This window comes from Nelumbo lutea, chromosome 1, assembly GCF_056320005.1.
Source record: "Nelumbo lutea isolate HS-2025 chromosome 1, American lotus-T2T, whole genome shotgun sequence".
NCBI classification, from domain to species: domain Eukaryota; kingdom Viridiplantae; phylum Streptophyta; class Magnoliopsida; order Proteales; family Nelumbonaceae; genus Nelumbo; species Nelumbo lutea.
Genome location: NC_142684.1, coordinates 141,952,231 through 142,024,319, shown reverse-complemented (window position 1 = coordinate 142,024,319; position 72,089 = coordinate 141,952,231). Strand labels below are relative to the sequence as shown.

Below are 72,089 nucleotides of genomic sequence, written 5' to 3'. Positions count from 1 at the left end.
CACTAAATTGGATTCCATTCCAAGGCCCACTTCGGTAAACCGGGATCAGTCCTTGGAACAGAAATGCTTGTGGAAATCCATGAGGATCTATCTTGAAGGAATAATCTCCTACTGAAGGGTCGTTTGGGCTCTTCCAAGACGTCAGATAACGATTCAAACCGGTCTTCAAGTCCCAACCCAGCTTCATACCTGGCAACAACGTATCAGTGGGATAATCGAAACTCCGCCACAAATAGTCCTGGGGATCGGTACCGCTACCATCTCTAACAACAAGATTCCCCGAGCCCAGCAGCTGGGCAACCGGATTGCGTGCCTTGGATGTTGCATTCGCTGTCCAGAAGATGCGCGCCTGTTGGTTGAGAAGAACGAGATTCCCGTCTGTGCCAATCGATAGAACTCCCGATGAATCTGGAATTGGGCTGTTCCTGTTTGCGACCCAAACTACTGTTTTAATCGGAATTTTCTTATACCATATTCCCACATATCTGTATTTCGAGCTGCCGGGTGTGAAGAATCCTAATTCGAAGTTTCCGTCGGTGGATACAAGGGTTTGGCCGTCTTTGAGCGACAGAGTCGGAGTTATGGTGTCGACTGCGACGGAAATTTCTGAGAGAAAGGTCAGTGAAGTAATCATGAAAACGAAGCAGAGACGAAGACGGCCACTCATTTTTACCTCGCCTGAGAATGCGCGAATGTGGTTTCTCTTTTCCTTCTTGTTCAAGGCATTTGGAACTCTGAGATTGGAAGGGCGGAATGATGGGCACAAACCGTTGACTGTGGATATATGAACATGAATCCCGTATTAATTAAAACAAAAACCCTTTCTCATCTCTTTCCAGCTTTTCTATGGGGTATAGACGTATGGTCTATGGACGTAGTTGGCGGGGCATGGGCTGGGCTTGATAATTAGTAAGAATTCTGAACTGAAAATGTGAATCTGACGTGGGCCAATCATTGGGAAATTGAAATTTTCATCAGTCTGACATGGGCCAATCATTATAAACCACATCAGCCTGATGTGGGTTGGTATGGTTGAGCCAGTATAATCTTAGGATGCGAACTCAGTCCTCTAAAGTTGGTGACATTGTCCAATCTACTACAAAGTCCACCCACCCAATAGATTGATAAGGTTAGGTGTGATTCATCCATGCTAACTTAAATGGGCCTTGAAATTAGGCCTAAGCCAGGCATAGTTTAACAAAACGCCCATGGTTGAAAGAAAACAGGCTATTAATGAGAGTCCATCAAGAAGCCCAAGACCACCTAAGTTTTTATTTTATTCGACTACGTTCCGTTCTTCCTACAGAAAGTATAACATATACATCTGTCTTGGGAAAGATTCAAGAGTGAAAGAAGAAACTGGGTGGAAGTAGAAGAATCTTTAATTAGTTCATTTAAAAATTAACAAAGACGCTAGACGCAACCAAACCAGCGCTTTGGTTAGTTTGTGGGTATATAGTCATATCTGATGAAAAATTCAACAATCTGAAAGCAACATTGGGAATTAGAATTTCAAAAGCCAAAGAACTCAACTAACGCGCAGAACATCCCTTAGGCTGAGTTCGCATTCTAGCCTTGTGAGTCAAACTCGAAGCTAAATACATAGTTAACAAGGAAGCTCCCGAGTCATCATCTGATAGAATTGATCCAACCATTTCCATGCTTACGAGAGTCAGCTAAGTTGTAAAACAATTACACAACGAGTTTGTAAAGTGAGCAACTACAAAATTCAGTGGCCGAGTTACAAGTTGGCTCGTCATCTCCAGAATGCAAATTCTTTATAGAGTAGACTATGCAGACAGGGACCAAGTATCCACTTGATGATATGAGATATGATAGCAATCATCCAACTTAATCACAATTTTTCTTCCTTCCTTTTTTTTTTTTTTCTCCCGTGTGTGTATGTCAAACAAAGCTCCCCATAAGTTCAGGGAAGCAAAGAGTTCTGACTTCTGACTTGTGATATATTGTTATTAGCATTTTCAAGGAAGCTATTATATATAAAATCCCGGTCAGTGAAATCGTTTAGTGATTGGAATCCCGTGTTAGTCCGTGAACCCATTTTAAGAATATGAAGTTTAGAACTACCAAGAAAGCAGAATTCTTAGCTAAACTAATAAAATTTGGTTTGTTGGTGTTGTCTGATGACGAATTGTTCAAAGTGTTCACATTTACCCTCCCAAATGTACCATTTCAGTCAACGCCAATCGACGATCGAGTCATTACTGACTCTCGTTGATTAGGATCCATTTTAACTTTTATATATTTATGCCACATGGCTGCATCAAAGTTATCAGCAATTAAGTCATATTTGCTTAAACGCCACTAATTTATTAATATTACCCTTAGTTTTTATGACACCTCAAATTAGACAATAATAAATAAGATAAAATCTAACTAACACCACCAAGAAATAATCGTCCTCCATTGGCATATATAAAATGAATGTTGGACCTACCTCTAGCTGATCTCCTTCTAACCAAGAAATCAATTAATTAGAATGATCACCTTTTCGTTTGTTTGTTTGTTTTAAATTTTAATATTGTTATAGCGTAGCTAGCTTATAGGTGAAGAAAGATGATTGTATTTTTGGCTCAATTTGGAAAGAGTATAGTAAAAATAATATAAAATGTAAGATTTTGTACTTTACATATTTGTATTTGTATTTCTTCCAAACTGAGCCAAAAGTGCAAAACCATGTATTTTCCATTATGTTGTATATATTTGTATTGTCATATTTATATTTATACTCGTAAATTGAGTCGTTAGGCTGTATTTAGTTGCAATGCAAATAAATTTGCACTGATACAAAACCATGACAGTGCAAATGATTTGAGTGTAAATTCTAACCTACTTTTGTTTCAAACTTTTTTGTTTGATTGTAGTACAAATGAAATAAATTAAGACATGAAGCAGAATAAAATAAAACCCAAAATAAAATTAAACAAGAATTTTCTGTTTTTGCATTTACACTCTCATGCTTTTGTAATAATACAAATAAATTTACACTGCAACCAAACACAGCCTTTAGAAGTTACTAATTCAATTTGAGATCAAGTCTGAATTAGCTCGGCAAACATCAACACATGCATACAATCCAAAGAGTGCATGAGAGTAGATTTCTATTTCAACACTACAGAATTTAAGTCAAAACATTCCTCCAATCACCATTGGACCATCTTCAACTATGATCATTCCATTCATGATATATCAAGAAAAAGTTTTCAAAGCAATCTGACAGCATTACATGTATGGCTTTGACCTCTCGTTGAATGCAAAGTAGTACCATCTTCTTCGTACAAAGGGAGGCTTGCTGTTGCTGTGAAGACAGGGCAACGGGGAGAGAGGATAGTTTGGCGTATATCTATATCCTCGTTTCTATCTATATATTTGTCTACTAATGCTTTTGTATGGTGGAAAATCATTCATCCATAGTAAATTGGATATATTTTATTTGTACGAAAATTAGAAATACGTGGACGTTTGTTTTGGTATTAGGTTTGAATAGTGCTGTCTACCCGTCGGATGTGGTTCAGGTAAGGGTAGACCTGATATACCTAACCGATAAATAAATATGAAGAACAACTTCCACCAAACCTTATAGGGTCTGTGATAATAAGAGACCCATAATCAATCCAACTATTAATCAAGACTATTGGATCAGATTAAAGATTCCACTATTATTCTAATATTTGACAATAAAACATTAAAACTAAATATCTGTTAAATTGACACATTTGGACAAAATAATATGATAATATATAAGTTTAGAAAGATGGGTATTAGTAGGGCACGGTTTGGTTAACCTAACCATAGATAATTTTTTCAAATTGAATCGATTTTTCTGGTTTTTCAATTTCTCCAAACTGTAACTAAATCGGTACCATTGGTTAATCGGTTGATTGGTTTTGGTTTTTAATCAGTTCGATTCTTCGATTTTCAGTTTTTTATATTTATAATATATATTATATAAAATATGTATAATATTATATTATAAATAATAAATGATATATAATATATTTAATATATTTATTAATATATTATTATAAATAATATATATATATATATTTATATATAATATATAGAAAATATGTGACATATATTAAATATATATATATATATAAATATAAATATATACCAGTCGATTCGATTAACTGCATTTTCTGGTTCGTTTTTCTTGCTTCGGTTCAGTTATTCAGGTTTTTATGAACACCCCTAAATATTAGAATGGAGGTAGATATAGATAAATGGTCAGTTTGGAACAACCAAAGCTCATAAATTATAATCAGTGCATGTAATGCAGATCCGGATTCAGACCCATATCCTATACAATTGGATTAGTTTGGTTTAGTCCTGTTGGGTCTATTAAAAGTGTGAATGACATCTAGATTTTGCAATTTTGGTCTCTCTTTATTATGAGGCAAAAAAATTGTAATCTTAACTTCTATTTTTATTAAATTTATTTTATTCTCTCTCATTAAGCCCTATATTTAAGGTATTAATAAACTTTCATTTCCTCTCATTAAGTCTTATATTTAAAGCATTAGCTCATAATCTCTCTTATTAAAATCCTAATTAAAAAGAGAATCAACAATGAATTTTCTGAAAAGAAAAAAGGAATATTGGCAATCAAATAAGGAAAAGGATTCTTTTCTCTTTTGCAAGGCAAAAATTCAACAAATTCAAGCTCTAAAGCAATTGCTCTGGAGTTTGAATCAGAGATAAAGAAAGAATAAACTATATCTAGCTTCCTCTTCAGCATGAACATCCATAGGAACCATAAAAAAATCATTTGTAGAATCCTTGGCATACCCCCTTGATCCCTTCTAGTAGCAAAGAAAAATATCTGGGTGCCAAACTTTGAACAAACAGTCCCCTTATCAAGCTATATTGACAAGGGACTGGTCGGATTGGTTTCGGTTAACTAATATAAACAAATGGCGGTTAGCGGAACTGGCCGGTATACATATATTTCTATATATTTTATATATATTTATATATATTTATATATTATATATATTATATATTATAAATTAATAAATATGCATTATATAATATATATATATATATTATTTATTATTTAAAATATAATTTTTTATTATATATTTATACATATTTTTATAATATATATTATAAAAATTAAAAAACCAATGAACCAAACTGATGATTAACTGAATTGGTCAAACGGTTAACCAACTAGCTTTGGTTCGATTCTGATTACCGATTTTTCAAAAACCGATAATACTGGTTCAGTTTCAAAAGATGCCCCACGGTTCAGTTAACTGAACTGTGAGCACCCCTTGGTTTCAAAATTTACACTCATGAAAATAGAATTATCTCTTTGGAAATTAAGCAACTACTAAGAAGAAAGAATTTCATTTGCAAAGTAATCTTTCTGCTAAATTCTTGAGAGCGAAGGTACTTCCCTCACTAAAGTCCTTTCAAAGCAAATTAAAGCCAAGTCAAACTCTTTTTCTTGGTGGGGGGCAGCATGACAAATAGTTCGCTAAAACCCGCTCTTCTATAGGTAATAAGAGATGGCTCTCACATCACATTGATGCTCTACATGACCCCATCACATCTTGATCCAACATAAGATTCTCATTCTATTAAAGTAGCTGATCTTCCTGACCCAACTGTAGCTGAACACATCTCTAATAGCAGTATTGAATTAGAAGAAACTCGTCAGGTGTCTATATTGTCAAATCAGAAGCATATATACCGATCTGTTTTACATGAACAACCCTCAAAATCTATGCTCATGGAAACCTTTTTCTGTCGTCAAACCAAAGGTTCCTTTCAGATATCAGTTATATTCACATGAAAAGCTCTCTAGCTGCTAGAATGGGATGTTAGCAAAGGATAAAATTCTCAAATAAACACCAAGAATTGGCCCTACATGTTCTTAATGCAACCTAATACACGGAGAGCTTCAACCACTTATATATTTTCATTGTCATCCATATATATCCCCTAACTCTATGGTGTCGTGCTCAAATAGATGTGAATCCCAATAACATCTCAACTGAACCATACCATAAAATCCTCAAAGACTGGCTAGAAAGTCTGGCACGACTCATGGGCAAATCTGATTGCATGCATATATTACTCTGGCTTCTTGCAAGCAATCCTTTACAACATATATGAATCTTCACATTCATCAAAACATTATACAAGATCCAGCACAAAGGATAAAGAGCATAAGCGAAGATTTACAACTCATTGTGCATATAACACATCCTCAAAATCACATGGACCATCAAGACTCATCACAACTCGACCCAAACATGGTCTTTATCTATACTGGTGGATCCGTGGATATTATGATCCTATGCAATTAAGAAAACACAAGACTTGGATGCATCATTAAATTAATAGGTCCCGATATAGTAGGCATATTAGATAAGCATAATGAATGAGCACGTAATAGCTGTGTGACACATGTCTAAGCTAGTGCATCTTTCATTCAAACATATTTTCTATGTTAGACAGAAATTATCCAGTATTTTATTATTTGTCAAAATAATTAAAAATAATAAAATAATAAAAAAAAAACGTAAATGAATCCCAACTCTCAATGCATTTAGGTTTTCCTTTTCATTATTTTTATTTTTAATGGAACAAAAACATTTGGATAAAAGACACATTAACTAGGACATGTATCACACAGCTATTATCTACTCACTAATCATTGTGTTTACTTAACATGCCTACTACATTCGGACCCCAAATTAACATGCCTTAAGCCCGAGCTATTCTCTCAACAGGTTTCCCGTGATGCAAGACTCAAAGGACCTTACCACATAGAAGTTAGAGCACTGACTTCGGAACTTGAAAGAAACAAGATCAGTGTAGATTCAACAGATCACAGCTTCTTTTGGATTCAAAACAGTTAGTAGACATAACTTCAAGGGAAAAATAAAGAGCGTAACTGGTTTGATCAAATTCATGAAATAACTCATTCTTTACCAAAAGAAATTCATGAAGCTCATCTCCTATCTATATGCTTTGACGCCATATACACCTAGATCACAAAATCACTTAGCAGGGCCTGTTTGGTTCACAGGGATAGAGGTCTAGAATTGGAACTGAAATTGGCCACTTCAATTCCAACTATTTGGCTGGGTGAATTGAAATCCCAATCCTATTCCTGGTGGGATGGCATTGCCCTATTTGAGGGAATGGCCATTCCATTCCCTCCCCTCCCTTAGAATCCAACCATTTGGCTGGGTGGAATATTCCTATTCCTGATGGAATGACATTGCCCCATTTAAGGGAATGGTCATTCCCTCCCCTCCATTGGGAATGAAATCTCTATCCAGCTAATTCCAATTCCTAGTAAAATGGTATTGCCCTATTTCAAAGAATGGTCATTCCATTCCCTCCCCTCCCCTATAATCCAATCATTTGGCTGGACGGAATTGGAATCTCATTCCTATTCCTAGTGGAATGACATTGCCCTACTTAAGGGAATGGCCATTCCCTTCCCTCCATTGGGAATGAAATCTCAATCCAGCTAATTCCAATTCCCATTCGTATTCCTGTCTGAACCAAACAGACCATGTGAGTAGACGATTCCATTCGGATTGGATCAATATCCGGTCCATTGATACCAACCTGGAACCAGGTTTAACTTCAAGATTGGCCTAGCCCACTTAGGCTCAAAAATCCCCTTTGTCAGGTCTGTGGTTTTGTGCCAGAAATATGTCTAGGATCAGCCTACACACATGACGGATCCAAGTTGTGTCTGGGCCTTCATTAAGCCCTTATTTCTGTTATCAGGCCCTGCCCCAGGCCAACCTGGCATTTGGTTGGAGTTGAGCAATGCCTTTGGTTGCACCTCTGAAAATCCCCACACATATGTAGCAATTTTTCTCTGCAAATTAATAAATGAACGGTCGATCGCCTATCACTTTTTTTTATTATAACTAGCGACGACCCGTGCGATGCATGGGATTTGTTGAGAGAGTATATAATTGTTTTACATTTTTAACTTTTTAAATAATTAATAATTATTTATTTTTTATGTATTACTTTTAATAATTTTGTTATAATACAAAATAGAAATAATTTATTTTAGCTAGGTTTTTTCATCAAACCAATGCCAAGTTGGTTGGTTTTCTAATATTTCCAGTTGGTTTTGATCAATTTTGCTTTGGCCATTTGTACATCGACCAAAATCAAACGATATATATATCATAATGTCATTGTAATGTTTTTAAATTCAAATTTAATTTTTTAAGTAAATCTTTTGAACAATCCGAACAAACCGAAAATCAACCCAAATTGATACAACCTGAGTTGGTCGGTTTTCACTAATGGTTAGTTGGTTTTGAGTGACCATCTCCCAAATTTGACCAAGTCAATTTGGTTGGCCAAATAGACTACAACTGAACCAAACCAACTTGTGAACACTTCTAATTTCAGCTAAATTAATAGTCTAATCTTTAATAAATAACAATAGTTTAACCTCCAATAATTATTGAAAATTTATAGAAAAATATACAATTATTGAAAATACATTGGTAATGAAAATACAATAAATAACTAATAAAAATAAAACAATTACAAATATACAATAAATACTAAGAAATATATTAAATTAGTCAGTAAATAGTGAAATCTCAACTAATAGTTTAATGACTAATAAATATTAACAATAAATTATGACACTAATACAATAAGTACAACAAATTAATTTTAAAATGTTAAATAATAATAGTTTAATGTCCAATAATTATTGAAAATTTTCTATTAAATAACAAAAAAAATATATTTATGCATAATTATTGAAGATATATTCATAACAAGAAACTATAAATAATTACTAAAAATACAATAAATATTAATTTTAGTATATATAAATATATAATAAATAATTACTATAAATAATTATTCATAGTAAATATTATTCTTTTTTTGAAAGTTATTTTCTAGAATTATTAATTGAGATAAGTGGAATTATTTATTCACATTATTATTGAGTTATTTAAATAATATCATTATGTACATTTTAAAACCTTAATTATTTATGGAATTTAATAATCTGTGAAATTATAATTTATGCTTTTATTACATAATTTCACTATTAATTTTTTAAAATATAAACTTACTATTAATTTGAATATTATATTATAATTAACTTTCTAGTTTTAAGAAATTTTTTAAATTTATTATATAATTTTTTTATTTTAACTATTTAAAATCTAGTTATGTTAAATATTTTATATTTTTAAATATTTAGTTATTTAAGAGAAATTTTAGGAGAGGAGATTTTGTAGGTATCGGAATGTGTGTGCGTGTGTGTGTGTGTGTGTGTGTGAGAGAGAGAGAGAGAGAGAGAGAGAGATTTTAGGTAATTTTTTATGCGGAATGAGAGCGTCTCATTAGTTGTTTCAAAATGATATAGTCTAGCGGGGACCTATGGGATGCACATGCTTTGTTAAGTGAAAGTTAAACAATAGAAATACATAGGAGTATATAATTGTTTTATGTTTTAACTTTTTAATAACCAATCCGATCGAACTTGACTCGAGTTGGTCAATTTTCTAGTATTTCCGATCGACTTTGGTTTAGCAATTTTCCAACTCGACCAAGTTAGGTTAGTTTCATTTAGGCCATTTGTAAACCGATCAAAACTGAACCAACTCGACCATAGATATATTAATATTATATGATGCGGCACCATTCGGGCACTCCTAACTGGCTGCTGACTGGCTAGCTAGCAATGAACGGCACCTGATAAGAAGAAGGTGAAGGATTCTCGGGGGATTTTCCCGACGGGAATACTCCGAAGCTTAAGTTAGAACGCTAAGGGAGAAAGTAAAGAGTGTAAAGAGGCTAAGAGTGTAGGTCACACTAGATCATTGAGCTCTCAAGATTAGCTCGAGAGCAAGTAAGATGACTCAAAATCATATTCGATCAGAGATCCCTCTCCCCTTCGACAAAGGGGCTTTTATAGGGGCGTTCTTGTCAAATCAGGCGTAACCACCACTGGGTTTATGTCGCAGCTGTTACTTGCCAGGGCTGCGCAGGTGACCGTTGCAAGGTACTACCCAATTAGATGGGTGACACATCCTGGGAGGACAGGCACGCCACCATTTGTCAAGAGACATGGGTGCAGCCTGTCGAATGGGCAGGGACTGCACCGTCAGTCAAGAGATGTGGTGCAGTCTGACGAGTGCGGTCCTGTCAGATAGAAGCTTCCTGAGAGCATCACGTTGCTTCATCGGGATTGTCTTTGGGGCAGTCTTTCTTCCTAAGTGTTGGAGTGAGCTGGTTACCCTAGCTCACGGGTTGGGATAGTCTTGGAGTATTCCCTTTCGGTAGCTCGGGGGAGCTTGAGCTCGCGCTGTAGCGAGCTCCCCCTACAGCGAGCTATGACGTAGCGAGCTATCCTGCAGGCTCGTTACTTAGTCGCAGTCAGGCTGCAGTTCTGAGCTGTTTGCTCGTGCTGAGTCAGGTCCACGTGTCATTGTCTCAAGGGATCAGGTCAAATATTTTATATCATAAATTTATTTTTTAATAATATCATTGTAATTTATTAAATTTAAATATAAAATGCTTTTTTAAGCCATCAAAATTATATCATTTTATCATTTCTGAATCTTATTAAACTAATGCATGTGACTATCCATGAAATTTGAGAGCAGCTAAACAAAAAATGATGCATAGATCATTTTATCATTGTGTGTCTCTCTTTTCAAATCTTAATTTCATCCAAATATTACCCCACAGACAGGAAATATGCACCATCTTGGACAAAACATGCAACCAGCTAGTTTTTCCTCCTCCACTTGTCATAAATACGACCCGATCGAAACTGAATTTCCTATTCTTGAGGCTCAGCTTGAAAGTGGAATGAATACAAATATATAGATCGTAAAACCTTGTATTTTGTATTATTTTATATATTTGTATTTGTATTCTTTCTAAATTGGGCATGTGGATATTAAGGGTGTAAGTTGGGCTGAGCCCATATTAGCATATTACAGTTTACACTGCCTGATGCTTGGAACTTTAGGTCAAGATTTTTATTATTATTATTATTATTTTCTTTTGACAAAAGCCCGACTCAAACCCGCCTAACTTGCACCCATAGCTATTTTAGCCACAACATAAATTAAACAAAACAAGGGATTACTTTTCCCCAGTAATCCACACTACAAATCTATTATGGTTCCATGAAACTTCATCCTAAAATGCTATTGTTCTTCTTGACTCCTAAGGGCAAAAGCAATCTACAGCTTGATTAATCCTCTTGTGAGAGTATCTGGTCCATCAATTATATTTGATTTTCCTCGGCTGTCTCTAAATAATCTCGCGAGGTCCATAATTCTCTACGGGGTTCCTTTCGTTTAATTAGACTGTTTATTACCATCAAGGAGTCTCCTTCAATCCACACTTCCACAGTATTGACACAGCTATCTCGTGAATTCTTGTATAGATAATTTCTAGAATTGGTGGGATGTGGTCCACGAGAGGGACGTACACCCAATGCCCAATAGAAATCTAGTCGGTTCCGGTCATCAGTCCATCTAATTGGAAATTAGCGGTGTGACCATGACCAACAAGGCATCCCCACCATCTACCTACGTCATCCAAATGCAATACAACAGATGTATCAGAACTCGGTCAAAGATGTTGATTGTTCCTTTATCGACCTTACGTACAATATTTTCAAAAGAGAAAAAGGAAAAAAAAAAAGGTAAATTACAAATACCTCTATGTAGTATGGGGTATAGGACAAACACCCTCTGTACTATGTTTTGTAACATATACCAAGACCTCGTTTGTTATGACCGTGAGACAAAGACCCCTTCCGTTAGTCTTTCGTTTAAAATCCGCTGTTGTAATATTTTTTAATCCCAATACTCGCACAATTTTATCCCTCTTTTGATTTATATGTCTTTTCATCTTATTTCTCCCTCGCAATCAATTTCTCCCTTTCAATCCATGGAGTTCTCCTTCGGACAATTTTAACCACCGCGCCGTGTCTTTGCTTACAGAGTTGGTTATGGCAGGATGACTTGTTGGAGTCGTAAGTAGAGATGGTAGGAGCTAAGGAAGGAGTAGCCGAATTCGATGTGTTAGCCGTTACAGAGGATGGGAACGAGGAGACAGAAGATGAAGCTCCGCCAAATGAAGAACTAAAACTCCACTGTTCAATGCTGTGAATCTCTATACTCTCCTGAGTCGAACCGGAGAAACCCACGTAAATGAAATCGTTGGCGAACCGTTCCAGGTCGAGATTGAATGACAGAAGTGGATCGGTTGGTCGGAGATTCGAGTACGAAACAAAGATATTAAATGATCGAGTCGGGCCATCATAATTGATCCAAGCATTCACGAGATCCCCGCTTTTTAGCTCTTATGAGGGCAGGTTTGGCCCTCCAATGGAATTGTGACACGTGACACCTCGTGCCAATTAAGTATGGCCTCCAAGCAGCTCGCCATAGGCAGCTTGCCACAAGCTGCCACAGGCAGCTCGCCACAGGCATAGGCAGCAGCTCGCCATAGGTAGCTCGCCATAGGCAGCTTGCCACAGGCATAGGTAGCAGCTCGCCATAGGCAGCTTGCCACAGGCATAGGCAGTAGCTCGCCACAGGCAGCTCGCCATAGGCAGCTTGCCATAGGCTGCTCGCCATAGGCAACTGCCAGGGCTTGCCACAAGTAGCTCGCCATAGGCAGCTCGCCACAGGCAGCTCACCATAGGCAGCTCACTATAGGCAGCTCGCCATGGGCAGTTCGCCATAAGCAGTCGCCACAGGCAACTCGCCCTAGGCAGCTCGTCACTTGTAGAGAAGCTCGGTACAGGAGTAGTTTGGCGTATCGCAGGAAGATCTCCTGCCTGACGACCTGGCCTAAACACCGACCCGCCGACTGACACGGACAATGACCTGACGACCTGGTCCAGACACCAACCCGCCGATTGACATAGGCGCCGACCTGGCAACCTGGCCCAGACACCGATCCACCAACTGACGCAAGCGCCGCCCTGACAACCTGGCCCAGGCGCCAACCTAACCGCCTGACACAAGCGCCAGCCTGACGACCTCATGGAGTTCACCACCGTACCCCGGTTCTGACGGGATGTGATGAGTCTTACTGTTTGGAGGCTTTTCACCCACCTAACCCGTGAGGGCTTCGGTATATAAAGACCTCACCCACCAAAGGGGAGGAGAATGGAAAAAATGGAGGTAATCCCTGCTCTCTTGCTCTCTCGTTTCTCCAATATTATCTTCAAAGCTCTCTACAATCAGAGTGCTAACTAAAGCATCGGAGAGCCTCCACTGGGAAAATACCCCCGGGTCCTCTGGTTCAGTTCTCGTAGGTTCCTCAGCTCCCGCCGCATACAAAGAGGAGGAAAAGATGGATTTTTCGCAGGTCCCTCAGCTCCCGCCACCTACAAAGAGGAGGAAAAGATGGAATTCTCGCAGGTCCCTCAGCTCCCACTGCCTACAAAGGAAAGAAGATCACCTCATGCTGAGGGCAATCGGGTTGCACTGCACTAGGGAGATTCACTATTTTGTAAGTCACAAGCCGCCTAATAGGGAGTTTGCCACTAGGTAGCTCGCCACCAGGCAGTTCGCCACCAGGCAGTTCTCCACCAAGCGGTTCGCCACCAGGCAGTTCGCCACCAAGTAGCTCATCACTAAGGCACGTGGCCGAAAATGGTTACATCAATTGGCGTCGTCTATGGGAACACGCTACAAAAAGCTAAGTTCTCATCCTACAAAAGCTAAGTTCTCATCTTACCAAAGCTAAGTCCTCACTTTTTAGAAATTGAAACTATCACTTTATAGTTTACATTTTTTATGAACTCAAAGACTATGCAGGGAGCTAACGGACTAAGTAGCTCTACCAACCTTACTTTCAATTCCGATAATGCCTCATCAGTTCTCTTCGCAAGGTCCCCTACAAAGATGAGCTCTTCGTGGCTTCCGCGCAAGTTGGCAGCCAATAGACTACATAGGCGACCTTACCGGTCGAGCCTCCCAAGGCTCCCGTGTCAGCTGGCAACCTAAAGTTAGTAGTGCTGCCCCCAAAGGTCGAACTCCTAGTAGCTTCTTGTAGGAGTGGGTGACCGACATTACGAAGCTGATGCAGCACAATCATAGCTCAACACCTCACAGGCAAAGCCTACGAGCCACATTACTACTTAAGACCCGGTCGCCTCTTCGGCATGGGCAAAGTCAAAAAAGAGTAGACTACGAGTCACTCCCAAAGCCTATGGGCCACATTACTACTTAAGACCCGGTCGCCTCTCCGGCACGAGCAAAGTCAAAAAAGAGTAGACTACGAGTCACTCCCAAAGCCTATGGGCCACATTACTGCTCAAGACTCGGTCGCTTCTCCGACAGGGGCAAAAGTCAAAGAAGAGTATATTATGAGTCACTTCCAAAGCCTACGGGCCGCACTAGGAATTGGATCAGCACTTACTAGCTCGTCGACTTATGGGCCAAGAGAAATCTACTCCCTTTGCTGAGTTACTCTCAGCTCGGGAGTGGGGGGCAATTGATGAGGGCAGATTTGGCCCTCCAGTGGAATTGTGACACGTGGCACCTCATACCAACTAAGTATGGCCTGCAGGCAGCTCACCACAGGCAGCTCGCCACAGGCAACTCGCCATAGGCAGCTTGCCACAGGCATAGGCAGCAGCTCGCCATAGGCAACAGCTCGCCATAGGCAGCTTGCCACAGGCATAGGCAGTAGCTCGCCACAGACAGCTCGCCATAGGCAGTTTGCCACAGGCATAGGCAGCTCGCCACAGGCAGCTTGCCATAGGCAACTCGCCACAGGCAACTGTCAGAGCTCGCCACAAGCAGCTCGCCACAAGCAGCTTGCCATAGGCAGCTCGCCACAAGCAGCTCACCATAGGAAGCTCGCCATGGGCAGCTTGCCATAAGCAGTCGCCACAGGCAGCTCGCCCTAGGCAGCTCGTCACTTGTAGAGAAGCTCGGTATAGGAGTAGTTTGGCATATCGCAAGAAGATCTCCTGCCTGATGACCTGGCTAGACACCAACTCACCGACTGACACAAGCACTGACCTAGCGACCTGGCCCGGACATCGACCCACCGACTGACATAGGCGCCAACCTGGCAACCTAGCCTAGACACCGACCCGCCAACTAGCGCAGGCGCTGCCCTGACAACTTGGCCCAGGCGCTGACCTGGCCGCCTGACACAAGTGCTAGCCTGACGACCTCGAGGAGTTCACCACCGTACCCCGGTTTTGACTGATGTGACGAGTCTTACCGTTTGGAGGCTTTTCACCCACCTAACCCGCGAGGGCTTCGGTATATAAAGACCTCACCCGCCAAAGGGGAAGAGGATGGAAAAAATGGAGGTAATCCCTGCTCTCTTGCTCTCTCGCTTCTCCAATATTATCTTCAAAGCTCTCTACAATCAGAGTGCTAATTTCAGCGTCGGAAAGCTTTCGCCAGGAAAATACCCTCGGGTGCTCTGATTCAGTTCTCATAGGTTCCTCAGCTCCCGCCGCATACAAAGAGGAGGAAAAGATGGAATTCTCGCAGGTCCCTCAGCTCCCGCCACCTACAAAGAGGAGGAAAAGATGGAGTTCTCGCATGTCCCTCAGCTCCCACTGCCTACAAAGGAAAGAAGACCACCTCATGCTGAGGGCAGTCGGGTTGCGTTGCACTAGAGAGCTCCACCATTCTCTAAGTCATAGGCCGCCTAGTTGAGAGTTCGCCACTAGGTAGCTCGCCACCAGGCAGTTCTCCACCAAGCAGTTCGCCACCAAGTAGCTCATCACTAAGGCACGTCACCCCCAGGTCAAATAACGAGGTACTTAGCCAAAAAAATTTTACATCACAAAACATTGGTACGTGGTCGAAAACGGTTACATCAAGCTCCAAATTAACTGCACCCAAATCACCCACCTTAGTAGAAAGCAAGCTGTTCAGATCCAAACCCACATGGTTCCCATTAATGTCCCTGAATTTTACGTCCATTAATGTGTTGAATTCAACCGCAACGAATCTGGACACCGCATTTCTTCCAACCAGGCCAAGGAACCAACCCACCAGCGTCGCCAACCGTCTCGTCATCCGGCGAGATTAGAAAAGCGAGTCCTCCACCAATGGAAGATGGGTTGAGATTAGTGACCGAGAAAGAGCAAAAGTCAAGAAAGAAGCCGGAGGAGTCTCTGGCTGGCGGAACCTGACGGACTTACTATACAAGATCCTCCCAGGGCCGGAATTAGGGAGGGACAAATCACGAGTGAGACGCAAACTGCCATTACTCAAATGAGCATCTCCGAGAAGCTTCAGACTGTTCAGACTTAAAGTTCCAATATCAAATTGTGTTGATTGAGAATCAACTACGTCGCCAGAAAAACAAAGAGAGAGAAGCAAGTAAAGGCAGATAACGGAGGGAATCTCGTCCGAAAACAACATTGCTAATCTATCCTACGATCCATTACTGCAAAAGAAAGATATACTTGTCTTCAAGCTATATAGAAGAATCGATCACGGGCGACTGGTTGACACTTCGATAGTAATGTCTTCTAATAATTTATTATTATTCTTGTCATTTTTATTTTTTTCTTAAACTGGTTCAGGGGTCAGTTTAGGGCTCCTCTACACCTTGAATCGGTCAAACCCCAGATAAACTCACTATAAAAACGTATCGATGGGTTCGGGAACGATATATCGGCCGATATGCGCCTCTACTTTGAACATTACTTAGAAGTTAGAACACAATAAGACGACTATGATAATTCGAAGGCGAGGATGCAAGGAATTCGACTACACAGAGACGGGCATCGTATCGTAGCTGGGAGACACGTACTCATCTCTAACGGTTAGATATTGGGTAAAACGGAATCCTCTCTCTGACTTGACTTCTGGTCAGGGAGAGGCGGACGCAGATTGCAGGCTGTAGACAAGAGTACCCTATTCTTAATTTTAGCGTAGTGCTACCTACAGAGACTTAAGGTAATATGTTTTCAACGTACAGATGGAATCATGGAATTACTATCATTTATCAACTACCTGGACCCCTCATATTGTTGCTTTGGCTACGGGCTACGGTGAGTGATGACAGTGCCAGTAATTGATTGCTCCCTCTGCCACATCGAAAATAGGCCTTCTTCTTTGGCAACCGTGAAAATATATTTTTTTCTTGGACGACTGTGATAAGATCTTCTTTTCTAGCGATAATGACACTTGATTTCCTCTACATTTGTTGTGGTATTGGTTTGATCTCGATAAAGAATCAACATTGAGATGGATTACATGAGGGGTTTTGGTTGGATTTCAGGTAGGGTTTTACGCGAGGGTTTTTTCAATGGGTGTTTATTTTTGCCATTTGGGACTTGTGGATGGTATTTTCGTCAAATGACGTGTTCTGGTAGCCGAGTTAATGGGGAAGGGGGTCTTTGTCTCACAATTATAATACAGAAGGATCTTTACCGCAAAACAAAGTACAGGGGGTCTTTGTCATAAATCCCATAGTAAAGGACCAAGGCTCAAAGTATCGATATCAGCCCATACCGACCGATACGTATCATTCCAAGACCCCACCAATATGCCCCTATAGTAGGTGTATCAGGGGTTTGACTGGTCCAGGAGGATAGAGGAGCCTTAAACCGGTTTTAGAAAAAAAAAGCTAAAAAAAAAGTATCAATTTGCTCGATACACCCATACCGACGTATCGATATTTTGGACCTTGCAAAGGGGTCTTTGAAATTTACCCAAAAATACCACTTTAAGGGTTCTATTTTAAAAAAAGGGGGATAAGTGGACTACAACTTTAAAATATTGTTAACTAGCATCGAGGTAATTTTTAATATGAAGTATGAACCGTTATATAAAGAGCTTGTCATCTCTCAAAGTAGAGTAAACTTAGGGCTCCTAAAAAATGTGGATGGCAATTTCTACCTTACCCCATGATATCCGTCTCTACCCTCTCCATTGGGGTGTTTTTCTTTTCTTTTCTTTTTGTTTAAAGGACGTGTTTTGAGATTCTATAGTCTGTACAGGTATGAATAGGATACAGTATTAAGCTAAACTTGATCTTCCCCGTTTCACATATTATTAGAAAGAATATAAACTTTATGTATTAAATGTTAAATTTAATAATATTTTGAATTTTATGTAAAGGATAATTGATAGCTTTGTTTTTTACATGTTTTAATCAAATCATGTTCTGCACATAACGTTAGCTGCTATGATCCAGTGCTTTGAAGTTGCCAATGTTGGAAGGGATGGGGTGGTGGACATGGCAGAGGGAATGGGTTTAGCAACTCCTTGAATCACCTATTAAAATTGGTCTGACCTGTTTGAAAAATTGACAGAATTAGTTGTTTGGACGATTTTTGGGCCAAACGGTCCGACCATCTAAATCAATAACAGTTCAAAAACCATGATTGAAAGACCTACCATTCGAATTCAAACGCGCATTTGAAAAATTGTAGCAAAATTAATTCCCTCTCTCATTTTAGCAACACCCTTTCCCCCTTTCAACCGAATCACTCAATCTCTTTTTCGCTGGCTCCAAGGCGTAGTCCATTTTACCTTTCTTTCTTGTAGCACTAGGGATTAAAAAATTACATAAAAAGAGAGGGAAAGATTTTTTTTCCTTCGCATGCAACCTATTTGCATTTGGCCATTTCCTATCTAAAACACCTCTTCACTCAGATTCAATTTTCCCAAGTTCAATCATCTGCTTTAATTCCCTTTTGAAAAAACTCAATATTTTAGCTTCGCTTTTTGCTCGAATCGAATAATTGGTTGTCTGCTCAATATTATATCTCTGAACATGTTCCTTTGATTTTTGTTGTCCACTTCAGATTTTGGTGTTTAGAGCAATTGGGTAAGCTTCTCAACATTTTCTTATTTTAATTTTTGTGCTCTTTTGATTTGGTTTGAATGTGTGCAATCGATGCATTACTTTTCTTCTTCTTTATCATAATCTGAATAGGTATTTACCCTTATTATGGGTATGCTTATCAGTTGTTTGTAGATCCGTAGAGATTATTGTTACCTCTAGCAAAAGAGGGGCACCACCCTCTTTCTTTATTATTTCTCTTGTTCTCTTGTCTCTATTTGTTAGGTTTCATTGGTTTTAATGTGGATCTAGTGGTGTTTTTGTTCAAGTCTTGCATAACCTTGTGGGTTTTAGGGATCTATGATTTTACTTGGCTAAATGAGCATTGATTGTGGCTCGGGCTTAGCCAAGATAATATGCTTGTTTTTATGGTAGTCGTATATTAGGTTCAAGTTAAACTTACAATGCATCTGCCCTTCTAGGACTAGGGTAGGAGCCTCTATTTTGGGCTGTTGGTTTGGTGGGATGAGTATTTATAGTAGTTTAGGGTTGCATTATTATAGTTTATCAATTGGGGTGACTGGTAAGGTTCTTTTGGCCGGGCTGCTCATCTTTTTGTATCTTATTCTTTATTTTAATATATTTTTATCACAAAAAACTTATAATGCAAGCTATATTCTGTACCAACTGAAGTCTTGGTTTATAAGTATTGTGATTATTAACAGGTTACATATGGAATAGTAAACCCTAGGTCTAACACAATATCTCTTTGCAGTCCCTTAGACTCAGTTTGGAAGGAGTACAAATATAAATATGTAGAGTGTAAAACATTGTATTTTATACTATTTTATATATATTTGTATTGTATATATTTGTATTTATAGTCTTTCCGAATTGAGATTTAATTTTTCCATTTGTATATAGGATGTTTTAGTTTAGGTTTCGATGACTTATATGTCCATTGCATAACTCCCTTCTTGTTTCTCTTCTCGCAGCACTTAGGCTTCAGATTGGATACCCCACTCTACTCTTTAAGGCTGCCTTCTATGAAGTGTTTTTGGTACAGCATCTATCCCCTAAGGTACAATTCATTTTGCCAAAAATTTTCGGCACTAAAATAATATTGGGTACAATTCCAACTTCCCAACATCGTCAGTTTAACCTTTTACATCTTGGTTCTTTAACAACTTAAGTCTTGGATTATAAGTATTGTGATTATTATCAAGTTACACATGTAATAGTAAACTCTAGGCCTAACACAATAGCTCTTTGCAGTCCCTTAATTTTGTTATTTGTATAGGGTATTTTGGTTTAGGTTCTAACTCATGTCCACGGCATAACTCCATTCATGTTTTTATCTTCTTGCAGCATCTAGGCTTGAGATTGGATACCCTACTCTAGTCTTTAAGGCTGCCTTCTATGAACCATTTTGGTTAAGCATCCATCCCCTAAGTTGCAATTCATTTTGTTAAAATTTTCAACACTTCAATAATATTGGGACACCTTACAGCTCCAACAGCTCAACATCATTAACCATTTACATCTTAGCTTGCTTCAGCACACATGATCATATCCTCAGACCAATCCATACAACAATTTTATATTTAGTTGAAGAGAAACAACTTTGTTTTCTTCCTCAGATGTCCAATGGCTTGAAATGTTCTTTGTAGATTTCTTTCCTTGTTAGAACTCAAAACAATCAAACATAAAATGTAAAATAAAAATGAAAATTTGTACAACATAAAGCATTCATTGATCTAGGTATAGAGGACCACATTATGGGTTTGACAGTTTTCAAGGCTCCAACTGCCAATACTATCAATTTAACTTTTTGTCTTGGCTTGCTTCAACTTACATATTAGTTATGACTAATAGCTTTAACATGCTTGTTATTGGACATGATTATATCCTCAAACTAGTCCTTAAACTTCATACAAACTAGTTCATAGAATCCATAGGCTATTCACCTCTCCATGCGTCTAAAATTTGGAATCAACTATGACTATCCTCATATCGATCTCTAATCTTCTACAGGAGTCTGAGGATACATACTGGGTGAATTAGAACAGACCATGCCAGCATGACACATGGACCTTATATGGAACTGACATGTTGGATCTTCACTGGCCAATTATTAAGGCTGCGTTTGGATGAGGTGTAAATGCAAAAATACACCAGTGTAAATGAAGAACGGTCAGATCTATAAATACAAAAGTTGAGCCACTTCTGTATTGTTTTTACACTGATGTACGTTTGGAAAAAACAGTGTAAATGTGAATGTATTTTAAACACTTGTTTGAAATTAACATGGGTGTAAAACTACACCCATGTTTGAAAATGCAGCCGTTAATTTTTTTTTTTTGTATGTGGATGGCCACATTATTCGACCCCACTACACCTCCATGGCCATCCCCATGGTCATGATGTCCACAATTATCTTTCTTGTACACACAACAGACCCACATGAATGCATCTGAGCGCTTCATCTTTGGGATATGAGCAACCCAACACTGGATCTATTATCTTTTGGCCCTCACCTTCTTTCCACAGCTCCCAGGCCTGAAACAATTCCAAAATTTCATTTGTCATGTTAGATATGGTAGTCTACATAAACAAAAACAAAGAAGTAAACAAAATGCTAAAGAAGTAAATAAATAAGTAAACAAACATGATATGGTGGTCTACATAAATAAAGAAGTAAATAAAAAACAAAAACAAAAACTCCTCATCCAGTTCTGATATGGTGGTCTACAAGCAATTTCAAGAACAAACATGATGCTGAAGGTGCAGGTAATGCTTGAAGTTACTTAAATCTCAACCTAATGCTAAAGAAAAAGTAATTTAAGAATCTGTTTATTTTAATCTACTTTTAGCCTAAATTAGATTTGATCTTATATTTCCTGGTATTGAATCCATATTGTTCATAAAATGGACTGCATATAGAGTTCTAGATTTATCTATTCATGGTTTTTAGTTTAGAGCCTCTCTGGTGGGACTAATAGTTGCTGGGTCTCAGCCCCATGGGTGTCCACATGTGTTTCGGAGAGTCAGGAAGATGGCTTGAACTGAGCCCCGCCTGATTTAAAATCACATGTTGTTTTCCACCCCTAATCCAATCTGATATATGGAATACTGTTCTGGCCCAACCTAAAATTGTATTGTATTGAATAACATCAGCATTCATCAAGCACTGAAAGTCTGACTTAAATTCAGTTTATCAACTTCAGTTGTGTATGTAAAAAGAATGATGATATTCAAATTAATGAATATCATTAGTAATCACTATGGAAAAGCATTGGCAACTGAAATTCAGCTTCTAAGTTACAGTCCTATTCATGATGTACAAATTTTCTAGCCCTGGGCACAGGAAGATTGATATGTTTCCAGTGGAAAAAGAGGAAAAAACAACAACAACAATAACAGCAACAGCAGCAGAACCATGAAAACAAGAAGCTACAACCATACCTAAGAAAAATGAACCCTTTGCTAAACTTACTAGATTTCAAAGCTCATTGACTTCTCTCCTGGTTTCATGCTGAGTATTAATACAGCCTTGAGCTTTAAAGATTTTGTCGTTTTGATTTTTTGTATCCTTTTGATTTAATGTACACTACAACTATTTAAAGCTGTTACTCAAAAATCTGAGAAATATCTTATAATAGTTTTCTTTTACTCCCCCCAAGACCCTATTTAAATCCTGCTCCTGTTAACCATTAAATTTTCTTATTCATAAATCCAAATAACCCCTGAGATAAAGTTCAGAAATTTTCTTTAACCTGAGCCCCCCACCACCAAAAAAGAAAGAAATGAAAAGAAAAAAAAAATACACACAGCAAAAATGGAAAAGGGTAAGAAAGAAAAATAAACTAACTATGACCCATCTTGGCCAAATGCAGATGAGCAATGATAATCTCCATGTTATACCTGAGATGGATCCAACACTTGGGAAGCAGATCCAAGAATGCAATTGGCAGGTTGTGAACGTTACAACCCCATCAGCTAACTATTTCATGTTCTGCGGTGCCAGGTACATATTTCTAATGTCCAAACTAATATTCCTTTTGCATATTCTAACCTCCAATCTCAGATCCACGAGTATGAATGAGCAGAAATCGCAGACCTAAGAAGTATACAAAAATCGCAGACCATAAACTGAGAGAAAAATCACAGACCATAAACTGTGACAAAAATCACAGAGGAGGGAGAGAGAGGGAGGGAGGGCGTTCGAACCTGTGAGAACCAAGTTGCAGATCTGAGAGCGTCCTCTCAGAACTGTGTTCTGAGACGAGGGCATTCGAACCTGTTAAAAAAATGTAAACTGATCAGAACCTGCAGATCTGAGAGCATCCTCTGAGATCAGGGCGTTCGAACTTGTGAGAAAAAGAGAGCAAACTGTGTAAAATAAAAGAAAGAGTGAGAGAGAGTGAGGGAGTGGAAGAGAAGAGGGTGACCAGCAGAACGGCGGTGAGGGTGCCGTGCTCGACGGTGAGAGAGAGGATGGGAGACGAAGAAAAGGGGTGAGTTTTACACCGTATTTACTTCGATGGAGTTTTACTTCGAAAATGTCAATGTATAAAATACATCGATAATCGAAGTAAAATAAAATCGAAATTCACTTTGACACCGATTTTCGGGATTCTTTTGCATTCCATCCAAACAGTCACAAAATTGGACCGGAATGTAAAAATACATCGAACCGGATTTTACACCCATCCAAACGCAGCCTAAGAATAAAACTGTATAGGATTTGAACTTCACAAACCCAGTTTAAGCTTTTGCATTATTCTTTTGTTTGGCCAACTATTTGAACAAGAAAATATTCCAATAGTTTAATTTTTCCATCACTATATCCCACCATCATCAAGGTATCTTGGTTAGCCAAACTCTCATAGTTTATTGACCTGTCCCAAGCACTACCCTCGCCATATGTCCACATTTTTTTCCAAGTTGCCAAACCCAACTCTTAAAGCATGGTTGGAGACAATGGACAGTTCTGCTATATTTAGAAATTTTCTCTTTTTATTAACATCATGTAGACTTTAATATATATTAAGGGAAATTTGACATTTGAAATACATTTTGAACAATGGATTTGAAATACATTTGAAATACATTTATTTTTGGTAAAACAGTGGATGTATTCAAATTATACAAGGCATGTAATTTCTTATTAAAATAATATAACCATTTGTTAGAAATTATTATGTAATTCCCATGTGATGTATGAATGAAATAGGTATTGCTTTAACCTTTAAGGTGATAGTGTCCCTATTTTACTATTTTAATTGGAATATAGCCATGGCTTTCAATAAACTATAATTAAAACCATGGCTATAGACTCTAATTTTTAGCCACAGGTCAAAAGTCGTAGCTATAAGCTAATGTATTTAGCTTCGGTTTTAGTAGAACTGTGGTTATAAAGTGGTACATTTAGCTACGGTTTTGTAACAAATCGTGGTATAAATGCAAGATTTTAGTTATGGACAACTAAAAACCATAGTTATATGCATCTTTTACCTACGGTTCAGTTTGTGGCTAAAGGGTCATATAACTTGCATCCGCCCTTTAGCTACGGACAGATACTATAGTTATAGATGGGCTATAGCCACAGATTAGTTGAATTGTAGCTATAGGTTATAGCCATGCGAACATAGGATATGGTTTTTTGTCCATAGCTAAACCATAGCCTTAGGTTTATAGCTACGGTTTTTTTGACCTTTAGCCACGGTTTTGTTCATACCTAAAACTCATATTTCTTGTAATGAAGAAGGGAAAGGAAGGAAAAGATAGAAAAACCTTTACAAATCTTGTATAGGTTTTCCTATACTTCCCTTCCTTTGTCTACATTCTTCTTCAAACCAAACATAGCTCAAATGTCTGATACAATCAGTAGTAGGAGACTTTATCAATCAGCACTTGTCAAAGGGGAAAACTAAATTCTTTATTTATGTTTTTTCTTAATACTATATTCTTAGCTTCAAATTTTACTGAAATTAGAGGACTTGGCCCCCCTCCGCCTTGCCCTAAACCCACAAGTTACAAATTTATCTCTCACGAGTTTTACCCCAATCGAGTACAAATAAAACAATTAAGGCCCGTTTGGTGGGAATAGGGTCTGGAATCGGAATTGAAACTGGTTATTTTGATTCAAACTGTTTGATTAATTGGATGGAATTGGAATCCCATTCCTATTCCTGTTGGAATGATATTCCTCCATTTGAGGGAATGGCCATTGCCTACCCCTCCCTTGAGAATGAAATCCTATTCCTGCTGCTTTCAATTCCTATTCCCCTTCTGTCAGACCAAATAGACTATGGGAAAACCATTCCGAGGATAACGATTCCGATTCCAACTGCAAAGCAAAAGGACTCTAGAAAACGTGGATTCAACCAATACATAACATTGGAATTCTCCATCCGAAGAAAAAGGAAGAAAAAACTGATAAAACTAACCTCTCCACTATCAAAGCAGTTTTGAGACCATCCTATAACTCAGGGCATTCTGCCTGAATAGAGCTATTAATGCCAAAAAAAAATTATGAAATAAACAAATAGAAAATGCTACTGGAATTTCCTCTAAAGCACCATCAATATTCAACTTAAAGCGTGGTTGATTTTGAAATGCCCAAATCATCCATCTCTTGCTGTAGAATTTTTATAGGATTCTGAGAATCCAAATTTATCATCTAAAATGCAAATGAAATCAATTTCGAAATAAACTCCTGTACAGTCGTGAATCATGGGAACTTTACAAGCAATGAAATGCCAAAGAAAAATTGGTGTAAATGATCTTATTCCATCTAGATTCCAAAGAACTGAATGAAAGAAAGAGTCCATCACAATAATTGATAATATCAATGAATTGAGCAACCTCAAAGTTTAAGCGGTTAGGTCAAGTATCTGAATAGGTATTTATTCTTTAACACTTTATCACCTGAAAGTCCAAAGTACAGAATCATTCAAGACTTGTGCTAAATTTAATTAATTATAATGGGGATAATGAAGATCAAACACTAGACCATTTAATCAAATAAGATCTCATATATACCATCTCAAGGAACCGATGAATCTAAAAGATTAAACTGTTAAGTGTGATTCCTGAACAAGTATTTATTCTCCAAGTGATAGTTTGATAGAATATATACCAATAACAAGTTATAATATAATCAACTTATTAACATATTACTTTATTCATCCTACAAGAAATACAACTTAATTACTAAGATGTCTGTGAAAAAGGATGTCCCAGGCCACTTCTCGATTCATTATCTCTTATCCTATCAATAAAGGGAAGAAAGTAGTGCATGTATTTGCAGACTTGCTAGTCTACCGGGGTATGGCAACGGTAAATGTCACCTCATTTATGGAATAAATGTCTACCGTGTTTGAACCAGAATTAGCATCCTCCAATCTCCTGACCATGGAAAAAGTTGGTTTCCTGGGCAACGGCAACGCTGAAGCCTTATCACTAGCCAGCATGGAAACGACTGAAGACATTACGGGTCGATGAAGTGGATTTTCTTGGATGCACAAAAGGCTCACATGAACACATTTCACAACTTCATTCGGACAACAAGAGTCCTTGATTAATGGATCAATCAGCTCCACCACTCTATCTTCTCTCCATAGATTCCATGCCTAAAATCATGTAAAAAGTAATATCCTCTTATATATATATATATGGAAGGATAAAACATTAAGATGGAGTTATAAAACCATTAATTTGAAATATTTTGATACTACCATATAAAAAAGCTTGACTAGAAGAGCATGTTTCGCAGATGCAATAATGTTGCATTGTTAAGTTAAGGAGCTAGTAATGAACAACACCAGTAACATCATAGGTTAATTTGCTTGAGTGAAATGTATTTATACATTCACATTAATTTCTTGAAAATTCTCTCAAAGTGTTGTATACAGATATATATAGCACAAACCCATTATGTTATTAGCATTGTTGTTACTAGCAAATCGGACACATTCTTATGTGTTACATGTGTAGATAACCCAACCATGAAAGATCCTAGCTAGATCTTTTGTGGTACCATAAAAGACTATATCTGCTAGAAACAAGACAGTAAGTTATAAATCTTGAGTAGAGAATAGTAAAATCTTTAGGCTCAGTTTTTAAAGAGTATAAATACAAATATGTACTGTACAAATACATAGAAAATAATATAAAATACAGGGTTTTACACTCTACATATTTGTATTTATATTCCTTCTAAACTGAACCTTGGTGTTCAGTACCATTACCTTATGTAACATCAATTGATGTACTTGATTTTGATTTAGATGGTGTTTGGTATGGTGGCATTGCAAAGGTGATATAGAGCCATTTTACTGCCACATGAAAGCCACTTAATTAGGTGTTTTGATTTTACCAAATCAAATTCTTATTTGGCTGGACTGGTTAAACTATAACAATTTACGCTACATTTTACCTTAAATTATGTGATGTTGCTTGTAGAGGAAATATGATTTAGATGTTTCTTGCTCAGAGGGAATCTTCTCACTTCACTTATAATGGCTTCTAATGACATTTATTTGTATTAAGCAACAATAAAAAACAACTATAGCAGGAGCGTAACTAGGATTTTTTATTGAGAGGGGCCAAAACTTAGAAAACACGGATGGGGGAGGGGGGCTAAAATACAAGTGAAACTCAAATAAATTTAAAGGGAATATTGAAGGCATAGGGGGGGGGGGGGGGTTCATGGCTCCCCTCCACCACCCCCGGGCTCCGCCCCTGAACTATAGCATTGCATTATGTGATATAACCTATTTTTTCCCAATTTCCGATATTCTAAATCTAGTACTAATGCAACCAAAACACTAACAATACCAAAAACCATCTTAGGGGGCCTTCTTTTTCTGGATTTTGAGAGACCAAGAATCCCATGTTCTATTTTCAGATTTATGTGGGGACCAAGGAAAGTTTATTTTTCTATGTATCATTTACCTAGGTAAGTGATCTCCTAGGTGGGTAAATAACTTTTCCACCTTGGGGGAAAGTTGCCAATACTTTAATGAGACAAAAATGTCCATTGTCATAATGGATTTTTATGACTAAAATGATCATTATCTTATTTATATGAAAAATAAAAGAACATGGATAAATACACTTATTTAAATAAATCTTTCCTACAAAATATTTACTTGGATAAATGTATTTATTTGAATAAATAAATTACCAAAAAGCAAAAAACAAACGGACCTAATCAAGTTCCCACTCTAAAAATGTCTTAAAAGGGAAAATATCTTTCACACTTACATGTTCCATGAGGGGAAGGGTTAGGGTGGTATTATATCTGCCAATACTGTTCCTTTTACCACCCACTAATTCTAACAATAGCACACCAAAGCTGAATACATCTGACTTTTCGGAGAAGATCCCATCCAACAAATACTCGGGTGACATATAACCACTGTAAATCATTAATTCAAATATAAGCTCGATCAAATAGTTTATAAAACACCGAAAAGAATTAAATTAAATGTTATTTCTCAAATCCAAGTATATATATACAAGTGCACAAGGATACTTACATTGTCCCAACCAATCTACGAGTGTTGGCTTCAGTCTGGTTTAAATGGAATATCCTGGCCATCCCAAAATCTGAAATTTTTGGGTTCATGTCTTCATCCAATAGTATATTGCCTGCTTTCAGGTCCCTATGAATGATTTTCACCCTAGAGTGTTTGTGAAGATAAAGAAGTCCCTGGGCAATCCCTTCTATGATGTGAAAGCGCTTGCTCCAATCTAAACTTGTTCGCCAGCTGGTCGCACCTATTTATATATATACGGATATTCCCAATTCCCAATATGAAATAGTTCAGATTAATGTTTTAACTTGAAAGAGAAAAGCAATTGTCGAAACAATAAGACTACGATGTCTAGTCTTGTACAAAAAATTCTACTTGAATCCAAGCCCCCTCCCCCCCCCCCTCCTTCTCTTTCTCATACTATTAATGCAATACATCTTGCCAGCTTATCAAAAAAAAAATACTAATTAAACTCTTAAACTCGAAATTAGGATTTATAAAGCATTAATTAAAGAAATGATAACATACCAAATAGAAATTTGCCCAAGCTTTTGTTGGGCATATATTCATATATCAATATCTTATCCTCCCCTTGAATGCAGCACCCCAAGAGTCTAACAAGATTTCTATGCTGGAGTTTGGCAATTAAGTCTAACTCATTCATGAACTCCTCAAATCCTTGTTCAGATTTGTCCGATAGCCTTTTTACTGCAACTTCTTGACCATCAGGCAAGCTTCCCTGCAAGAGTGACAACGTGTAACAATAAATTTTCCGAGTTCACATCTACTGTATGTAACCAACCATTCATGGTCGCAACAATAAACCTTTGAAACCACCCAATGAAACACAAATAGTCCAAGTGAAGGAAATAAATTCATATCATTATTATCACATTAATTGTCACTTATTTTATTTATTTTTTATTTAAACGTTAGTGGTTCCATGTTTTTCTTAGGGTCTCAACTCTCAAGCAAGGTTTTAAAAACCAGGCTGGACAAAAAACCCTACATTCCGAGGACCAGTTTCAGAATCAAACGGTCTGACCATCTGATTCAAATAGACGGCTTGTTTTAACTTAAACAATAAATAATAAATAAAATACAAAATGACAAAAAGCGGTTGTTCAAATCGATAGTTCAACCATTCAAATCAGCCAAATCAACAGTTTTTAACAAAAAAAACAATTTTAAGGTGAAACAAAACCAGTTACCTAACTGGCTTTTAGCTACGTTAACCGGTCCAACCATGCGGTTCAGTTTTCAAAGCCATGATCTCGATCATGAATTTGTTGTGACGATGGTCTCAGTAAATGTGCTATCAAATTCCCTTATACATAAGAAATCTTCTTTTATGAATTTCACATCTATGAATGTGGCCAGGGGAATTTATTTACGTTATTAAACTATACAATGCATACCTTGTAAACAGGGCCGAAGCCACCTTCACCCAATTTATTTGCCTTGGAGAAGTTCGGCGTGGCGGCTAGTATAGTATCGAATAGTTATATGCTTTATTTGCCTTGGAGAAGTTCCCTTCCTACCTATTGTGAAAACAGTGGAAATGTTATATCCATTTGCTAAGAAAGGAGAATAGTTATATGCTTTATAAGAGAAAAAATTTTCTATACTTCAGTTTTATTCTACATTTACTGTCGGACCCAGTATTTTTTATGGTCATTTCATTTGGCACCCCTCTTATAAAAAGAGAAAAGATGCATCCTTCCCTTTCCTATACTAACCAATGACATTTTTGCCCTTGTTCACTCATGATTGATTATGTAGCCGTCGGTACATATCACGGGCTTGGATGGCTCTGTGTAAACACCCATGCATTTGACATGACACATAATATCACATTATTAATTTACTTAACAAATGCAATGTATCTAGTTCAACTAGGGGTGTCAGTTGGATTGGATTTGGTCCAATCTGATCCAGTGCAATGTGAGTCCATTATAAATGGACCGGGTCCAGTCCAATCCAATAAATGTTTTGGATCAATTTAGACCAGTCCAATTCAATGTTTGAATCGTTTAAGCTGTTCAAATTCATTTTGATGTAAATTGGTTTCAACCCAAACCCGGTCCATTGATACATATATTTTTATCTTATATCAATTGACCAGATATTGGCTTAATCCAACCCAATCCAATATAAATTTGTTACACATGGATCAGGTCCAATCCAATCTAATAAATATTCCGGACCGAATTGATCCAATCCAATGTCTTGTTGGTCTATCCAATCCATCCAAATTGATCTTGGACTGGATGAGATCCAATCCAAAACCAGTCCATTGACACCCTTATCTAAAACTCCCAAATGAAAAAAGTGTGAACATGCTGACAGCATAGCATCTCCTGCCAATAAGAACACTACTACCCACGCTATGTACCCATATATAAGACATTGTAGTCATACATTGGGAACATTTCCTTTATGAATTACAGTAAGTATCCACAAATTGGGAGCACCATGAAACACTGTCATCCATGCACTTATCGGGAATATCTCCCATACATGTGTTAAATTCATTGAGAGATATTCCCAATCTGCACCCGTATAATACAAGCTGATACAAGCGATACACACAGATACACATGCAACTTCTATCCTTGAAATGATGCTTAGGACAATGCAACTGGCACAATTCGAACCAAGCCAAATCTTATATGCCATTTAGAGCTTAGTGATTTAAGCCCAAGTCTTTATAGTAAACATGCAATTTAAAAGAATGTTATAGGTTTATGTTCAACAATTCCAACTTAAAATTAAATAGAATAATATTAAAAATTAATATTTATAAATATAAATGAAATAAAAAATCTCCCAATTTTATACTTATATCAAAGATTGATTTTTTACTCTCAATAAATTTATACAAATAAAAGTGTTAATAATAGAATAATTATTTTAGTACTTAAAATTCATATATATATATATATATATATATATATATATATATGAATTGATATTTTGATTTATATTTTATAATAATATTTACAAAAATAAATATATTATTTATCAAACATTTTAAAATTTAATATTTAGTTGACTTTTTTCTATTAATGCTGAAAGGTAAAAATAGTAAAATAGAAAATAATTGATATAGTAATTAAAATATAATAATTGCATTTGTTTGTGTCTTGAATTTAAAGAAACTATAACATAATAATGGTTTTATGCATGTGTCAATTTGTAAAGATCTATATAATATGAGTATTGGACTCGTAATTATTGGATTATCAATAAAATTATATGATATCTACACATTTCGTTATATTAATTGTAATATATTCCTTTATATATATACCATTAAAATATACATTTATTATGTATGTATATCATATTTGTGGCTATTCTGACCTTAAAGCTAGTGTAATTGATGTATTTACAGAATTTGTATCTATTTTCCTAAAGTTTTCATGTGTTTTATGTCTTTGTTTGTATCCATGTGTTCTAAAGCATATCTGTATCCAAGTTGCCCGATACGATATCTTTTACTGATACTTTGATCCTTGGTCAAGAGAGAGAGAGAGAGAGAGAGAGAGAGAGAGAGAGAAAGTACCTTGCTTTTTAAAACCATCTTGACATCTCCACCAAACAAAATAGCCTAATACGAGGAAGATTCCAGAAGCAACAATTGTTAATGCAATTATAACCGAATGTTTTCTCTTTTTCTTTTCACCAAAGTTTGTGCTGCTGCTACCATTTTCATCTATGTGATCAAGAAAACAATTAGCTCAAATCTAGAAAGTTAATTTAAAACCATTATCCACCAATTGATGGTGGCTTAATTGATAGGATCTCTAACTCGTTGTTGTAGAGATCTAGAATCCCACTGTCACCAAGGTTAGGAGGGTTAGGGAATTAGCTTAGCTCCCCTTGGTTTTGTAGCACCATGAGGCAAAAAATAAATAAATTAATAAATAAGTAGATAAACCATTATATAATGGTTTATTTATGAGACGTAAGGTTTAATAGTTTATCCAAAAAATTCTAAATATTAATTAGTTTGAAAACAATATTTAGGGAGTCCGTCTCCATGATACCTGTAAGGTGATAGCCAATCATCTATGTTCATCAAAATTCTTGGAGTGTTCTAAATGGTCAGAAATCTTCCAATTTCATACTTTCCTGTTTCATAGAGATTGCCAATTCTTTTTGGCAAATCTTCGAATTCCCCCACCTCGTAAATTTTTATTCGAATCTATCAAAATAGATATAATGGCAGTATTATATTATAAGTGGGGATTTTGGTAATAAAACCAGAAAAAACAAAAAAAAAAATGAGGTAGGGCAAAGTAAAGATTCACCTTTTTATTTGTGCCATGTTTACAACACTCCACTCAAAGAATATGACCGGGTTATCAAAACATCATATAAAGGGATTCCTATGGTATTACTTAAAGAAAAGATAGATATAAGGCCCTCGTGGTTACTTGTGGACTCGGGATTTCCTATTCTTCCTACCTGCCGCCATGAATTCACGTCGGGTAGAGAGTGGGTAGGAAATTACTTGTGACACCCTAACAAGTTCGTATCCTCCACGAGCACTTTTTGAGGTAGGTAATTGGATTAATAAAGGGATATCCTTTATATAACTATTAATTATATATAGAAGTAAATACCTATTTGAAAATCATAGAGGCGTACATAAAGATCCTTGCCACCGTTGTAATTCTGCACAACATCCAACAAATCTCCAATCCAGTGCAAACATACAGGTGTTGAACCTGCATAGATTAAATCACTGAAGGAATAGGCTGTACAGGAACAGTTGTGGAGACACTCACTTTCACATTCTGCCATTGTAAAATTTAGCTTGGCGATTGAATTATCGGGCAGTTTCATCCTGTCAAACTGGAAGAACCCATTTGTGTTGTCACAACCACCTTTCTTTCGTCGAACGCACCCTCCAGACCAATCCCCGCTATCCCATTCATTCTGCACTTTAGGCTCAAACCCTACCAAACATCTACAAATCAGTATCGATGAGTTATTTACGTCGCAACTGGCATTCGGGCCACAACGACCATAGATATCACATTGGCCACCGTCTACCAATAAGGGTAACCAATTCCAGCTTTGGCTACCCTCCTGCCACTGCAGTAGCGGGAGATACCCTATTTCGTTCAATGTGAACCTGTAATAGACTGCTGGATCTTGGCAGGATACACTGAACGTGATGTAAAACCCTTCCTCGCTGATATTGTAAGTGAGGTCGCCGGCAACATTGTTACTGGACAGAACTGCTCCTTCAAACAATCTACCGTGCCAGATGCCAAGCCTCCAGTAAGGATCTGATCCTCTCCATGTGAGATACTGGATAGGCCCACGAGGATCGACACCGAAGCTAAAATCTCCTGGTGACGGGTCTTCACTATCTTTCCATGATGTGAGCTGGGTGATTTGGCCAGTAGATCGATCCAACCCAATTTTCATGCCTGGCAATAACGTGTCACAGGGATGATCGAAGCTTTGCCACAACACACGCTCATCGTTGTATCTCAGAATAAGATTATCCGTCTCCATTATCATCCCAACAATCTTGCTTTTGTCAATACCTACTGCTAGAACAACACTGGTTTACCATATAACTCTTGTGCTGTTTTTTCCATCCAAAACTACGAGATTCCCATCGTCTGCAACCGTGAAAACTCCGGCAGAATCCTTGGGTAGGGGTTGTTCTCTGTTGGCAACCCAAACTATCGTCCGTTCGGGGATCTTTCTGTACCATATTCTGAGATAGCCATTAGTAGAATTCCTGGGGCTGAAGAAGCCTAAGGCAAACGTCTGCCCTGTGGAGGTTAAAGTCTGGCTCCCACTCAGTGTTTCACCCAGTTTTATGCTTTCCTTGCCGGTGCAAGCTAGGTGAAGCCATGTCCATAAGATAAACTGTGAAATCAAGAAGAAACGCCACTCCATTAAGGCATTAACTTTTCTTCCCTGCTGGGTTTCCTTGCATTACTTTATGTGGCCATGATCCATGAAAAGAGAAGAAAATAAAACTTGGGTAAATTGGTGAAGCCTCCCCTGACTCAAGTTTTATGATGGTTGTTGAAACTTGGAACCCCCCCAGTAAGTTTGGTAATTTCAATCACCTCTCTAGACTTTATGATAGAATTGCAAGTATGTACCTCTGTTAGAATTCTCCAACAAAAGGCACGGTAAATGCCTGAAATGCCCATACAATTACCATTGAGACTGGTTTTCATAGAAAAACAATTAATATATAGTTTATAAACAACAAGAGAATTTAAAATTGCAGCTTTATTTTTGAGCAATCGATATGAAAGGTAAATTTAAAAAATAAAAAACTGAAAGAGATTTGGCTAGTGATTTCTATGAAGAGAAATTTTGAAAAACAAACATTTTATTTAAAAATAATTATATAGATATCTGAAACATTTTCATACATTCTTTTAGAGGATTATAACAAATTAAGGGGGCCGATTTACAATTATATGAAAAAGTTTGGGAGAAGTGATTGCAATTATCAAAATTAAAGAGATTCAAACAATAATCAGAAACTTCTGGAGTGGTATCAGCAATTTACCCAAACTTTAATTATAAAACAATAAATGACGATACCTTAATTATCCTTTTTTTTTTCCCTTTTTTAACTTTTAAGTGGTCAAGTATCAAAGAAAGTGGAGTCGCTTGACCCGATACTGACTTTGATATCACGATTCACGAATGCAAAAATAGTTGACTTGCATGACATCATGCAGCAAAAGTCTCGAAGAGAGACAGAGAGAAAAATGGGAAAAACGTGTGGCGCTGCGCTTTTATTTACAGGTAATTTACTTTGCTGTTTGGAGGCAAATAGAAAAGTAATAACAGTTAGAAAAGAAGGTGTTCACATTATGAGATGCTTTTCACGATAAGCTGGTGAGTGATGGAACTGCATCATGACAATGCAATATGAATATGGGTGTTTAGTGCTAAATGGCTAATTCACCGCAGTGTTCACACTGAATAGAAGCCAGCTTGAAGGCTGAACCGTTTTTCCTCCAAAGTCGAAACCTTCTAAACAGGTCAATAATGCAACCATCCTGGGGTTGAGGGCCCATTTAAGAAGGTTTTATTGAACATTCAACTAATCTGGTTCCACTGCTCAAAATTGCATTTTGTATGGAGTCAATTTGTATCAACTTTAGTGTCATATTTCCAATCAATATCTTCTTCTTCCTTCTTTTTTTTTTTTTTTTTTTTTTTGTGCCATGCCGAAGGGTTAAATAGTCAAATTCTAAATCCCAATTTCCAAGTATCAGTGTGTCACAATCTCACAGATTCACAGTGTTACACTATCATAATGCATATGCACAAAAATTAATTAGAACTTAGAAGCAACAATTAATCATAAATATAAGTATTTAACAAGTAATTAAATAAATTATATAATTGAAAAATAACAATCATTAATTATCAAATAACCAATTATCCATCATATATATGTATTTAATCACAAATATCCACCATGAATCACATAAAAATTCAATTATTATATACATTATCCAGTTTTAAATATTAATGTGTTAGTAAACAAGCGCTATCTTATCTAATTAAACAATTAACAATTATCGAATCAAATAATTATGTAAAATTTCTAATTATTTAATCAAACACTTTTCTATGTCTTATTACCTTTTAAATAATTATTTATCTTTATTCAAATAATTATTTTGCATGCTATATTCTAATTTCTAAAAATCAAACAAATACTTTTTTCTAAATGGCTTCATGGAAATCTATTATTTTTATTCTAAAATTAATAATTATTTTGCATGTTTCATTCTAAAAGCTAAATAATTATTTTGCACATTTTATTCCTAAAATTAAATTACACTTTGAAAAATTAAATATATATATATATATATATATATATATATATATATTATGTGAGAGCAAAATTGAATGGATTTATGGACATAATAAATCCAATAATTATTTTGCATGTTTCATTCTACAAACTAAATAATTATTTATTTTTATTCAAAAAAATATTTTGCACATTTTATTCTCAAAATTAAATTAAAAATTGAAAAATTAAATATATAATAAAAAATTTGAATGGATTTATAGACATAATAGATCAAGTAGTTATTTTGCATGTTTCATTCTAAAAACTAAGTAATTATTTAATTTTTTCAAATAATTATTTTTTATTTTTTATTCTAAAAACTAAATTAAAATATGAAAAATTGTATATGTAATAGAAAAATTGAATGGATTTATGCAGATAATACATCCACCAATTATTTTGCATGTTTCATTCTAAAAACTAAATAATTATTTATTTTTATTCAAATAACTATTTTGCACATTTTATTATAAAAATTAAATTAAAATTAAAAAAATAAATATATAACAGAAAAATTAAATGAATTTATGAACATAATCACATAATAGATCATCCATATATTTACTGTAATCTGTAAATATTTATTATTAAAATTTAGATCATAGCAAAAAATTAGAGAAATAAATAAATATTTATAATCTAAAAATAAAAAAATAAAACAAACTAAATTTTTCACGTGATAGATCAATCTTATGGAGTTATATATCATGTTAGATCAATCTTAGATCTACAACATACTCAAGTATCAACATATAGGGTTAGATACTTAGATCACAATAAATTGAAGAAATTATATATTTAATTTTTATTCCAAAAATTAGAATAAAAAAAAAACTAATTATTTAGAAAAAAATCAATTGATCTATGGACATGGTAGGTCGCCCATAGATCTACAACATAGTCAACTTCTAGAGGTATATCACAAGAAAAAACTAAAATTTTTATTTTTTTTGGATTTTTTACTATTTTGGAGTTTCTTGAAATGTTGACAAAGATCTACATATAGCATCAAAATACATGGCATTTTTTGCACAAAAATAGTAGATCAGCAGGCACGAATATGTTTTCAAGCGTCCAAGTTAAAAATAAAATAAAACACAAAACACATAAAGATTGGCTGAAATAGCAAAAAAAAAAGAGAAAACATACCTATTTTCGTAGTTTTTTTAACAACCTTGAAAAAGCTTTAGATCTTGCAAACTTGTAGATTTTTTGGCGGATTTTCAGTAGATTTGAGTCTCTAGCAATGATATGAGCATTTCTGGAGAGTTTGGGGAAGAAAGACAGCTTCTAAAATAGGTTTAGAAGCCCTCATTCGAAGGGGTTTTTATTTGCTATTCGCGCACAGTAAAGTTGTAGTGTATCGGCCGATACGGAGCAGAAACGGGCCGATACGGATATGATACAGCCAAAATACAACAAATAGATATGGCACATATGATTTGGTACTATGTATCGTGCCGTATCTCTGGCGGAACGATACGTATCGACTGATACGGGTTGATACGTGACAAAATTTTGAACCTTGATTCTATTAGTATCAGATGAACTTTATCCATGATTAAGTTTGCAACTTTGGGTGTGGGCTTAGGTTAAGCATGGCACAAGCCTAGGCCCAATGAAGTGTCAATTCCTCAACTTTAAATCAGGTACCTGGTGATAGTAGGATTTGATAGGTCTCTTACCCTTATTAGTGGGTATTTAAAATATGGACAGGCCTATTGCATAATTCTGATTTTCTCTGTAGATCTACAACATTTGGAAAGGTCAATTACCCCCACCTTATGCACCAATGCCCTCCCATAAATTGACATCTGATGCGATGCAATCTAGCTACTCCTAGCTAGAGGTGATTTGGCTTCCAGTAGACAATGGAGTTGGCTGATCTGTACAGAGAGAATCAGAGAACCCGGGGGTACTTACCCGGCAAGGTCACTCTAATGCTTAAGTCAGTAGTTTGCGAGCTTAAGGTAGTTTAGAAAGCAAGAGAGCTAGTGAGCAGTGATTACGCATACATTTGCCCTCGAAGGGTTGGAGTCTTTATATACTGGAGTCCTCGCGGGTTTTTCGGAGTGGTTATGGGATTCTTGCCGTGATGAGGCCCGTTTCCATATTAACAGGAGATAAGTCACTAGCCGATAAAGCATATCGTTGCCATCCGAATCGGTCGGAGGAGATAAGGCTATCTGTTAGTGGCGAGATCTTCGAGGTTATCATGTAGAGGTTGGTCAACATTAACCGAACTAGTGCCCCTTGGATCCGTCCTGGTACGAATGCCGAGGTGCCTTATAACCGAGGTGATCTTGATGCAATCGTGTTCCGAAGTGGACTTGCTTTAATGTGGACTTGCCTCGAGGTGGTTCGGTTATCTGAGCTCGGTCCGTCGTAGACTTGGGTATGTCAGGATGAGCTGTCGTCCTGTCAATTAGGTCATGCCCACGTGTCCCCCTATTATTAGATTGAGCCAAATCACCCTACATCAACATCAATTCTAAGCTGGCACCTATCACAATTGTACTTTAAGCCTATAAATTCTTACCCTAGATTGAACCGCCATTCTCCTTTTAAAATTCAAACAACGATACAATATGAAGTGTATAACAAGTCTATGATATATAAACTCTTACATATGCTTCACAGGTCACAGTAATGTGAATGTGATACAATTGAGCTTGAGCTAATGTTTCAGTTTCGGTTTTCATAAGTCATGTCATCTTATGGTAAGCGTCAAACATGCAATACATCATTTTGACGTAACATTTGAAACAAAAACCAAAGAAGAGATTCTCATTATTGATTTATCATAGTTGAGAAATTTAATTTGATAATTTTTTCTTTAGGCTACTAGAGTTTGATTTGATCATTTGGATGGTTAAAATACAACCACTCTAAAACTCTGTTGAATTTTAGAAGGGCATCAATATGTCAAATAATATAAATTGTATTGTACAGAATGAAAACTATTGACCCACCCACTTACCTTTGATAATATTCAATGTTAGGGCTGTTTTGATAAAGATTCAAGTGGTTGAACTAAATGATTCATTACTTTGTGTTTTAGTGAATTAGCCTTACATGTATTTTTCACCTTGCGTATGCAAATTAAAATAGAGACAAATTAAGGTTTTTCCTTTTTCTTTCTTTCTTTGCTACTAATAATAGAATAGAGGATTAACCACCTCTATTTCCTCCATTTCTTTAAAAGAGAATAAAAATCAAATAAAGCTTTCAAAATGAGATCTTTCTGTACAGTCTCTTTCCTCCCCAAGCGATGAAACCCCTTCCTCTGCTCTCTCCACCACTGCCGTTCACAACATTGTTGGCTCCTCTTCTTCTTTTCTATTTCTTTCCTGTCTATATTTTCAAAATTTTCTTCCATAAGGTTGGATCAACCTTCAATCCAATATATTAGAAAAGGGAAAATCTATAATATCAGAAAGACATGGTGTCAAAACAACTTTGACTAATTAAAACATCCGATGAATTATATTAAACACCACCTGATTGATCACCTCTTCTATGATATCAGTTGATTGGATCTAAGTTTTTCCAGAATCATTGTCAAACCTATAGAAAAACCAATGATTAGATCAACAAACTTAAAGCCCATTTTGGAGGGTTGAGGCACAACAACTTTTAGCTTTTCGAGATATGCCTTACACATACAGCCTTTGAGCTATATAGTGTATATTTTTGGTGAAAAATCCAAAGACTGGAAATTATTCACTAGCTTATTAGGATAATTTATTTAAAGAGCCCAATCAAGTTATGAAAGGTGGTGGTGTGACCCGTTTGAAACATCACTTAACAAGAGGATATCCTAATGTTGTTAATTGCCCTAAATGCCCACAAGAAATTTTTAAGGCCATGCAAAAACATCTCAAAGAACAAGAGATGTTGAAAAACCAACAAGAAAATGATAAAAAAAATTATTAGAAGAACATTAGGGCCTAGAGATGATGATGGTGAAGGAGAGGAGGAGGACATAGAATCAATGCCTCAATATTTTAACATAGATGATGATGATGATGATGATGATAATGCAGAGCAAATAACATATAATATGGGAAGACATGCATTACGAGTTGCATAAATGAGCAAGTACAACGATTTCAGAGGAGTATGTCTATATTTGCATATTCAGAGTATCAGGGAGGTGGTGGCTCATCACAAGCATCATTGTCAATGAGTAAAATTAAATTATTCCATACATCGAATATGAAATGAGCATTTTCAAAGCTAAATATCTTTAAAAAAATTTTATCAAGTAGGGACACTCATAATATTGAAGAGATAGATAAATATTTATACAGAGACAGGGATGCTAAACAGAAAAAACTTAAGGAGTGTTATGAGAAAAGCTTTGGACATAATATGAAAAGAGAAATTGCAAAGTTTTTATTATACAATCACATTCATGCAAATGTAACAACCTCCCCATATCATCAAGTTATGATAGATGAAATAACCAATGCAAGAAAATGTTTGAAGGGGCGTACAACTTATGAGGTGATGGGAAAGTTTTTAGATGAAAAAGTGGTTGAGTTACAAAACCATTTCAAGGCATTCTATCAGAAGGCTAACACTTATGGGCTTACCATCATGTGTAATGGTTGGATAGGGCCAACCAGATTGTCCATCATAAAATTTATGATGTATTGCAATGGACAAACGATATTTCAGAAATCTATTGATGCATCAAGTGAACATCATAATTCATAATATTTATATAAACTAATGAATTCAATGATTGATGAAATTGGTCCTGAAAATGTTGTCCAAATCATAACTAACAATGGAAATGCTTACAAAGTAGTTAGGAAAATGTTAGAAGGAAATAAAAAACACATATATTGGACACCATGTGCAGCCCATTGTATTGACTTGATGTTAGAAAATATCTCAAAATTATCTAAAGTTGCTAATCTTATTGCAAAATGGTGAAAATTTACAATTTTCATCTATAATCATGCCATAGTTCTCAACTTGATGAGGAAATTTAAAAAAGTCATAGAACTAATACGTCCAAGGCCTACCAGATGTTGACGAAGATTTGTTAAGTTCATTGAAAAATGTGGTTGCAAAGTTGAAGCCTGATGAAAATAATGTTGTCATTGCAATGTAAGAGGTAAGTATAATTTTTTTATATAATTATTAGTTATTATTTGTTTATTTATTGCTCATTAGTTTTTACAAGTTTGAAAATTATATAATATGTTTTGATGATGATTTGATCATATAATATTAATACTTATTATTTCAAATAACAATAAGGTCAAATTATTCCGTGAGGCACTAAGAGGATTTTGAGATAGTTTGGCACAGAGAGCAAGAGATAAAATTGACTCAGGTATGATAGGGTTTTAAATTTCTAATATATTTTAGAATATTAATATTTTATTAAATAATTTTTTATTTTAATAATATATGATACTGAAATATTTTTATTTGATATTTTTAGCTGAATGGTGGTTAATGTATGGTTAAGATGCCCCCCATCTTCAACAGATTGCAATAAAGATACTATCACAAACTGCTTCATCTAGTGGTTGTGAATGCAATTGGAGTACCTTTGGCCTCATCCATACAAAACAGAGGAACTGTCTATCCTATGAGACTCTTGAAAATTTGGTATATGTGTATTACAATATGAGACTAATGGTTAAACATCTTATTAAAGATAGGAGGCTTACAGAAGATTATTTTGACCCAATTAACCTTGATGACATATATAATGAAGATAATCCAGTATTGTCATGATTGGTAGAGAAAGAAGATACATCAAGGGTGTTAGATGAATTAGGTGATCCACCAAGACCGGATGCCTTAATTGCTAGTCAAATGAGGGTAAATGTTGATCAATAGGTCAGAGAACAAGAGAAACAGAAAAAAAAAATGCAACTACTGATAGTGATGGTGATGATGATGATGATGATGATGATGATGATGATGATGATGGTGATAGTGATGGTGGTGGTGATGATGGTACTGGTAATGGAGATGGTAACACTAGTAATAATCAATGTGCTGATTCTAGAGGTGGTCAACATCAAGGTGATCAAAGTGGTGAATATCTTAAATATATACTACCAATATATGACTCAATGCTTTTTAGTGAAGAACAAAATTGTCCTAGGCATAGGGATTCACAGTTAATGGAAAATTATAGTTATGAAAAACAAAATGAGTGGAGTCAAGCTTATAGTAACCCTAGAAATGAAATGATGCAAGGCATGAATAACATAAATTTGAGATCATCTCTAGATTATGGATGTGGCATGGGCCACATGGCTACTGTTCAATCTGCTCCTAGATCTACTTTATCTGCTATGAGTTCATGGCTTTTTGGTGGAGGATATGATGATAGGCAAACTGATGATTCATCTTTAGACAACACACAGAGTATACAACAATGTGTTTCACATGATTATGGATCAAGTTATCAATCTCAAACTCATCAGCATTGCATTTGGGAGCAATATGTGAATTCTTACTCCACTAGGATGACTTGGAATGAATATTGTTGTTACGTCAGAGATCAGTTTAATGCTGATATAAGTAACTTTCAACCTATACGTAACTCCTTATGGTACTGATGATCGTTACTTCTCATTCTAGGTACGATAATAAATTGCCAAGTCATGACAATTTTTATAATTTTTTTATGATATTTGTTTATTTATTACCTAATTTTAATAATATTTTATTTAGGTTGAGAATAAACTCCATCACTTTGTTACCATTCACCGGTTTAATGAAGACATGAATATAATGAAAGTGATCAAGGTATTTTCTAACTTCAAACTTCATCATATTGGTATTCACATGTTCAATTGTAAATTATAATAAATTGAAAATTTGAAGTTGGAACTTGGAAGATTTGAACTAAATTAAGTGTTTTATTAGATAGTATGTTTTGTTCTCATATATTGATTATAATATGTGTTTTGTTTTTCATAAAAACCACTAAAACATGTTATTTTTTTTTGCATAAATAGCCCATTTGTGTCTTATATTTAATGATATTGATGTTTATTTATGATTTATTGAAGCATTTATAGCATATTCATATGTATCCATGCGTATCCAAGGCATATCCCGATGCATCTCTTAAATTTGCCTTTCCAATATGCATACCGTTTCCGATACTTTGAACCTTGGATAGAATGATTAATGGCACTGACCACGTGATTAATGTGTAGACAAGATAATTTTTCTTTTCTAAAGTAGAGTTGGACCTATCATAACACAAAGGCATGCTACCTAAAACTTAATAATCAATCCATAGCGATTACAATAATGATAACCAATTAACTGCTATTCATGGGGGTGGGGGTTCTGATTTGTCAAAGTTCTTTTAGATCAAATCTCTCCAACTTCCAATATCATACAAATTGTATATATATATAAATTAAAAAAAAAGAATCAAAACAACAGAAACCCAACTCAACCCACTGAAAGTCGGATTGGGTTAGGGTTGAGGTTGGCGTTTAACAACTTGGGTTGGGCTTGGAGTTGACTCATCCGTTGTATGGACTATAATCCGCTGGAGTTGACTCGTTCACCATATGGATCTCTTAATCAAATCACTATAGTCTATAGCCCTCTGTGATCTGTAATGTAATTTCGCATTTGAAATCAATAAATGCAAGAGAGATCTCAATGGTTTGGTAAGATTTTCTTTTAAATGGTTTGGCAAGTCATAAATGATTAGGAATATATTTGGGAGTGCTTAAAAATAAGTGTTTATTTGGACGGGGACTATATCATTAAGCACTTATTGATGTTTCCAAAATAAGCCCAAAATAAATGCTTATTTTAAAAATAATGACTTATCTTTTAAACCAAAAATTTCAGCTTTCTTTTAAGTGCTCATACAACAAGCACTTATTCAAACTTAAAAGTTTTACTCCCAAAATTATCCATGGTAAATTTTTAGAATACCAATTATATCCTTTTACAAAAGCAATTTTACAAAGGTACTTTTATAAAAATAATTTATGAAAAGTATTTTTACAAAAGTACTTTTATGAAAGAACTTTTATAAAAGCACTTTTACATGAAAGTAGTTTTATATAAAAGTACTTTTACGAAGCACTTTTATGAAAGAACTTTTATAAAAGTACTTGTAAAAAGAAATTTTATGGAAGTACTTTTATGAAAGCACATTTATAAAAGTACTTCTATCAAAGTACTTTTATTCATTCATTTTGAATTAGATGTTTTGAAAATTTGGAAAAAAACATATGGACAAAAGAGACACAATTGCTTATTTAAGTGCTTATTGGAGAAAAAAATTACCAAATGCCCAAGATGAAATAAGTTCTTAAAAAAGCTGAATGCCGAATGCAAATAATTAAGTGTTTATTTGAATAAAAATTTGTTTTTAAGCACTTATTTTTAACATAAGCACTCCCAAATATTGCCTAAGATTGTAAGATGTTCTTAGTAGGGGTGTGACCTGGGCGAGCTTGGGTTGGGGTTTTGTCAAAATTTGAATGAATCTGAACTGAAACCCAGGGTCCGACAGTGTAAAAGTTGATACCCAATAAGAGAAAAATATGAAGTTGGAATTGAAGTTCTTTCCAATATATGTAGGTGTGTATTACACACGTGAGTAATGCTAAAGTTCAAAGGCACACTAAAACTAAATTTACCTCAAGCTTTGAATACAAGAAAATAAGAACACTTGAGAAAAGGAAGTATAGAAAATCGGCCAACCCCAACTTTAGGTCAGTTCAGATTGATCTCATATCAACCTAACCCGGCTTGACTACACCCTATGAGAGAGAGAACAGTGGCAGTTGTAGATTGCAACGCCTAACTTTTGTCATTTCTCTCTTTCTCTAGGAATCTCGAATCTATCTCCATTTACTTACCAATAATCCATTGTTTTCCTCAATCCCCACCCTATTTAAGTATTTATCTCTCTCCTCTTGCACAGTTGCACTGTGCCACACAACCAGTAATTAATAGAAGGGAATAATATATGGTGGTTGTGACTACATTTATAGAAGAATTGAATTAATACTCATCCAACATCGTTTTAAGGTGAACAGAAGTGGATCCCCTCACTAGAGCAAACATAGGCTCCGTAGGCAATGGAAATGGCAAGGTTGCTGCCTCATCACCCAACATGGAAACAACTGAAGACATTGCGAGCCGATCAGCTGGATCTTTTTGGGCGCATAACATCCCTATATGGACGCATCTCACAACTTCGTCCGGTACACATGGATTCTTAATGCATGGATCAATCAGCTCCACGCCTCTTCCCCCTCTCCACAGTTGCCATGCCTTAATAATTAAACACACTAAAATTTATGAGCAGAACAATTTGAACAATTACCACTATATATATATGTATACAAAAATGAAATACATAATATTTTCCATACTTACATATCTTACTAGTGGAAGGGTTTGTTTGGTTGGGTACATGCCAGTGTTCCTTTTACCACTAACAATTTCTAGCAATAGTACCCCAAAGCTGAACACATCTGATTTTTCAGAGAATGTTCCATATAGTGCATATTCTGGAGACATATAACCACTGTATACAATTTGAAAACAATTAATTAGCAGTATAATAATAATAATTAATAGTCGAACTACGTACATAAATTTTCTTTATCCAATCTGTCTGTAGGTTCAGGTGGGTGTGTGTGTATGATAACATGAATGCAACTTACAACGTCCCCACCAATCTACAAGTGTTTGCTTCCGTTTGGTTTATTCCAAATATTCTTGCCGTCGCAAAATCTGAAATTTTGGGACTTCATATCTCCATCCAACAGTATATTGCTTGCCTTCAGATCCCTATGAATAACCTTTAATCTTGAGCAATACCTTCTATGATGTCAAAGCGTGTATTCCAATCCAACTCTGAGTCTTTGGTTGGACCTAATTAATCAATATTTGCCAATAAGAAATTTAGATTAATTTTACATATTTCAAAGACAAAACTATTATTAATCGTTTATTTTGAATATATATTGAAATATTGTAAAAAGGCCATTACCTATGTTGGTATGGGACTCTGGGCTATCCAGGGTCTTCGGAGGGGTGGACTGGGTGGGGACCCAACATCAAGCAATGGCCCATAAGTTGTTAAATCGAAAATGAAATCACTTAAAAAGTTAATTCACAAGGAACAAAACAAACCAAATAAGAACTTGTCCAAGCTTTTGTTTGGCATGTGCTCGTATATCAGTATCTTTTCCTTTTCTTCAATGCAGAAACCTACATGTCTAACAAGGTTTCTGTGCTGGAGTTTAGCAATTAGTTTTAGCTCATTCATGAACTCCTCAAGTCCTTGTTCAGACTTCTCAGAGAGCCTTTTAATAGCTACTTCTTGGCCATCAAGCAAGCTTCCCTACAAGAATGAAACTATTTAATTTAGAGCTGTTATTACATAGGAAATCTTCAATTCTGTCTGAAATTTATTGACATAGAAACACAGAGGTGAAGCCCTTTTTAAGTAGGGAAAACAATGTGGAACCGTTGATTACCTTATAAACAGGGCCAAACCCACCCTCTCCCAATTTATTTGTTACAGAAAAGTTGTCAGTAAGAACTCTCAAAGTACTAAGACTGAAGGAAGACAGCTCCGGGGAGTTGGCCTCACTTGCTAATACTTCAGATTCCTTATAGATAACTTCAACAACACTTGTGTCACTTCCACCTACAGCTGAACGCAAGGGGAGAGGCATTTTTTCAGTGAAAAGTGTATATTGTTTTGAGCTAGTACCAATTATATTACCAAATGAAGGGAGGCTATGAAGTTCAATTCGCACACCAGAGAGAGAGAGAGAGTACCATGCTCTGTTAACCTTCTCCGTAAAGAATATACAAAAGCACCAATAAGAAGCAAAGCAGAAGAAGCTGCTGATATTGAAATTATAACTCGAACTCTGTTCTTATCCATGAAGTTATTTGCCTCGGAGGTTCCAACTGAATGAGAAAGACAAGCAATTCACATGGTTCATTCAATTCGTTTTGATTACACGCCTTGGATTTAAATCTGTCAATCTCAGAGTAACTCTGTCTCGGCTATATGATATCCAAATTAACGGATAGTCTGGTTCCCGCTTATAGTTTTCCCTACTGTTAATCTGTCCTTGTTGCCGCTGCAGGGTAGTAGAAGTGAGGACCATAACATGAACAATGAAACCAAGAGAGAAGGCCACTCCATTGATTCTTCTTTCAATTCTCGAATACCCATATTTTTTTCCCGAACACAGCTTCCCGCAAAGCGGCAGAGGAAGAAGAAGATCGAACTAAGCAGCGTAAAAAAGAGAAGAACGAAAAGGTACAGAGAGATAGGACCGATTTGACCAGTTTCAGCGTGACACACATGCTCCGCTCCCGCCGCTAGGGCCTAGGGGCGGCCATATTTGACCCAACACATACTTACAACCGTTAACTCTGAAAGCAGAAAAAGTACTAACACATTGGGGGGAAAGCAGGGGGAATCCCGCCTTACATTGTAAATCTCCCCCATGAATTTAACATAAATTCCCGATGTGCGACTAACTATAGATCTGATTTACACAGGGCTATAAAAATGGATCGATACGCATCCACGCCCGCCCCTGAATTGACATCAATTGCGATTGTATTGGAAAAACGATTGTATTGACGTGAAATATATGCTGATGGCATAAAAGATGTGACTGATTGTATTGGAAACATCTGCTGATAAGAGTACGGGAGATGTTGGTACATCATGGAGAGATGTTCCCAATACAAAGTGGGGATGTGGTATAGGGCATCGTGGGGCGTAGATGTGAACTCGGCTATAAAGATGTGACTTGTGAGCATGGTCTAGTGAGTAAGGACGATTGAATCCGAGTTCATCTTTTATTTCTGATTTACTGGGGAGTGATAAGTAACTCTGTTTGGTTGATTCAGCCTATTAACTTAAAAAAAAAGGGAGAAGGACCGGTACCCCGTGTCAGAATTTGAGGTTCATTTGAATGTTTACAGTCCTGCAGTGTAAATCAGAAATCTGTATTGGACAAATCGGCACTTTTCCAATAATTTTAAGAGTTGTTGGATTATCAAAATGTAAGTAAAAGAGTAAAATCGTCTGAACAAATAATAAAAGGGCAGTTTTGAGATTTGAAAAGCATTAAATAGATAAATGAGAATCTTTTTTTAAGCTAAATAATAGAATGCTAACAAAGGGGTCTTTGTGACAAATGAAAGTGTAAGAGAGGGTATTTGCCACTAACCTCATAAGTACAAGGGTGGCCTTTGTAATTTACCCAAAAAAAAAAAAAACCATCCTTACAACAACTAGGGGTGCAACCTATGCGGGCCTAACATGAGCCCAAACCGACTTAACCCACAAATTTGCACGGGTTGGACTTGGATTTTAGGGCCTCAAATTGGGTGTGGGCCCAAAAGTTCAAGCATTTTTATACATACATTTACATTAAATTTTAATGTATATTCAAGGTCATCAAAATTCATTTTGGACTGACTAAGGTTGGACAATTCAGTCTTGACCTCAGGGTTGGGACTGGGTTGAACTTAAACCAAACCCAGCCCACTCTACTTGCACCCCTATGTACATACAGCCCACCTCAATGAAATCATGTAGGGCTACAAATTGGTGGTGATCAAGGCCAATGCCAGGCTATATTAGGCCCAGGCCCAGGGCATGCATGAACATAAAACCTAGGCCCAAGCCTAAATTTCTGGGCCAAGTCGAGCTGAAAAAATCAACATTAACTGCAAATAATATTCAATTGTTCAAATGCGAATTCAATCTTATTAGGATGATTTAAATTTGATCCATTTATAAATAGATCATGTACGGATCCACACCTATGCAATATGATATAATCCAAACCTATACTTAGCCCCCGATACTTTCATTCTCAACAAGTTTAGTCTTCCTCTCTCTCTCTCTCTCGTTCTAAACAAGCCACCTCAGGGTACCTTCATCCATCATAGAACACAGAAACAAAACATAAATAAGCTGTAAATATGAACTAACGTGCAACCCGGATCTCATACCCACAAAAATCCTACCCACATCCACATGGCACTGTAACTGTTGTGCTGATGTACATCAACTAATCGTGGTTCAGTTGGTTGGTTTTTTGGCTAGTTGTAGTGGAGTGATCAAATCCCACTGTAACCAGGGTCAGGGTTATAGGTATGAGGTTTGATCAGATCCACACTAACCTATCCCATCCATGTTGACCTATTTGTATATGTACATTTGTGGAAACCAATATTTAATAAAAAGATGTTTTGGATTTGTCCTCTAGTATTGTATATCCTTATCTCATTGGTTTAACATCACAATTGGACTTCATAGAAAGTTATGGAGAGAATGGAGATAAAGGAGAGAGGAGCCACATAAGTAGGAGTAGAGAGAGGAGAGAGAAACATTGGAATGAGAAGAGAGAAAATGTAGGAGAGGGGGAAGAGAGAAACTTGGGAGAGAGGAGAGAGAAGACAAAGAAAGGAAGGATAGAGAGAGTGAGAGAGAGGCTTAACTATTGACCCACCACCAAATAAGAAAACAATTTCATTCTTGAGTTGATTTTGAATTTTATATTTCATTTTTATCATCAATAGAAATTTTTTGTTTATCATGCCTTATTTTTAATATCATTAATACAAAATATTAGAGATGTGCCCAAAATTTTCTATAATTTTTTATTTTAAAATTTTTATTATTTAACTATGAAATCATGGGTTGACCCATTTGTGCATTTTTATTACTTGTCCCCAAAATCCCTTTGTGAATTTTATTCAATATTTATTATTAGTAACACATCTTACTTTACTAAAACTTTATAAAAAAAGTACTAAAATAGTATACAAATAATAAATATTATTTATTAGCATGATATTATTTATTAGGAAAATAATAATAAAAATAGTAATAATAATAATTACTATAATATATTATTATTATTATTCAAATAATCATAATAATTATTATTAGCAAAATAATAATAATAATTTCTTAATACTTACTATTAAAATTATAACAATATATGATTATTTTTGAATTTTATTGTTTCATAAGTTATTTACTATTTAATTATTTTTATTTATCACTTCATTATTTTCATTAGTTTATTATTTTTCATTAATTATTATTATTATTATTATTATTATTATTATTATTTTATTTCCCTATTTTGTTATTTATTGCTGTATTATTATTTAATTAATTTCAATTATTATTGTAACTATTTTATATATTATTTTAATTATTCGCATTATATGATTATTTTTTATTATAATTATAATTATTATTATTATTATTTATTTTATTATTTTATTATTTGATTATGCATTTATTAAAATAAAAATAACTTATAATTATGTGTTACTTTTGTTATTTTATTATTTTTCATCATTATTCATTATTACTTTATTACTTTTGTTTTTAAGTATTAATGTTATTCTAGAAGTAACAATTAATATCAATTTAATCTTAATTATAATCAACATAAATACCCATTTTCATAATCAAATATGGGAACAAAATTATAAAATAATCATATTTAGCATTCAACATTCAGGTTTTAGCTTAACATTGGCGGGGACCTGTGCAATGCATGGGATTTGTTAAGCAAAAGCTAAATAATAGAAAAACATAAGACTATACAATTGTTTTATATTTTTTAAATAATTAATAATTATTTATATTTTGAGTTCAACAATGATATAGAAAAGATATGATATCTGAAAATTTTTTGACCAATCAACTAGTATCATAAATGTCGTAGCCAATAGATGCTATTGTAAGTAAGGTGGTTAGGTTGTGTAGGAGTGGTCTCTTTGAAAGACAAAGGAAGACCGGAGGCAAGACATAGGTTGAAGGCTAGGGCAAAATGAGAATGATAGGATGATAAGGTTGAATGAGTAGTGGAATGATAAGAGGGTAGAATAGAATGATCGAATGAATGATGTTGTCATGAGATGGGCTCTCATTTACAGGGAGAGATCCCAAGGTCCCGAAAGGAAGGAGCTAGTAGTGTTTTGCCATGTGTCTTATGAGACCTCTCAAGGACTAACTTTCCTTTTGCCTGAGGACTCTCATAATCCGTGTGTGTTACTTCCTTTCGTGACCCATTTAACCAACGTGGCACTGGTGATGTCATCATTTAGCAGGTGTGCTTTTATTAGATCCACATGGCACCTTATACACGTGTAATTAAAGATGCACGTGTAATCGATATTTATTCCCGATTTACAATGACCTATGGTTTTGTAACGGTCTCAAATTCATTGCAATTCCATTTGCGTTCAAAGTTCATCACAATTCCACGTGCATCCGAAGTTCATTGCAGAACCGCATGCCTAAAGTTCATTGCAAGTTTACATTTGCCAAAGGTCATCACGACTAGTCTTAAGTACGAGTTTGTCTCAATCGTGCGATGAGTCATACATTCATCACAGTCGTCCGATGGATTATAAGCTCATCGTAGGCAGTTGATGAGTTGTGAACTCATCGAAGGAGTCCATGGGATACCAATTCGGTATTCTCTGTATTCTGATGGTCTAAGCGATCACTATGTATCTACATTAGCCCCCTACTTATCAGTAAGTGAAATCTTACTGATAAGCATTTTACCCTTAGATTTGTCTTGAGGTTTTGTAATGAATCGATGTAGAAAGGGGTCGGCAGTGTACTGGTTTTTGTGTGTTAGGTCTGGTGATCATTCTTATTTTGATTATATCACTTGTGGGCGAGGGAAAATTTGTTTGGATCTTTTGTCAGCCCCTCTGCCTATTGACAAGCTAGGAACTTGTCAATTGGCAAATTATTTGGCTTATTGGTAACTTTGGATGGGAATTGGGTGTTCATTTTTAGTTAGCTTTCATCCATTCTATGATTCATCCCCCTGATCTTTTGATAATTTGCTTTCTGTCAATAGGAAACTCTATGCCCAGTTCGTAAGCGAGTTTTAACCTCCTTGCCTAATGACAGGAAGAAAATTGTCGAAAGACAAGTGAGGAATTATGAAGTATGGGTGTGCAACCCCTTGTGTATGTCGAAGTTGTGTCTGTTGTGAATACACAGTGTTGATTAGTAGTTTACTACTTAGTGAGTTTTTGCATTCGATTAGGTGACAATGATGTGGCGGTCATCATTAGGACTTTTCCTAACCGTCGTATCTTCATGAATGCAATCTGTTCGCATGTGTGGCTCGAATGGGGGTTGTAAATTCAACACTTTACTTTTTTATTTAAGCATCAGTGGGGCAGATTGTAATGATGTTGATTCGTCTTCCCCAACACCGTTTGGCATTCCCAACATGTTTCAGTGCTTTATAAAGGGCAGTATGCCTGCCTTCGTTGTCTTCTTCATTCTCTGTTATTCTCAGTCGTTTGCCTTTTTTGTTTCTGTCCTTATCTCTCTAGTGACCATTCTCTATCGGTTTCTTTTGTTATCCTATTCCCTATTCACTTGTTCTTTTAAACATGGCTCCTCGCCAAAAGAAAAGTGAATGCCCATTTGTTGACTTCGTCAAAGTCATTGATACAGCAGAACTATTGTCTGAGTGAGGGGCGGTCAGGATGGCCGACGGTGGGAAGGGTTTGGCTCCCAATGCCATTGTCGAGGGGAGAGGAAGGGGGTTTTGACGTTGTGGATGGGAATGAGTTAATGTGTCTTTACGGGTGCTTGGGTTGGTTAGTGTCATTCAAGTGTCAAGAGCCTAGGATTGGTAACTCGAAATCACATAATAGCTATTTTGGCTGGGCGCATTATATTTTAGAGAACCCAATGTTCTGCCGATTGTTGAAGGATGTCGAACTTATACACTTTGTGGACTATTTCCTTGACCTCCCTGGTAAAGAGGGGGTGAATTATGTAAAACCACTTCCGGATCACTAGTGTTGCCACACTCACACTTTTGTGGATGCATTTGGTGAATTCATTATCATCGTCGAAGATGTAGTCACCTTATTGGCAATACCCGTTGGTGGGGCAGTTGATAACTCTGTAGTTTGATGACTTAAGGGCATCGGTTTAGGGGTATTTTTGGCCTTAGAATAGTCAAAATGTCCCATTTTCCTAGTTAAATTCAATATTGTGACCTTTGAGGGTTTCTATGCAAATCTTGGGGAAAACTAGGGAAATTTCAAGGCTGAAATGCAGTTTTTGGGAAGTTGGTGTGAGTTCCAACTGAGAGAGGGGGTGTTTTTGTTAAAAACTGAGCAAAAGAGGGCATATCCTAGCTGCTAAACCCATAATGGTGCCCCTCCTACTGTATTAGCATACTCCCCTCTCCCTATCAAACCCTAGGGCGCCTCTCCCACTCATTCTTTTCATCTTTAACAAACCCTAACCGCCCCTAACTGCTAAATCCTCACCTTCCATCCCTTCCTAACATCTAATCTCCACCCTCTATTCTAGGGCACCCTCTTTTGAGTGCATTCTAACCCTAGGGCACCACCTAACTTCTAATCCTCACCATTCAGCCTTTAGCCACTAGATCTCAGCCCTCTATTTCACTCTCTATCTCAACCATTCACCTTAGAGCGCCACTAACTCCTTTTGATCTCCACCTTTCAGCCCTAGGCACCTAAATCTCCACCATCCAATCCTAGGCACCCAAATCTCAGCCCTACATAATATTGGGCGCCCTCTCCTTCTCTTTTCAGCCTTAGGATCACCTTAGAACAATCCTAACCCTCCATTCAAAACCCTAGGGTGCCCATATTTCTACTAAAACCCTGTTACCGCCCCCCTCTTTCTCTCTAGTCCCAATTTTATCCACCCTTCTCTATAAAAAGGACCCAAGGATTCCTGAGAAGGGGTTGGATTCTACCCTCGAGTAAGATGGAAGGTTGTTCTTGAGAAGTTCAAGGGTAGAGGTAGAGGAGAACGCCCAAGCAAGAGGAGGGGTTCCTACTTGCAGTTCGCCTAGCCACTACTGCCACATCTGGATTCGGATCTAGCCAATTTTCCATTAGTTTCAGATTTACTTTCCATTCTTTAATTTCTAGTTCTTATTTTTGTTTATGCAATTTACTTTTATCTAGTTTAATTTTTGTCTTCCTTTTTGTAGTCTACTACCTTTGACCGAGTTGTAGACTTTTTATTTAGTTTTATTTATTTATTTATTTATCTTTTTGCAAGTTTCACTTTCAGCATTGTTAGAATTTAATTTTAATGAATTCCAGTTCAATTAATTAAATTTTGTTTTTCTGCAATCTCCAATCATGTTATTTTGCCTGGATTTAAGTACGTAACAATTTTTCCCTTCCTTCCTTATGGATACGACCCCTTTCTCACCACTAACTGCGTTTATAGTTATTTTGAGAATAAAAAAAAATTTATAAATATTGAAACTGGTGTTCCAAAGTGGTTAATGACACCCTTCCAGATACACCAAGTTTTTATTTCTTTTTATTACATGATCTGTAATCTCATTTTAATTCTTGTTTCTCTATGATTTTGTAGGAAGTCATAGCAAAAGGTGGGGTACCGGAGCGTTGCCGGAATGCTGAAGAAAAGAGTATAGAAGAGAAATTGGATTGCGTTTTAGGTGTAGTCGTCCTAATTTAGTCTTGTTTTTTATTTTTATTTTTGAACTCCTTTTTTTTTTTGTAAAATAGTGATTTTTGAATTCTTAGTTAATTTTTTTTTCATTATTTTCTTTTTTCTAGATCCGATTTATTTTTTATTACTATTTCTTTTCCGTTTAGTTCTTAGATCTATTTTTTTATTTTAATTTATTGAGCGAATTTCTGTTTAGGATTATTAGGTTCTATTTTTTTTATTTTCATATTAGAAAACTCACTTCATTTATTTTATTTTATTCTCTTTTATTGCTGCATATTCTTTTTTATTTTTGGCTTAATCCTTAGAGTAGCAATTTCCCTTGTTAGTATTTATTTTTGTAGTTTTTAATTTTTTTGGCATAGCTAATTTTTGTTTTCTATTTGCTGTAATTATTTGTTGCTTTATTTAATTGCCCTTTAATTAGTTATTTAATTGAATAATTAATTGTTAATTGGAAATTATTCAAAATTTTGAATTTGAGTTTAAATTTCAAATTCAAATTTGAAATTGAATTTGAATTTAAATTTAAAATTTAAAATTTAAAATTTCAAAAAATATAAAATAAATAAATTAAATAATTAATTAATTATATATTTTTAAATTTTTTGTAATTGCATTCCAACACTTAGGGTTTGATATGTTTTAGAGCATGCATTATATTATATTATTTAATTGTCGAAATTTTCTTGTTAGTTGTTAATGTGTTAGGTTTTTTTTTTATTTTTTTAATTGTTCCTTTTTCTGAATTAGTTTTGTTTTATTATTTTATATTAAATTGCTGAATTGCATATTAGAAATAATTGCTCAGTTTAATTAGTTGCATTTACTTTGTTTTTTGTATTTTTTGTATTTTTTTTTTCGTTAATCCATTTTTGGGCAATCCTCACTTTACATCCCTTCCTTACATATTAGAAATAATCATTCTTTTCATCTCTAACAAACTCTAGCTGCCCCTAACTGCTAAATCCCCACCTTCCATCCCTTCCTCACCTCTAATCTCCACCCTCCATTCTAGGGCACCCTCTTTTGAGTGCATTCTAACCCATGGACGCCACCTAACTTCTAGTCCTCACCATTCAACCTTTAGCCACTAGATCTCAACCCTCTATTTCACTCCCTATCTTAGCCATTCACCCTAGGGTACCACTCACTCCTTTTAATCTCCACCTTTCAGCCCTAGGCGCCTAAATCTCCACCATCCAATCCTAGGCGCCCAAATCTTAACCCTATATAATATTGGGCATTCTCTCCTTCTCTTCTCAGCCTTAGGATCACCTTAGAACAATCCTAACCCTCCATTCTAAACCCTAGGGTATCCATATTTCTGCTAAAACCCAGCTACTACCCCCTCTTTCTCTCTAATCTCAGTTTTATCCACCATTCTCTATAAAAAGGACCAAAGGGGTCCTGAGAAAGGGTTGGATTCTACCCCCAGGTAGGACGAAGGCTGTTCTTGAGAAGTTCAAGGGTAGAGGAGGAGGAGAACGCCCATGTAAGAGGAGGGGTTCCTGCTTGCAGTTTGCCTAGCCACTACTACCACCTCTGGATTCGAATCCCAACCAATTTTCCATTAGTTTCAGATTTACTTTCTGTTCTTAATTTCCAGTTCGTATTTATATTTCTGCAATTTACTTTTATCAAGTTTATTTTTTTTTCTTCCTTTATGCAAATCTAAAATTCAGCCAGGTAAGGTGGAAGGCCTAGCTCGAGGAGTTCGAGGGTCAAATGATAGATCCAGAGATTGCTACGTCTGATTGAGTTGCAGACTTTTTATTTAGTTTTATTTATTTATTTATTTCTGATATTTATTTATCTTTTTGCAAGTTTCACTTTCAATATTGTTAAAGTTTTATTTTAATGAATTCCAATTTAATTAATTAAATTTTGTGTTTCTGCAATCTCTTTTTCACCACTAACTACGTTTGTAGTTATTTTAAAAATAAAAAAAAATTATAAATATTGAAATTGGTGTTCCGAAGTGATTAACGATACGCAGAATTTAAGTCTCAAATAGACCAATCAACTACCCAGGTAAAATGCCACTTGAAGCTTAAGTAGCTTATTGGTTTGAGGCTAATGGTAGGGAAGATGTAATGGTGCGAAGGGGAGAGAGCCAGTGTCACCTTGCGGCGTTCATGCGGCGTTCATCTTATAGTCTTGTCATATATCGTTTCCTTTTCCCGAGGCTACCTGATTATGACCTTCGTACTGTGTTGGTTCCTCTCTCTATGACAACACAGTCCATCAGATGATGGATCCAAATCTCAAGAGACGCATTAATTATATCTTCGCTCCCTTTTTGTTCTTGTACATTTACAAGCATCTAGAGCTCAGTGTTACACTTCGACGTCTCTCTCCTTTGCACGTCACCATCACAACTTTGAAGGGAGATGTACATTGAGGGTTTGCCCTGGAAAGAGATGGCTTTGCGCTACAACGCTGAAGGACTTTTGAGTAAATGAAGTCGAGTTGAAGTTGTTGTCAATCTAAGGCTTTGTGTGTTGACCATACACCCGAGGTGTTCAGCATGCTATGCCATTTTGTATTGTCACCGTTGTTCCCGAATACGATGACCAACAATGCGTTGTGGAGAAGACACATCCTGTCGCAGGCGTGGTGCGTCTCATCCTTTGGTCCGGTGTAATTGCGTACATAGATCACACCGATGAACCTCATGTTACTGCCTATTGCCCCAATAGGGTCCTGTGGCAGTTCGGGTATGATGATCTTGGTGTTCAATTTTTGCGAACCTCAGGGAAAGATATATTCTGGACTCGTCAGCATGACCTAGCATTCCTAAGAGGTTTTCGGGTCCCAATTGTAAGGTATGTGAGGGTCTAAGTTTGTAAATCCCTTCATTTTGCATTTCTGTGTGCTTTGTTTGGGGGCCTCCAAATGTTCATGCGGGCGAACCCTCACTCGCGTCATGTTATGGCCCCTCCCCCTAGTCATGTAGCAAATTAGGAATCAGTTGATCCTTCATCGAGTCCTCCGGTTCCAAAAGAGCAGGAATTCTTGGATGTCGTTCGGAAAGGTAAGTGCCCTGTCATGGAGAGAGGAGAGGGCAGTTGTCCCCTTGTGGCGAAGAAACCAAGGTTAGCGAGGGGACCTCACACCGTTGTTATGCCTGCACCAACTTTGACACGTGCCCTTGCATCTGACGTAGCATCATCTCGGGTTGGGGACAGTCAAGATAGACATTTGTCACCATCAGGCATGAGCCTCCAGTCCCTACACCCGAAGTAAGGGAAGTGGCTGACATGGAATCCGCACAGTTGGCACTGCCGATTCCCACTGAGAAGGTTGCTTCTGTCTGCGTTTCAGTCAGACATGTGAAGAAAATGACTCCTCGTCCGTGTAGGAGGGAGCCTAAGAAGATTGATTTGGTAAGAATTTATATTTTGATGTATTTATTTTATCATTGTTGCGATGACCAATCTGTTGCTGTTGGTAATATGTTTACAGTCTTTTATTTTGAAGCGTGTGGAAGCTGAAGATACTCAGCCTGGTACAGAGGCCCCACAAGTCCATTTTAAAAGCGTTGTGGGTGAGAAGGTACGTATAACTTCGCTGTCTGTACGGTTTCTCTATTGCAATTAATCTTATTGTACTAACTATTCAAGGTTTACCTCATAGCAGAACCCTTTCGATATGGATCCTTCCACTGTATCGGTTTCGCCGATCATCAGGCAGCTGGTACGTAAGTTGCAGTTGTCACAACCCCTAACTCAGGGCCAGGAAGTGATTGAAGACCCCCTCAGTGACCTTGTGGGTGCTAGAGTGACCAAGCATGTCATTGCGATGCTACCCCAGCCCTCGCTGCGTGAAGAGAGGAAGCCCCCACGGGTTTGCAGAGGGAGACTCCTAGTGAGCCAGTAGGTCAAACTGTTGTTGACCACGAAGGCCTACCAGCTAATGAAACTCCTGAAGGGTCTGTCTCTAGGTTAGGGCAGCCTGAAACTAAAGGTCGAGAATTAATTGTAACTGAAGTGCTGTCTGAACCAACACATGAGACAATAGCAACAGATGTGCGTCATGAAGAAGAAGTTGTCTCTTAGTCCTGTGGAACCTGATGTTCTTGGAGGTGTAGCGGCCGTGGGTATGGGTTCTAAGATGGCATCACCACCGGAGGACATGTCATGTGACGAGGAATTTGCATCAGTACGACAGAAGCTTAGGGAGTATTGCGAGAAGCATGATATCACTCCCCTGGACTATACAGTCGTGGACCCTATCTATATCCAAGGCCCCCGGAGAAACCACAAGTACTTTGTATCAAGCTCTGTAGTGAAGGCCACTTCTATCATCATTCAGAAGGGTTGTTTACCATCTGCCGATATACCTCCGGTGGTCATAGGGATGTCTCTGAACACAGTCGTTGCAATGATGAATTACATCATGGACCAGCCTACTAATGAACTTTTATGGTCCAACTTTACCCAATGGTTGAGGACTTTCGAGTCCTCTACTCTCGGCTTTTAAATGGGCTAGATTGAAGAGCAGGTTATTCTATTGGCCCATGCGTTTTAGAAGGCTGGTCTTAAAGGGTTGCAGTCTCTCTCTGGTCAATCCCTAAAGGATTTACGCCTCCGCCTCAAGGTAGTTGAAGTGAATCTTTCGAAGGAAACTAAGAAGCTAAATGCCCTTTTGAAGAGTGTGGCAGCTAGCAAAAGATAGTGTTACAGTACGGGGTGGAATAGAAGGAATTGCTAGACTTTGAGGCACGAAAACAAGGCTTGGCAAAGATAGAAGATATGAGGAAAGAGTGGTATGCTATGTGAGATGTATACGTACTTGATACTTTGTAAATTTCTCGATCTTTGTAATGAAAGGTCATGGTTTTATCTCAGATTGTGCATTGATTATGTTGTTGTGTAATTCGAATGATATGCAAGTGTTGGTAGGTTTGTGCAATTGTGCGTATTGTCAGTACACCTTGATAGGCTATTTGGGCCCTGTTCGTTCCTTAGCTGTGAGTTACAAAACCTATACTTTTGTGCTGTTGCATATAAAGTCCTTGATTGTGGTCAAGGTTGTGCGCCATTGTTGTGGTTATATATATCAGTGTATCAAAAGGGACTATTTACAAGAAAGGTTAAACCTTATCGTGTCATTAAAGGCTGCCCTGTGCAAGGGGGCAACGAATGTAAGCACCATTTGTGAACAACTCTTGTAACTACTATCACATGTGACTAAGTTGATTAATATAAAAAATGGTATGGTTCGGTGCAAATGCTAAAGCTGAGTTGCTTTTACGCAGCAAGGCAAATGTCATCGCAAACGCCCGAGTTCAAAAAAAAAATAATAATTTCATTGTACAAAATGACTAATGTTGCATTGCATGTGCGAGAGGTAGAGGCACTGCGTGTTGTACAGAAGGGTCAAGTATCATCGTGTAAGTATCAAGCGTCATCATGTGTGAAAGAGCCACTGCATGAGTTGAAGGCAATAAAACCTTGTCATATACAAGACCCAACTGAGACAGTTGGGTTCCATTAGTAGTTTTAGGAAATCAGATCTGTATGTATTAGCGCTGATTGGGTACTATTTCATTTGCAGTGAGTAATATATTATCGCATACGCAAGAGTTATTCGTGTTTGTTCATCTTATATGCAAAAGTTGGCTATTGTATCCTATCACTTTGTCGAGGAGAGCGTGATTGCGCTTAGTAATGGGAGTAGAAAGAGTTCAACCAAATACCATTTGTCATGTATGTATGGGATAGGTCGTGTTTTTCCTCAATTTTATGGGGCATTTAGTTTCGCAGAAGGTAGTTCTACTGTCAAAATGCCTTGTTATGTTCAGTGCGATTAGATTTTCCTTTGGCCCTGCTTATCCATAAGGGCATGATACTCAGAATTTGTCATACCTGTATTCAATATGTTCTGCTTGGGGTTGTGGAGATTCATCGCAAGTTGTAATGTTCCTGTTTTGTTCTGCCATTGCTCTTGGGGTTGCCAGGGCCCTCACATGGGACATGCGGCATCAAGGAACTGGCCAAGGTAAGTATGTGTGAGTGTGCCTAGGGTAGTTAGGGCCTTCACATGGAGCATGCGGCATCATGGAACCAGTTGCAGCATCCTAGAACCGGCCAGGGTAAGTATGAGTGTGCTTGGGGTTGCGAGGGCCTTCGCATGGAGCATGAGGCATCATAGACCTAGCCATGACATCGCAGAACCGGCCATAGCATCCTGGAACTGGCCAGGGTAAGTATGTGAGCGCGCTTGGGGTTGCTAGGGCCTTTGCATGGAGCATGTGGCATCGTGGAACTGGCCATGGCATTGTGGAATCAATTGCGACATCTTGGAACTGGCCAATGTAAGTATGAGTGCGCCTGGGGTTGCTAGGGCCTTCGCATGGAGCATGTGACATCGTGGAATCGGCCAGGGTATGTGTGTGTGTGTGTGTGTGTATGTGTTTATATATATACATATAGTTAGCATGGTCAAAATTCGTCGCACAAATTTTAGTCAAAATATATCCATTCATAATAAGTCACAGTTACATCACATTATTCATAGTATATCAGTATACCATATCTTTGTCGCAAAGTTCAAAGTATATCACAAGATATCAGGTTTTCATCGCAACCTCTGAAGTCAATAATATGTATTTGAAACTTATCGCATTTCATTTCAAACTAAGTATGCATACAAAGAACTTAAGATACACTATGTTTTGAATACACATATGACAACTGTCTTTTTCAAAATATGTAAAATACAAGCATTGATGACATATTCTTTATAATTTTACTCATAATATGGTTTCAACCAGTGGTCATTCATGGTTTCATCTTCTTCGCTAGTGTCTGCAGTTTTCAGTACACAATAGCCTGACGGGTGAGCTTTATGGATTACGTACGGTCCGACCCAATTAAGAGCAATTTTTTCAACAAATTTACCTTGTTTAACAAGGAGCGTTGTTTTAAGGACTTTGTCTCATTCTTTAAATTTTCTGGGATTCACTAGCTTGTTAAAGTTCACGGCCAAAGATTGTTTGTACTTGATTTGTCTATGTACTGCCTTTTCTCTTTCTTCATTGATGTATTCTAGCCTATCGTCGAGCAACTGGTCCATGTCTTGTGTTTGGAACCGTTTTCCCACTGGAAAGGCTATGCGGGTGAAAACCATCTGTATCTTTGCTGGTAGCACTATTTCTTGACCATATACTAGGGAGTAAGGTGTTGCTTGTACTTTTCCTAATCATCGTGTGATAAGCACAGAGGGTCTTTGGAAAATTTCCTAACCAGTCCTTTTGGTTATATGCCACCATCTTGCTCAACATCCTTAACAATGTTTTGTTCGTTGCCTCTGTCTGCCCATTTCCCTGTGGATAATAAGTTGTAGATGTGCCCAGTCTTGCCTCGTGTTGTCCAAACAAGTCTTGGACTTCCTGATTCTTTATGGATAAGTCGTTGTTTGTTAGAATCCTCATTGAGACCCCAAACCGATGGACTGTGTTGCTTGAGAAAGTTTGTGATGTTTTTTGCACAAATCCTCCATAAGGACTTAGTGAAGTAGTCTGTCGCCACTATGATAAAGCAATATCCCCAAGAAGGTGGACGAATTTTGGCTATTAAGTCTACTCCCAAGTGTAGAAAGGCTAAGGTGTGATGAATGGATGGAGGTCGTTGGCAGGTCGATGTATTTTCTTGGCATGTACTTGGCACTTGTGGCACCTACGAACATGCTTCTAGGTGTCCTCTACCATGGTAGGCCAATAGAAACCTAGGTGCAAGATGTGATTGTATAAGGCCATTTGTCCTTGATGTGGGGCTTGTTCAGAGTTGTGGGATGCCTCTAAGATTTCCTCTATTTCTTCACCGACTAGGCATCACAGAGGTTTTCTGGCGTAGGACTTTCTATATAGCACTCTGTCCTGAAGGTAGAATCTCCTGGCCTTTGCTAGGAGTTTTCTCCTCATTGTTGGGTCAACTGGTATGGTTTTATTCTCTAGATAGTCGACGTACATGCTTCTCCGATCGCGAGACACTCACCCCTATCTGCTTCTGGAATACAACTCTCACAATCGCTTTGTACCTTGGCTGCGTTTGACTTCATCGCAGGCCAGTAATACCCCAATCTTTGCAATCTCCTGTATAGTGTGCCCATTACATCTCCACAATAAGCCTTGTGGGCTTTCTCCAGGACCACTTCCACTTCTTAGGTCCTTAGCACCTCATTCTAACCTCATTTTCCAACCTATGGTACAGTACCCCATCCACCAAATGGAAACTTAAAACTATCTTACTATCTTGTATTGCCACCATTGGGTTATTCAACTTCTGTATTATGTTATGTCTCCACTCATCCAATGCGATTTCATCTTTCTTCTCCACACAGTGTCCTAGTTTATCGGTTGAGGGTTCACAATGTGTCTAGATGGTAATGAAGATTGGGTCCTTACTGGGTTGGATTTTCAACCACAAGGTGGCTAGTGCGTCAGCATGTTTGTTCTTGGCCTTGTTTTGGTGTTCATAGGTCACCTCTAGGTCCCGAGTTAGTCTTTAGATCAAGGTCCTATATGGAAAAATCATTAATTCTTTGACTGTGGTACTGTCGTCCATTTGTCCGATCACTAATTTTGAATCTCGCACTACTTTGACTCTTTTAACCCCATAGTCTCTTGCTATGGTCAATCCTAGTACTAGGGCTTCATACTCTTCTATATTGTGGGAGCAAGGGAAATGTGACCCCAGCCCCAGCTGAGGTGCTAGTACTACTTCCGTCAAAAGTCAGTGTCCATTCCCCATCTTCAACTACTGCGATAATGGGTAATTCTCCTTGGACTTCTTTAGAAATAGGGAAACTATCATCTATTGGGAAAGCGGCCAAAAGATATGCTACTGCTTAACACTTGATGCTTCGGGGTTTGGTATACTTGATTGTGTACTCGCTAAGATGCATCATTCACTTGACCAATCTCCCAGAAAGAGGAGGCCTATCTATGAAGAACCTGATGGGATCACTTCGTGCAATTAGCTTCACTTTCTTACCTAGTTGTAGTACCTAAACTTCTCTACAACAAATACCAATGCTAGGCATTGCTGCTCCATATGGGAATAGTTCCTTTTGTCTGGCTTTAGGGTCCTACTGGCATAGTAAATTGGGCACTCAACACCTTCACCGTTATCTTGGGCCAACAAACATCCTACGACCTCAGAGTTCAGTGCAATGTACACCTTAAACTCTTGGAAGTTTTTGGGTGGCGGCATGGTTAGGGCCTTAGCCAGGGTGTCTTTCAATTGTTTGAATGCCTTTTGGTGCTTTGTTGTCCATTACCCTTTGATATGTGGCCCCAACATTTTTTAGGCCAAAAGGCATAATCTTATAGTTGAAGTTCCCAATAGGTGTTCTAAAGGCCATATGGGATGCATCTATAGGGTTCATAAGGATCTAATTATACCTGCTGTTGGCATCTAAGAAGGAAAAGAGATGGTTCCCTGCTATTGAGTCTATCAGGATATCCATGTTTGACAGGGGAAAATCATCCTTGGGGTAGGCTCTGTTTAAGTCCCTAACTGCATCACCTATAGCAGGGGTGAAAGGAGTTAGTTCACAATATTGTTCTAAGAACTTAATTAGGCGGCTAGACTTTAGGTACTAACCAAAGTTTCCCATTCTTCTTCTTGATTGGGATTATATTGGCTAGCCACTACAGATGCACTATAGGTTTGATGAGCCCTACTTTTAGAAGTTGTTCGACCTCTTCCTTGATTTTTAATGCTACTTCTGGCTTGAAGATCCTCTGAGGTTGCTTTACATGTATAAACTTTGGATATATGCATAGGGAGTGTCAAGAGCCAAGTCTAGGCCTGGCATCTGGTCATACGACCAAGCGAAGAGTGGTGTCTTCAGAAGTGTGTCGTTAACCACTTCGAACACTAGTTTAATATTTATAAAATTTTCCCGATTCTCAAACAACTACTAACGTAGTAAATGGGTGAGAACGGGTCGTATCCATAATGAAGTAAGTGAAAAATTATTATATACTTAGATCCGAACAAGAGAATGCAATCGGGAGCGGTAGAAAATACGAAAATGAAATCTATTATTGCTAAAATTAAAAATTTTGAATTTAAACAAGATAATAAATAAAAGTCCAAATTTAATAAAGTATGGGAATCAATAGAGGAAATAAAAGAAATTGATGTAACCATTTCTGATCACGTACCAATTTTTGTAATGTATCAACTTTTTTGGCTAAGTACCTCGTCATTTGACTTGCTCCCAAGTGGCCTGTGACTCAGAGGATGATGGAGCACCCTGATGGTGAACTGCCTGATGATGAGCTACTTGGTGGCGAACTCCCTTGTGATGAGCTACTTGGTGACGAGCTCCCTGGTGATGAGCTACTTGGTGACGAGCTCCCTGGTGGAGAACTACTTGGTGACGAGCTCCCTGATTGGAGAACTACCTGGTGACGAGCTCCCTCCTTGGTGGAGGGATACTTGGTGATGAGCTCCCTGGTGGAGAACTTCCTGGTGACGAGCTCCCTGGTGGAGAACTGCTTGGTGATGAGTTCCCTAGTAGAGAACTGCTTGGTGACGAGCTCCTTGGTGGAGAACAGCATGGTGACGAGCTCCCTGGTGGAGAGCTACTTGGTGACGAGTTCCCAGGTGGAGAGCTGCTTGGTGACGAGCTCCCTGGTGGAGAGCTACTTGGTGGTGAACTCCCTGGTGGTGAGCTACTTGGTGACAAGCTCCCTGGTGACGAGCTCCCTGGTGGAGAATTACTTGGTGACGAGCTCCCTGGTGGAGAGCTACTTGGTGACGAGCTCCCTGGTGGAGAACTGCCTGGTGACAAGCTCCCTGGTGGAGAGCTACTTGGTGACGAGCTCCCTGGTGGAGAACTGCCTAGTGACGAGCTCCCTGGTGGAGAGCTACCTGGTGGCGAACTCCCTGGTGGAGAGCTGCCTGGTGACGAGCTCCCTGGTGGAGAGCTACCTAGTGGCGAGCTCCCTGGTGGTGAATTGCCTGGGTAGACTCGTCATTTGACCTACTCCTAGGCGGCCTGTAACTCAGAGGGTGGTGGAGCTCCCTGGTGTAGCGCAAACCGACTGCCCAATGCATGAAGTGATCTCCTCCTTTGTAGGCGGCGGGAGCTGAGGGACTTGCGAGAACTCCATCCCTTCCTCCTCTTTATAGGCGGGGGGAGTTGAGGAACCTGCGAGAGCTGAATCAGAGGACCCAGGGGTGTTTACCCGGCGGGGACTCTCCGATGCCTAAGTTAGCATTCTGATTGCAGAGAGCTTGGAGAGAAATGAGAGAGCTAGAGAGCAAGGATTACCTCCATTTTTCCATTCCCTCCCCCCTTGGCTTTGGGGGTCGGAGTCCTTATATAGTGGTGCCCAGTCACATCAGGCGTAACCGCCACTACCCAAGCCATTACTGTCAGGATTGAGGAGACAGGTGCAGGCTGTTGCTGTAGGGTACGGACTCGTCAAGCGTGCCATGCTTTTCAGAGATGGCAGGCACGACGCCGCGTAGCAAGAGATGTGGCTCTGCCACTAGATCTGTCAAGTACGGTTGACAGGCAGGAGATCTTCATGGGATACGCCAAACTACTCTTCTGTACCGAGCTACCCTACAAGTGGCAAGATGCCCGGGGGAGCTATGCCGAGCTGCTTGTGGCGAGCTCTTCCGAGCTGCCTGGCTCCTTGGTGGCGAGCTCCTTGGAGAGCTGCCTAGCTCCTTGGCGAGCTCTTTGGTGAGCTACCGAGCTCCTTGGTGAGCTACCGAGCTCGTGGGGTATGCATGTCGTTATCGATGGGCATCTTATGGGTTGCCAGGTCGGCCAGTCGGTTCATGTGCTGGGCTGATCCAGGTTGGCAAGGTTGGCTAGGTCGGATCATGTGCCAGGCTTATCCAAGTTGGCTAGTTTGGCCAGGTTGCGCAAGTCGGGCCAGGCCACACTAGGCAGTGCGTAGGCCGCTTGTAGGCAGCGCGTAGGCCACGTGCAGGCCGTGCGCCAGGTAGCACGCAGGCCATGTGCAGGCAACCATCAGGCCGCTCCAGGCGGTGCCAGGCCGGGCAGGCCGGTGCCCGGGTGGGACACCAACTTGGTAAGTTGTTGCCTGGGTGTCACCTAGTTGTCACAAGATGCCACGTGTCACAATTTCACTGGAGGGCCAAATCTGCCCTCATCAGAAAAAAATAAACAAATGATCCAGAATCCGGATCTAGTGGCGGTAGCTATAGATCGGCCAGACAGCTTGCAAAAATCCCTCTTGACAAGAACCAGACACCCGTCCTTTCTACAACCCTCGAACCCCCTCGAGACTCCTTAGCCTTGAATTGAATGAATTCAGATATGCAAAACAGAGAAACGAACAAGAATTAAATCTAAAAGATTGCAGAAATAAAAATAACAGAAAAGAAAAAAAAGAATGGTTGATCAGATCTAGTGGCGGTAGTTGCAAAATGGTTGAACAACTTTTAGGAACCACTCTTGACAGGATCTGGGCGTCCTTCCCTTCTACAACCCTTTAACTCCTCAAGAAACCTTAGCCTTGTTAACTGGGTGAATTGACTAACCCCTTCTCTAGGGCCCTTGGCGTCCTTTTTACAGAGAATGGTGGATATAACTGAAATTAGAGAGAAAGAAGGGGGCAGTAGCTGGGATTTAGCAAAAATATGGGTGCCCTCGGGTTTAGAATGAAGGGATAGGATGGTTCTAGGGTGATCCAAAGGCTAAGAAGAGAAGGAGAGGTAGCCCAATATTATGTAGGGCTGAAATTTAATGGCTAAAGGTTGAATGGTGAATATTAGAAATTAGGTGGCTCCCTAGGGTTAGAATGCTAAAAGGAGAGTGCCCTAGAATGGATGATGGATATTAGAAGGGGTGAAAGGTGAGGATTTAGCAGTTAGGGGTGGCTAGGGTTTGTCAAGAGTGAAAAGAATGGGTTAAAAGGCGCCCAAGGGTTTTCTAAGTTGTGGGGAGCATGCTAATACGGTAGGAGGGGCGCCAAATAGGGTTTAGTAGCTAGGAGGCACCCTCCTACTTTTAGTTTTGCACAAAAACACCCCCTCTCTCAGTTGGACTTCCCACCAGCTTCCCAAAATTTGCATTTCAGTCATGAAACTTCCCAGTTTTCCTCAGAATTTGCATAGAGACCCTTAAAGGGCACAACATTGCATTTAACTGGGAAAAGGGCACATATTGACTATTCTAAGGCAAAAAATACCCTTGAATTGATGCCCTTGAGGCATCAAAATGCAGAGTTAGTCTGTTTTCTTTTAAACAAGTCCTAATGTTTTACGATAAGGAAATGTTTTTACCTTTCAGCATACGATCAACTTCTCTCTGTCTTTCAGTCCTAATTTGATCTTTTTTCTATCCCTTCTGTGGCCATGTTGATTTCTTCTAATGGTTCATCCACCGCATCGATGGAATCTCACATGCATTTGGGAGGTGTTTGAACCTCATCACAATAATTTAAGGTTTCTTCTCTCTGTTCCTTTATCTCGAGTAAGTCTTAATGTTTTTTATTTGATTATTAATTATGTGTTTAGTGCATTTTAGCATCATACCTTTGATGTTTGTGGTACTTGTTCAGGTTGCAAGGTGTCCTCCTGCAATAAAACTATCGCAATATCCTTTTGTGGAGATGGCCCAGTGAAATAGTTCTGGTTGAAACATTGTCTATAGATATGTTTTTATTGAAAATAAGTCATAATTATTCCACTTAGGGTACATGGTTTTAGATAACAAGCATTATTGGTTACAAGCATTATTGATTCTGGATGAATTATCAGAAGGCCATGTAATAATTTATGAAAACACAAAATTGTACCTTCGGGATGGCTTTCTTGGCTGCTGATGGCTTGCCGTCTTTGTAATCTATGACGATGGTGTAGTAGCTTTTTCCATTGTCGCCAGTCATCCATATGCACCTAGTCCTCTTCCTTTCTGGCATTACTGGGGGTTCGCTCTACGTAAGGCTCGGCAATTGTAGTCCTTGTACTTTGGCTAACCTTGTCTCTCCTTCATCGGCTAGCTCCGTGTAATAGATTGCATCTTGCAAGTGAGCCTCTGACTTGTCGAAAGGGACTCTAGTCACCGGAATCCTTATTACACGTCCCTTGTGTTTGGCTTTTATGCACTAGTGGTATGTCGACAGGACTAGGGCTAAGCCCTGCATCAATGGCCGTCCTAGTAGAGTGTGATAAGCGATTCTCCCTGAGATGATTTGAAATTCTTACATGATGGAGAGCGGTCCTATCGCAACCTACAGCTTGATAGATCCTTCTGTGATAGACATGTTGTCGTTGAAGTATGTTTCTTCCATGGGTAAACCTTTGACCGTCTCCTTTTGAATATTCATCAACTTTAGCATGTGGAAGGATATTAGGTTCACAGAACTCCCTGGGTCAACCATAGATCTTCTCATCTCGAAACCCCCAACCTTTGTTGTGATGTATAAAGGCCGGTTGTGGTGGGGTCCATGGCCAGCATGTCATCCTATATAAATTCTATGCTAATCTGGTCAGGTCGGTGTAGTTCCAGTGGCCTTCTAAACGTTTCTGCTAAGGCTCTGTTGGCTAGTCTCCTCATTGAGGAACTAGCCCCCTGTCTGCTGAAAATTTGTTGGAGCTCCAAGCTTTGTTCAAACCTTTCTATCAGCATATCAAGATGATATTGGCCCGGTGCTCTTACTACATTAATACTTCCTCCCTAAGTGCAAGCCAAGAGGGGATCTGTCTTTACCTACATATGATTCCTTTTGACAAAATCATCAAGTTTCACTTTCTGTATAAATAATCTTCTTAAAGAAAAATAGTCCATCAAATCATGGTGTGGTGATTGATGGAAATTGCACCACCTTCCTCCACGCCTTTCCTTTTCCGGGTCAACTCCCGATGGTGGTGGTGGAAAGTTAATAACCCTGTCCTCTACTAGCTTATTTATGATCATTACAACTTCCTCCTTGGTGCAGGGAAAAGGAGGAGGGACCGACAGATTCTTCTTTCTTCCTTGGGGGGTGTTACGGTAGTAAGGCCCCTTCTTGGGCCCACCATTGTTGTGAAGCTTTCGATCAACGACATAAGCTTCATTCCTTCCATACTATCCTAGTGTTAGTGTAGATTGGGCCAAGGTATTCTTAACGGTGCATGCCGTCCTCTCTGTGCACCTCTACAACTGGTTAAACATCTCAATCTCCACATTCTCGATGCCTATTCTATAGGCAGGTTGCATCCCCTGTGCACATTGTTTGATGAAGCTTTTCTCGGTAGCATGCTGGTCGAAGACAGAGTGAGTCAACTTCTGAAATCTCAAAATGTAGGCTAGAAGGTCCTCCCCTATGCGCTGCTTCATGTTGTGTAGGTCTGCCATTGTCAATCTGCTCTCCAATGTGAACCACTTCGATAGAAATTTCTTGGCCAACTTCGCCCATGAATCAATGCTCCCCATGGTGAGGTTCATGAACCAGGTGTATGCTGGCCCTGTTAAAGATTTAAAAAACTTGCAAACCTTCAAACCTCCATCAAGAGCAAAGGACCCCAAGACATCTTCAAATTTGTTTACATGTTCTTGCGGGCTTCCTTTTTGCCCATCGTATTGTGGCCACTATTGGGGAGGAGTATAGCTGATGGGGTAGGGTTTGTAGAGGATTCAATCCGAATAGGGCTTTTGTAGGACAGTTGATGCCTCGACCTGGTTTCAACTTTCCATCATCAGCCCCTGGACATACTCTTTCAGTTCATCCTAGCTAAGTAGTGCCTTTGTTGCTGGGTTTGCTTAAGGGAGGACTAGGGACTGCCCTATGGTGGGTTGGCTGGCTTGCACGGGTACCAGATTAACCCTGGTAAGCTGCTCTGGTATAGTGGGATTTAGGTTGGAGACATGATGGCAGGTAGGGGAAAATGTGGGAGTGACGACTGGAGTAAAAGGGGAGTGTTAAGCCCGATTGGACTGTTGGAGAAGGATTTGCAGGATAGCCTTCATCTTAGCTTGCATCTGTTCTATGCGGTCGAATCGAGACTCAAACTCATAAACCTTGTTTGATAGGAATTCAATGTCGATCTGGTTGACTGTCTCCATTTTGAACTGCTTTCCAACCTCTGGGTTGGTATTCTCTTGGAGGTTGTTGTGTTCTTTGGGAATAGGTTGAAGGCTAGTGCAAAATGAGAATGATAGGATGATAAGGCTGAATGAGTAGTGGAACGATAAGAGGTTATGATAGAATGATCGAATGAATGATGCCGTCATGAGATGGGCTCTCATTTATAGGGAGAGATCTCGAGGTCCCTAAAGGAAGGAGCGAGAAGTGTTCGGTTCCTACTAGGAAAGGGAATATTGGATTTGTTGTTGGTTATTAAGGAGCACTGCTAGGGTTTCGCCATGTGTCTTATGAGATATCTTAAGTACTAACTTTCCTTTTGTCCGAGGATTCTTATAATCTACGTGTGCTACTTCCTTTCGTAACCCATTTAACCAATGTGGCACTGGTGACATCATCTTTTAGCGGGCATGCTTTTATTAGATCTGCATGGCACCTTATCATGTGTGTAATTAAAGACATGTGTAACCGATATTTGTACTTGGTTTATAGTGATCCTGTGGTTCTTTAAGGGTTGCGAATTAATTGCAATTTTGCACACGTTTGAAGTTCATCACAATTCCACACGCATCTGAAGTTCTTCGCAGAACCTCACGCCTAAAGTTCATCAGGGGTTTACATTTACCAAAGTTCATCGCGATCCATCTTAAGTACGAGTTTGTCTCAATTGTGTGATGAGTAATACATTCATCACAGTCGTCCGATGGATTATAAGCTCATTGCAGGTAGCTGATGAGTTGTGAACTCATCATAGGAGTCTATGGGGTACCAATTCGGTATCCTCTGAATTCTGATGGTTTGAGCCATCTCATCGGGCTACTCCATTGGTCGAAACAATTTCGATACCGTATCTTTCTCGCATCATAGATTTTCCCTTATATACTACTATTAATAATTTTTTTACAACACAAAAATGATAATAATTAATTTCAGATAGTGTTGTTTATCATACTGATGAAACCAACCAAATCAACTCAACTTGGTCAATTTTCTAGTATTTCTAGTCGACTTTGGTTCAACAATTTCCCAGCCTAACTAGGTTAGATCAATTGTTGTTTTTTTCAATTGTAAATTGACCAAAATTGAATGACCCGATCATATATATATTTTATATTTTATATTTTTAATATGGAAAAGTGGGAAAGTTCTCATATTTCTAAATCTAAAATATTTTATATCATGAATTTAATTTTCAAATTTATTTTTTAAGTTTAATCTTTTTAATCAACTAACCAAATTGAAAATCGACTCAAATTGATACAACTCGAG

The 72,089-nt window shown here is 37.7% G+C and overlaps 2 protein-coding genes and 2 pseudogenes across 4 annotated transcripts in view; all 4 read right to left on the bottom strand.

Annotated features, from left to right (window-relative positions):
• The window catches only part of LOC148878014 (receptor-like serine/threonine-protein kinase SD1-8), a 4,940-nt gene extending 4,102 nt beyond the window's left edge, over positions 1-838 (bottom strand). Inside the window, exon 1 of one of the 2 annotated variants that reach the window (XM_088947877.1) lies at positions 1-838. This exon is cut by the window's left edge and continues 618 nt beyond it. In XM_088947877.1, coding sequence (XP_088804003.1) covers positions 1-667 — 667 coding nt within the window. In that variant the 5' untranslated portion in view covers positions 668-838. The other variant, XM_088947869.1, reaches the window with a different exon arrangement.
• An 11,079-nt stretch (positions 839-11,917) lies between these two features.
• On the bottom strand, positions 11,918-23,718 carry LOC148878013 (L-type lectin-domain containing receptor kinase VIII.1-like; annotated as a pseudogene).
• Positions 23,719-26,040: 2,322 nt separating this feature from the next.
• On the bottom strand, positions 26,041-34,265 carry LOC148878012 (G-type lectin S-receptor-like serine/threonine-protein kinase At4g27290; annotated as a pseudogene). The gene is made up of 7 exons (XR_016107546.1): positions 32,969-34,265; positions 31,906-32,055; positions 29,756-29,838; positions 28,866-29,076; positions 28,341-28,581; positions 28,066-28,219; positions 26,041-26,429 (listed from the first exon to the last, which is right to left on the bottom strand). The product of XR_016107546.1 is annotated as a G-type lectin S-receptor-like serine/threonine-protein kinase At4g27290 (transcript).
• Positions 34,266-45,228: 10,963 nt separating this feature from the next.
• LOC148878011 (cysteine-rich receptor-like protein kinase 10) lies at positions 45,229-47,428 on the bottom strand. The gene is made up of 8 exons (XM_088971264.1): positions 47,278-47,428; positions 47,023-47,157; positions 46,716-46,894; positions 46,369-46,579; positions 46,054-46,107; positions 45,897-45,966; positions 45,607-45,757; positions 45,229-45,501 (listed from the first exon to the last, which is right to left on the bottom strand). The coding sequence occupies exons 1-8, from the start codon at positions 47,426-47,428 to the stop codon at positions 45,229-45,231; spliced, it is 1,224 nt and encodes a 407-aa protein (XP_088827390.1).
• Between the last annotated feature and the right edge of the window lie 24,661 nt (positions 47,429-72,089).

Excerpts from the sequence above, each read along its gene's own strand:
- LOC148878011 (XM_088971264.1), bottom strand. The coding sequence starts at position 47,428 with ATGGGTATTCGAGAATTGAAAGAAGAATCAATGGAGTGGCCTTCTCTC. Across the intron at positions 47,158-47,277 it reads AAGCGGGAACCAGACTATCC|TTGGAACCTCCGAGGCAAAT; the intron begins GTTAATTTGGAT and ends TTTCTCATTCAG. Across the intron at positions 45,758-45,896 it reads TGTAGATTGGTGGGGACGTT|TGGTTATATGTCTCCAGAAT; the intron begins GTAAGTTGCATT and ends AATTGTATACAG.